Source organism: Syzygium oleosum, unplaced genomic scaffold (assembly GCF_021117445.2).
Source record: "Syzygium oleosum isolate NSW1041296 unplaced genomic scaffold, Sole_v2.1 Sole_v2.21, whole genome shotgun sequence".
Lineage (NCBI taxonomy): Eukaryota > Viridiplantae > Streptophyta > Magnoliopsida > Myrtales > Myrtaceae > Syzygium > Syzygium oleosum.
Window position 1 is genome coordinate 1783621 of NW_026607505.1, and position 50672 is coordinate 1834292.

Genomic DNA, 50672 nt, shown 5'->3' on the forward strand with positions numbered 1-50672 from the left:
TAAGGGCACGAATGACAACATCTCTCTTTCCCCGGCCCTCTTTATGGCTAGAAATTAAAAAATATATTTCTCTTTCGCAAAAAGTAACGTTTGATAACAACACAAAATTTATGTTCTCGGAATAGAAATTCGTTTGATAACAACGCAGAATTTATATTCTCGCCGGCCAGTGAGCGACAACGAACAACCGGCCGGCGAAAGGCGGCGGCGGGCGGCGGCAACGGACGACCGGCGGCGGACGGTCGGCCGGCCGGTTGGCGAGCAGCAATGGGTGGTGGCAGATAGCCGGTGGCCAACAGCGAGTGGGCGGCGGTGGGCGACAAGGGTGAGCAATAAAAGAGAGTTGTTATTTCTATTTTTATTCCAGAAATAGAAAAGTAAAAAAATTTACCTTCTTATTTACGTTCCAAATCTATTTCCGAGCCAAAATTTATCTCAAAAATAAAAAATAAAATTATTTCGTCAAACAGATTTCTATTCTAAATCTATTCTAAAAAACAAAAAAAAAATAAAATAATAAAATAATTATCACTGGCGCCCTAATTTTCCTCTCTCTTCGTAAGAGGGAAAAAAACAAGAAACGGCAGAGATCAAATTTGGTGCAATCCGTGGTCACAAACCTCATGGGACAAGAACCGTTGAAAGACGACCCCCTCCTTCATCGTTGGATTTCGTTCGCTCGCTCGTGCTTCCCTTCTCCAACTGTTCATCGCACCCTTCAACTCCACCCTCGAATTTCGCAGTTCTTGGCTTTCAATGGGATGAACGTTGAGCTTAAGGGTGGTCGTTTCGGTGGCTGCTTCGAGCCATGGCCTCGTTGAAGCTGTCCATCTCCGTCGACGCTTGGGATGCAAGAAGGGTCGGTTTCTCCGTGAACCATGTTCAGTCATCTGACCGTGCCGCCTCCGGTTTACCCATTACTGGTTTTGTACATGTAAGTGGAGGTTCAGTCATCAGTCCTTTTGGTAGGTTCAAGCACATTAAGGTCTCTCGTGTTGATGCTGAACTGTCGTGTTGTCCTGCTCCTGAGTTGGAAATTGATGGCGTCGAGCCGCCTCCGGAAGGAAATTCTGTCGGTGAGAGATTGTTTGAGCAAAACCCACTTGCTGGAGGTGAGAAAAATCCCAACTTTGAGGGTCCAAAGAAAGGAAAGAAGCGAGATGGGAAGTGGAAATCCAGTTTTCGGAGATCCGATGGTGGGAAAAAAGATGTGGGTTTTGTGCAGGATTATAGTAGATTAGATGTAAATAACCTTGCGTCTGATTTGAGCATGGAAGAGTGTAATAGGATCTTGAGACAGCTCGAGAAATGCAGTGATAGCAAGACTTTAGAATTTTTCGAGTGGATGAGAAGTAATGGGAAATTGGAACGAAACATCGGGGCTTATAATTTGGTCCTCAGAGTGTTTGGTAGGAGAGAAGATTGGGATGCAGCAGAGAAATTGATTAGCCAGCTGAGTGTAGATCCTGAGTGTGGCTTAAGTTATCAGGTCTTTAACACTCTAATTTATGCATGTTGCAAAGAGGGAAGAGTTGAAATGGGGGGGAAGTGGTTCAGGATGATGTTGGGATATGGAGTTCAGCCTAATATTGCGACGTTTGGTATGCTCATGAGTCTTTACCAGAAGGGTTGGAAGGTTGAAGAGGCGGAATTTGCATTTAGCCGGATGAGAGATTGTGGAATCAAATGTGAATCAGCATATGCTGCAATGATCACAATCTATACACGTTTGAGGTTGTATGACAAAGCTGAGGAAATAATTGGCTTATTGAGAGATGACAATGTGATCCTGAAGGTGGAAAATTGGTTGGCGATACTTAATGCCTATTGTCAGCAAGGTAAATTAGAGGAGGCTGAAAAGACATTGATTTCCATGCAAGAAGCCGGATTGCCACCAAATATCGTTGCCTACAACACTTTGATAACTGGGTATGGAAAGGTGTCCAATATGGATGCTGCACAAAGAATATTTCAGAGTCTACAGGATCTTGGATTAGCGCCCGATGAGACAACTTACAGGTCCATGATTGAAGGATGGGGGCGAGCAAACGATTATCAAGAGGCGGCCTGGTACTGCAAAGAACTCAGGGGGTTAGGGTTGAAGCCTAATTCGTCCAATTTGTACACAATGATAAATTTGCAGGCAAAATATGGGGATGAAGATGGTGCTGCCAAAACTCTAGATGATATGGCAGAGATGGGTTGCCAATATTCATCGATCTTGGGTATTCTTTTACAAGCATATGAAAGGGCTGCAAGAATTGATAAAGTGCCTCTCCTTGTGAAAGATTCTTTTTATCAACACATTTTGGTCAACCAGACCTCATGCTCCACGTTGGTCATGGCTTATGTGAAAAATGGCTTGGTGGACATTGCCATAAAGGTTATGCAGGATAAACGGTGGACGGATGCAGCTTTTGAAGAAAATCTGTACCATCTCTTGATCTGCTCGTGTAAAGAGTTGGGCCATTTCGATAATGCAGTCAAAATATACTCGAGTATGCATAAAACTGAAGGCAGGGAGAACATGCATATCTTATGCACGATGATTGATATGTACAGTAGCTTGGGCCAATTTACTGAAGCTGAGGAACTGTATATGAAGCTAAAATCTTCTGGAGTTCCATTAGATGTGATTGCTTTCAGCATCGTTGTGAGAATGTACGTTAAAGCTGGATCCTTAAAAGAGGCTTGCTCTGTTCTTGAGATGATGGAGAAACAGAAAAATCTCGTACCTGACGTTTTTCTGTTTCGAGACATGTTCCGCATTTACCAGCGCTGTCGTATGCTGGATAAATTAGAAAATCTCTACTATCAATTTTTTAGGAGCGGCATCAGTTGGGATCAGGAAATGTATAATTGTGTCATAAACTGTTGCTCTCGTGCTCTTCCTGTTGATGAGCTATCCCGGCTTTTTGACGAGATGCTTCAGTGTGGATTTTCTCCTAATACAATCACCTTCAATGTCATGCTTGATGTTTATGGAAAAGCTAAGCTTTTCAAAAAGGTGAGGAAGTTGTTCTTGATGGCTAGAAAGCAAGGGCTGGCTGATACTGTTACATACAACACCATCGTAGCATCGTATGGGCAAAACAAGGACTTCATAAATATGTCATCATCTGTTCAAGAAATGCAGTTCGATGGTTTTTCGGTTTCTCTCGAAGTGTACAATTCCATGCTGGATGCTTATGGGAAAGAAGGCCAGATGGAGAGTTTTAGAAAAGTCTTGCAGAGACTGAAGGATTCAGCTCGTTCTCCTGATCGCTACACATACAATATCATGATGAACATTTACGGAGAGCGTGGATGGATTGATGAAGTTGCCGGCATATTGAAAGAACTTAAAGATTATCATCTAGGACCTGATTTGTGCAGCTATAACACATTGATCAAGGCATATGGAATTGCAGGAATGGTTGAAGAAGCTGTGGCCTTGATAAAGGAAATGAGGGAGAATGGGATAGAGCCTGATAAGGTCACCTTCATAAATTTGATCAATGCACTACGGAAGAATGATAAGTTTCTGGAGGCTGTTAGATGGTCCTTGTGGATGAAGCAGATGGGTTTAGGATAAACTTTTGTTGTCATTCAGATGGTTTTTGGCCTCTTTAACATCCACTACCTCCTTTGGGTGATGAAGTTGACTTAAATGAGGAATCAATCACCGAACCCATCAATATGCATGGTAGGAGTCTCTGGGGATTGCTGTTCAAGGACTGCACTAATGCTCGAGGACAAACTGCAATCCGTCATATGGCAAGTTGGTATAATTTAGTCAATTCTCCCAATATATCAATATCATTCAGCTATTCTTCACAATGTACAGCTGGCAAACATTTAGATTATAACCTTTTACAGTCAAGCTTTGTGCCAATGCAGCAACCATGTTGTGGTGAATTGGAGCATCCTGGCTTATGTGGAATAATTGGCTTCCACCTTAAGAAGAGAAGGATGAGTGACCATGAGGGACCTCTTAGGTGTGGAACAAAATTAGCTTGTAAATGATCGACTTTGTCGACAAATGGTTTCTCGTCGTGTCCTGTAGCAAAACTTTTGGGTTCGATGATTTTTCATCCAGACATCAGGATCAGTGTCCGTGGCCATTTTATGTTAATAATACTAGAATCTTACTTCTCTGATTTTGATTTTCACCTTTGCGTCACTATCAGTGTGGATGGTGACGAGTTTTGGAGAGGCTTGCACAGGCTATTAGTTGTTGACGATCCCATCAGGAAATGAATTGCTTGCTTACAATTTCCATTAGTAAGATACAATGAGGAAAATCATTATTTTAGGAAGGTTTCTGACGTCTGGGGTTAAAACACAGCTTCTTGTTGAAGCCTCTCAACTGTATGGAGTGCACAGCCCGGTTGGTGAACAGAGCAAGATGGGGGCAGGGTTGACGTTCCCCAACCCCACCTCGTGGGCTACGGCTGAGCATGGCCGGGCCGCCGGGGCTTTTAGCCACGTCCGGAACTGCTACGTTGTGCCGGCTGTCCATTGCTGACCGAGGCGATACTATTCGGTTGGGAACACATAGGGACAATGCCACGGACAAGCAAGTGCCGCCGTCAAGCGAGGAGGACAGACGACAGCCCCAATGAGTGGTGACTCGGTGAGCGGCGGGGGGTCGACAGCCACGCGACGGTCGGTCGATGGCCATGCGGTGGGACAACGAGAGAGTATGAGAGAACAGAATAAAATAACTGTAAACATTAATAGAGAAAATCGGTTAGTAAATAAACTAATCGAGAGCAGAGCATAATAACGAACATTATAAATTAATACATTATTTTAGATTAAAATCACAAGATCTTCAAGTGCTTCAATGCCAAACATCAAAAAATTACGGTGGATGGAGTAATTTATTTAATTTAATATTTAAAAAATATGCAAGTATAATGTTACAGGGCTTTAATTTTTGTAATATTTGTAAGAAATAAATAGAAGTATTTCGAATATATTTTAGTGATACGTTTATTATAAACTTGATTTCTTTAAAAAGGCCAAATGAACTTAAAAGGTTAAGGACTGAATTAACACAAATGCAATAAGTTTAGGACATTCTTGATAATTTCCCCGATTAACTATAAAACAATATAACCCACCTGCGCATGGCCGAGTTGGTGGGCGCTTTCCTTCCCTCCTCAGAGATTCTGGGTTCGAATCCCCGCTCGGTTCCGTAATTTAAGTGGGGAGCCATGGCGGTGGGTTACTGGGCTAGTCTCTCCCGAGGTATAGGCGCCCTGATTACCCGTGCGGGCTCGTCCCCGGGGAATGGTGGCGGATCCTCGGTTACCAAAAAAAAAAAACTATAAAATAATATGACTCATGTGGTCTAAAACGATATCCTTTATAATCAGTAAATCTCTTCAACCTATGAACCACATGCAAGTTTGGTCACCAAGTCGGTAACATTCCTTTAACATCCATATGTAACATTTCTATACAACACCGATTTCACATATAACCAATTTCACTTTTGCAAACCAGTCCGACCGACACCGCGGCCGGTTTTTCTCCTTTCATCCAACTGTGCAAGTTGAATGCAGGATCAGTCCCTTAGAAACACTAAACGGGACCATAGAACTTACCGGACCAGAAAATGTCCTGCCATTACTCCCAGTTTTCGCCGGCTTCCGACTGGATTTCAGTAACAGTACTTGCTACCTGTTCAAATGAATACAGAAACATCAGAGTCAAAATTGGAGCGGACATGCTAATTATTCTGGCAGCACCTCAAAGTGAGCTCCCTGAAGGAAGGAGTGATGGAGGTAGCAATAAGAAGGAAAAACAGCAATTAGTATCTAAAATGTCACCTCTTCCTGCCGAGGAATCCAGTTATTCGCGCGCAAATCAAGAACATCTTCAACCATGAACCTCAACCTTGGAGCCAGCTCAGTGTTGGTTGCCAATTCTTTCAACCGGTCGAAATATAAATCGCTTAAACGCCGTGATCCTGGGCCCTCATCAAGCTGCTTCCCGATGGTGTTGAAAAACTGGCAAACGGCCTCAACATTCTCCTCGGTAGGGCATGTCTTATTATCAGTTCCTAGGAGCTCCTGGTTCATTGAGCAGACAACGAGGGACCTCAATACAATTATAAAATTTAAAGAGAACCTGAATAGGTTATGTGTTTTGTCAAGACCTGAACAATGAGGTCAACGATTTTTGCGGTGACCACCCTCTGCTTCCAAAGCTCCCCAATCAATCTGACGTTTCCCACAAATCGAAGTTTGACCATACTCTCTTTTTCTCTTCGCTCAAGCTCTTGCTCAGGGGCAGTCATCTGTCTTACCGCCTCCCTTAGATTGTCAGCACCTTCAAATGCCTCCTGGCATCTGCTCACAAGTACTCGCCTGAAGGTGATATTATCCTTACCGCCTGGCTCATCAGAGGGAAATGGGGGAAGCATTATATGGAGATAAGAGCACAGACGAGCATACAGGGGGCAGAGCGTGGGATCCAGCACTGCTTTTTCGCAAATAAGATGTACTACTCCCTGTATTGGAATAAATATTTAAGTTGTCAAAATAAATAGAAATACAAACACGAAATGGAGAAAAGAAAATGCAGAAACCTTCAAAATGTCCGTTGTGGTTATTCCAGAGTCAATGAGCTCATCCTTGAGTACATCAAACTTCTCGGGAGTCAGCTCGTCCAGAATCCTGGAAAGAAAGCGCTGTCCATTGTAAGAGTCAATCCTAACTGCGATCCAAGTCTTAACATGACCAACTCAATTGCATCGACTAAACTCCATTAGGAATGCAAAAGAGGACCTCGTAAGGTGGCGTGTCAAGAAACACAAGTGAAAAGTCGATACATGGACTTCGTTAGATCACGTACTAGAGCATGGAAAGATGGAGCATGGTTAGGGAAGAGAACAAACCGGAACCACAATCTGATCTCCGCTAATAACATATTGCATACAAATCACAATTAATTGTCGACACCACTACAAGCCTGAAAAAATGAGGTCAATGCTTAGGAAATCTCACACTAGCAATGATAAAAATTTATACGCGAGGAAAGTTAAGAAAAATGATGCTTAAAAGAGAATATCAAAATTAATCAGTCATATATAAAGCAACTGGGTATAGTTATAGGATGTACATGAGAAAGAATGGTAATTCTCATTGATATTATGTTGGAGTACCAGTACTGATAGATGGGCACAGAGGACTTAAACATTACTATAAAGAAGCAAAGATACTGAGAAGCCAAGGTATGAATTTGCATGCTTATGAATCCAAAACGCAAAAAATGGGATGGTCATTCTGAATATCATGAAATGCAGATGAGTTGCACAAAATAATGCCGAGTTCTCAGTCACGATAAAAGAAAAAATCCCATGATCAAATCACCCAAGAGTTAATTTGAAAATTCGGCTCAAAAATCTGCCAAGCAAGACTACATAATTAACCATCCATAAGTATATTCAAGAAATGTGGACTTCAAAATCTATCTTTTCGGCTTTTTGTAATCCTTGAATATCAGGAATTTAAAGCACATTGAGAAGGCAACCAAGCCAAACATCAGCCACCAAAAATGACGCTTCAGCAAAAATAAAGCTGTACGACGCATACAGCAAGTATACTGCAAAGATCAAATCATTAGATAAACATTGTAAATTGTGAATTACCGCTTTACAGTCATCAGCACGCGGTATTTCTCCGACAGATTACGCCATCTAGGTGTCCAAGGCACTTCAGCCTTAACAAGAGCAGGAACCGGACCTCCCTGGTCAACCGATCAAAATAAGTGAAGCCAAATGAGACATTACACATCCGGAAACACGTGTTAATAGACACGTGAAGCATTTATCGGTGCATTTAACGAAGCCATGATCTGATCTTTGACGGTGCAACATTGTTCTTCCATATGCAAGTGGAACCTTATATTAGCACAATACTCCAGGCTTCGATAACCCTTCCCCAACCCAAGAGTAAAAAGGGCAAAAAGGAAACTCAGCACTTGCACACGTGCATGTAGGCAAGGAAAAGAGATGCAAGCTTGATCCCACTATCTTCATAAGACTTGACCAATATTACCAACTGACTTTTAAAACAATACTTCTTCTGACGGACTTTGACAATCAACAAGGTATCATAGCAGAGGTGGGAAGTTAAAACAACAAGATGGCATAAAATTGACAAAGATCTCAATTTCCAAAGAAGATAGGAAAAAGATCTCAATTTCCAAAGCAAATAAGAACTCTTATCGTAATTACTAAAGGGTGACTAGAAATCGTATGCAACATATCACTGTGGTACCAGGAGTTTTTGCCGCTTCCAAATGGATTTCAGTTATAGTCTTTGCTTTAACCGGTCCAAATGAATACAGAAACATCACAGTCAAAATTCAAACAGACATGTTAATTATTCTATAAGCACGTTGAAGTAAGCTTCCCCGGCCTAACTCTATGAAGGAAGGAGTGATAAAGTTGGTAAAAAGAAGGAAATCTAGACAAGTAAAGGGAAAAAGGAAATGCAAAAAAAAATAAAAGAAGCAATTAAAATCTAAAATGTCACCTCTTCCTGCCTAGGAATCCAGTTATTCGCACGCAAATCAAGAACATCTTTAACCATGAACCTCAATCTTGGAGCCAACTGGGTGTCGGTTGTCAATTCTTTCAACCGGTCGAAATATACATCGTTTCTACACCGTACTTTTGGTACCTCATCAAATTGCTTCCCAATGGTGTAAAACAACTGGCAAATAGCCTCAACATTCTCCTCGGCAGGACAAGTCTTATTATCAGTTCCTAGAAGCTCCTGGTTCATTGAGCAGACAAAGAGTAACCTCAATATAAATATAAAATTTAAAGAGAACCTGTATAGGTAATGCGTTTTATCAAAACCTGAACAATGTGGCAAACGATCTTTTCAGTGACCATCCTCTGCTTCCAAAGCTCCCCAATCAATTTGATGTTTCCCACAGTTCGAAGTTTGACCATACTCTCTTTTTCTCTTCGCTCAAGCTCCTGCTCAGGGGCAGTCATCCGTCTTACCTCCTCCTTTAGATTGTCAGCACCTTCAAATGCCTCCTGGCATCTGTTTAGAAGTAATCGCATGAAGGTGATATCCTTACCGCCTGCCTCATCAGAGGGAAATGAGGGCAGCTTTAAATGGAGATCAGAGCACAGACGAGCATACAAGGGGCAGAATGTGGGCTCCTGCACTGCTTTTTCGTAAATAAGATGTACTACTCCCTGTATTGGGAGAAAAAATTAAGTTGTCAAAATAAATAAAAATACAAACACGAAATGGAGAAAAGAAAATGCAGCAACCTTTAAAATATCCGCTGTGGCTATTCCAGAGCCAATGAGCTGACGCTCGAGCACATCAAACTTCTCGGGAGTCAGCTTGTTAAGAATCCTGAAAATAATGTACTATCCATTGTAAGAGTCAATCCTAACTGTGATACAACTCTAGCATAACCGATTCAATTGCATAGACTAATCTCCATTGGGAATGCAAAACAGGACCTCGTAAGGTGGCGTGTCAACAAACATAAGTAAAAAGTTGATACATGGGATTAGTTAGATCATATACTCAAGCATGGAAAGATAGAACATGGTTAGGGAAGATAACATACCGGAACCCCAATCTGATCTCCGCTAATAACATATTGCATATAAATCTAAATAAATCGTCGACACCACCACAAGCCTGAAAAGACGAGGTGGATGCATAGAAAATCTCGCACTAGAAAACGAAAAAAAATTATGCACAAGGAAAATTCGAAAAATTGATGCTAAAAAATAAAGCAACTGGGTATAGGAAGTTCATGAAAAAGAACAGTAATTCTCATTGATATTATGTTGGAGTACCTGTACTGATAGATGGGCACAGAGGCCTTAAACATTATTATAAAGAAGCAAAAATACGGAGAAGCCAAGGTATGAATTCGCATGCTTATGAATTAAAAACGCAAAAATGGGATGGTCATTCTAAATATCATGAAATGTGGACAAGTTGCAAAAATATGCTGAGTTGTCAGTCGCGAAAAGAAAAAAACCTATGATCAGATCACTCAAGAGTTTGAAAATGGGGCTCGAAAATCTGCAAGTAAAATGTTTGACAGACTACAATATCAACTATCCATAAGTATATTCAACAAATGAGGACTTCAAAATCTATATTTTCAGCTTTTTATAATCCTCGAGGATCAGGAGTTTAAAGCACACAGAGAAGGCAACCACGCCAAACTTCAGCAACCAAAATAGACACTTCAGCAAAAATAAAGCTGTACCGTGCATATAGCAGACATACTAAAAAGAACAAAATCATCAGATAAAATTGTAGAACTTGAATTACCCCTTTACAGTCTTCAGCACACGGTCTTTTTCCGACAGATTACCCCTTCTAGCCGACCAAGGCACTTCAGCCTTAACAAGAGCAGGCATTGGAGTTCCCTGGTCAACCGATCAAAATAAAATGAAGCCCAATGAGACATTACATAGCCACAAACACATTTTAATAGACAGGTGAAGCATTCATCGGTGCATTTAACTAAGGCATAATCTGATCTTAGACAGTGCAACATTGTTCTGCAATATGCAAGTGGAACCTTATATTAGCACAATACTCCGGGCCTCAATAACCCTCCCCAAACCCAAGGATAAAAAGGGGAAACACAGCACTTGCATATCTGCATCTACGCATGGAAAAGAGATGCAAGCTTGATCCCGCTATCTTCATAAGACTTGACCAACATTATCAACTGAATATTAAAACAATATTTTCTTTTGACAGACCTTCACAATGAACAGGGTATCATTAGGAACTCTGTCATAACTACTAAAGGGTGACTAGAAAAGGGTATGCAACTTATCACTGTAGCCAAGAAACTATAACTTTCGTAGGGGTGAGCCTGGAACCTGAGAACCAGACAGGTAGAACTTGTTCAGTTTCAGGTTCCAAGGTGTGCAAGGTAAGTTCCAGATTTCAAAAATTGGAGAACCTTTTTCGACGAGTAGGTTCCAGGTACCTGGAACTTGGAACCTAGAAACTGGAATAAGTTTTTGTGTTTTTTTTTGTCTGTGTTTTCGCGCAATCCTGTGATATTCCATGGTGTTCGATAGTCTAAGCTTCCATTTTATGACCGAGACTTTTACTTTGTTAATGTTTCATATTTTTCGTATATCTAAATATAAGTTGTGGTCGGTAGATTGTAACAGCAAGTGGTAGTCACAAAACGTGATACTTAACTGCAATCGTTCAATTAATAATACAAGTGAAATTTAGGTAGACCTTGGAACCGATCTTAGAACCTGTGACAAGGTAGGTTCCAGGTTCAGGGTATGCAAGGTAGGTTTCGGGTTCCAAAAAATAAGGAACCTGTTTAATGGGCAGATTCCAGGTTCGTGAACCATATCTTCTCAGGCTATTAGATAAGAACAACTAAAATAGTCTTCAAGAAAACGAGTTAACATTTACGTGTGAAAAAGATAGGCCAGTCTAGCCAGAAATGAATGCTACCTGATTAGAAGAGATCTGTGCTCCGGCGAACTGGGAGTTGAGTTGCTCCGAGTTATTAAATTGGTTCAGTTGCTGCTGCAAAGAGTCAGATCGGCCATCAAACTCTCTGTTTTCCCCGGTATTCTCCCAGGATCTCTCCTCCACGGCAGCAGGAACCTGGGGATTCCGACCGCGCCAGTCGCGATCGTCCAGCTCTGAAAAACGACTGTGTGTTTCATTTAGCGCCTGTTGGGGAAGGAATGTATTTTCATATGGGGTTACAATACAATTATCACTCGGTCACTTAAGCTAAAGTAACACTGAGCACGAAACGTGGAATTTTCCAGCATGAAACCATTAGAACACCACATAGGACAATGCCATTAAGGGTTGGTCCGCGCAGAAGTCCCAGTATTGAAAGGCATCAACATATCTTTCTTTCAAAAACCCGCGTCAACAAACTAGGGCCAAACCTTTCTTGTTGCAACTCACTCTCCAAGTCTAAGGATCACCTTTACTCTTTCAATAGTAGAATGTAAGCTCAACAACAAAAATGGAAAATATGAAAGTAAAAATGAGTACAAACGGAACCAAACGAACCCCAGATCGCCTAACGAACACGGGGAACGGTGAGAAAAGCAGCAAAACTTGTTTAAAACCCGAAGAACACCTGATCACGGCCCCCGGGAATCGGTACATCCATCGGCGAGATGCCCGTGGCCTTCGTCCCTTGGCACTAGCTCGATGCGTGACTTGGTGAGCGAGCGCCGCCGAGGGAGGAGGAGGAGGACGGACGGACGGACGGCGGCTGCAGCGAGCGGTGGTGACTACGGTGAGCGGGAGCGACGACGAGGGGGAGGGAGAGTGGCAAGACGCTCCATTGTCCTATTAAAAGTGTCAACCAGTCAACTTCCGTGCCCGGTTCCACAGTCCTTGCGCCTTTTTTACTTTGTTCTGCTTCAAGAGAATTTGGCTAATCCTTTTATCTAATTATTTATTAATCGTAAATAATTAAGGGAAAAAGAAGCCCTCAAAAGCCGACCCTAAACTTTTTTTTTTGCGACATAAAAACCCCAAACTTATATTTATCTGATACATTTACTTTTCGTCGATATTCCGTTAGATAATTTTTCAAATAAAACAACATCGTTTTTACGGACACTGCTCATTGACGAAAGACATATGTGTCACATAAGTTCAAGTTTGAGATTAAAATTTAGGGTCAACGTGTCACGGACTCACTAATAGATATAGTTTAGAATTTTTGACGGTTTTTTCTTAATAATTAAATATATTTTATCATAATTCTTACGTAAAATATTTTAATATAGGCAAATCTACAAAGATTATAATTAAGGAACGAGATATATTCTTTTTAAATCGACGAGGTAAGTCAAGCTATTCAAGAACCGTAGAAGTCCGTCCCATCCACTTAGAAAAGAAGACTTCCGGAAGAAGTTAATCCACTTAGAAAAGAAGACTTCCCGAAGAAGTTAATCCTTTTCGGTCATGACTTCTTTTTATGCCCCACTCATTGCACCGATTTTGTTGACCAACTCAGTACATTTAATATTATTAATTTAGAGATAGGGTTAATATCACGAACAATCCCAAATTAATTTTTTGATCACGAAAAATTCAAAATCGGTACACTTGTGATAATTTTACCCTTTGTTAATTTCTGTTAAATTTTACCATCAAATTTTTAAGTTTGATGACAAGTGACAGTTGACGGGTGTACTAGTTTGGAGTTTTATGTACCATTTTGTGGTTTTTCATGGCATTAATCTTATTTAACGGAGAGTAAATTTGTCACAAATGTACCAGTTTTGGTTTAAATTAGTTTGGGATAAATTTGTCACAGGTGTATCAGTTTAGGGTTTTTCGTTGTATTAACCATTACTTAGTATTGTTAAGATAAGCACTAGAACCGGGAACTGAACCGAACCGGCCAATTTTGGATGGTTCCCGGTTCCTAAAATTTGGAACCGATGATTGTCGGTTCGGTTCCCTATTTTAGGTGTGGACAAAACCACCAAACCGGACCGAATACTTTTTTTTATTAGCAAGTTTAAAATACTTAATCATATTTTTATCACATCTTTAGCATTTTTTCACCGAGATTTTCATTCATTAAAGATTCAAAACACTAAGGAATGAGAATTTAAACTATACAATAACACTTGCAGTCTTGTAGGGAATGATGATAACTTTTATCAATATGGGTCGGGTATGAGTTGGGTCGGGTATAAGTCACTAGAATTGTATCGTGTGAAAATGGGTCAAAACAGTTAAATGGGTCAATATGAGTCAGACCATTTTTTACCCGATCCGATCCTCCCGTTTGACAAGTCTAATCATTGTTAGTTCCAAAACTAAGGGAAAAATTCCAAATAAGGATTTGAAATGCCCTCATTTTCTCAAATAAGGGCGTTAAGTGAACATTATTTCAAATCAGGATATGAAGTGACCAAATCGTCTCAAATAAGGGTTTAAAGTGGTCAAATCGTCTCAAATAAGGATTTTTGGCCAGCCAACCAACATGTGACTATTTCGGCAAGAGTATTTTAGTAAAAAAAATTTTAAGTATATATTTTTTAAAAAATTTACTTTTCTTTTCTGTTTTCTTTTTTCTTTTTTTAAATTCTAAGTATATTTTTGAACTCAGCAAAACTTATCAAACTAAGAATAGAGTGAAAAAAGCACTTCAATGATATAAATTTGTTATTTCAACGATATGGTGTATTTACTTCAAAATAATATATATTTATCTTCATAAATAAAACTTATCCAATTAAGTATAAAACACTGTAACTCATATAGTCTAAAATGATATCCTTCAGAATCCATAAATCTGTTCAACCTATGAACCAGTAGTTTTCCATACTCAAGTCGCAGTTTCCTCAATCACATGTAAGTTTGGTCACCTAGTGGGTTACATTGCTTTAACATCCATACGTAATGTTACTATACTACACCGATTTTATAGATGACCGATTTCATGTTTGCAAACTAGTCCGACCGATGCCGACGCCGCTTTTTCTCCTTTTATCCGACTGTGCAAGTCAGATGCAGGATCAGTCCCTTAGAAATATTTACGGGACCATAGAACTTCCTGGACCAGAAAACCTCCCGCCATCATTCCCAGTTTTTGCCGGCTTCCGAATGGATTTCAGCAAATAGTATTTGCTACCTGTTCAAATGGATTCAGAAACATCAGAGTCAAAATTGGAACGGACATGCTAATTATTCTATAAGCACCTCAAAGTGAGCTTCCCAGGCCCAACTCTCTGAAGGAAGGAGTGAAGAAGTCGGTAATAAGAAGGAAGTCTAGACAACTGAAGGGAAAAAGGAAATGCAAAAAAAGCAGCAGCAGCAGCAATTAACATCTAAAATGTCACCTTCTTCCTGCCTAGGAATCCAGTTATTCACTCGCAAATCAACAACATCTTTAACCATGAACGTCAACCTTGGAGCCAGCTGAGTGTTGGTTGTCAATTCTTTCAACCGATTAAAATATAGATCATTTATACGCCGCGCTTTTGGGCTCTCATCAAGCTGCTTCCCAATGGTCTTGAAAAACTGGCAAATAGCCTCAACATTCTCCTCGGCAGGACACGTCTTATTATCAGTTCTTAGAAGCTCCTGGTTCATTGAGCAGACAGAGAGCAACCTCAATACAATTATAAAATTTAAAGAGAACCTGGATAGGTAATGCGCTTTATCAAACCTGAACAATGTGGTGAAAGATGCTTTCGGCAACCATCCCGTGCTTCAGAAGCTCCCCAATGAATCTGATGTTTCCCACGTATCGAAGTTTGACCATAATCTTGTTTTCTCTTCGCTCAAGCTCTAGCTCAGGGGCAGTCATCTGTCTTACCTCCTCCCTTAGATTGTCGGCACCTTCAAATTCCTCCTGGCATTTGTTTAGAAGCACTCGCCTGAAGGTGATATCCTTACCGCCTGCCTCATCAGAGGGAAATGAGGGCAGCTTTATCTGGAGATCAGAGCACAGACGAGCATACAAAGGGCAGAATGTGGGCTCCTGCACTGCTTTTTCGTAAATAAGCAGTACTACTCCCTGTATTGGGAGAAAAACTTAAGTTGTCGAAATAAATAGAAATAGAAACACGAAATGGAGAAAAGATAATGCAGCAACCTTCAAAATATCCGCTGTGGTTATTCCAGAGCCAATGAGCCGACCCTCAAGCACATCAAACTTCTTGGGAGTCAGCTTGTTCAGAATCCTGAAGATAAAGTACTATCCATTGTAATAATCAATCCTAACCACGATCCAAGTCTAACATAACCAATTCAACTGCATCGACTAATCTCCATTGGGAATGCAAAACAGGACCTCGTAAGGCGGCGTGTCGAGAAACACCAGTATAAAGTTGATACATGGGATTAGTTAGATCACATACTCAAGCATGGAAAGATAGAACATGGTTAGGGAAGCTAACAAACCAGAACTCCAATCTGATATCCACTAATAACATATTGCATAAATCAAAATTTATGGTCGACACCACCACAAGCCGGAAAGAACGAGGTGGATGCGTAGAAAATCTCGCACTAGCAAAGAAAAAAATTTATGCACAAGGAAAATTCGAAAAAATGATGCTAAAAAATAAAGCGACTGGGTACAGGAAGTTCACGAAAAAGAACAGTAATTCTCATTGATATTATGTTGGAGTACCTGTGCTGATAGATGGACACAGAGGACTTAAACCATAACAAAGAAGCAAAAATACGGAGAAGCCAAGGTATGAATTCGCACGCTTATGAATTAAAAACGCAAAAGAGGGATAGTCATTCTAAATATCATGAAATGCAGATGAGTTGCAAAAAATAATGCTGAGTTGTCAGTCACGAAAAGGAAAAAACCTATGATCAAATCACTGAAGAGTTTGAAAATGGGGCTCGAAAATCTGCAAGTAAAATGTTTGACAGACTACAATATCAACTATCCATAAGTATATTCAACAAATGAGGACTTCAAAATCTATATTTTCAGCTTTTTATAATCCTTGAGGATCAGGAGTTTAAAGCACACTGTGAAGGCAACCGCGCCAAACTTCAGCAACCAAAATAGACACTTCAGCAAAAATAAAGCCGTACCGTGCATATATCAGACATACTAAAAAGAACAAAATCATTAGATAAAATTGTCAAACATGAATTACCCCGTTACAGTCTTCAGCACACGATCTTTTTCCGACAGATTACCCCTTCTAGCTGACCAAGGCACTTCAGCCTTAACAAGAGCAGGAATTGGATCCCCCTGTTCAGCCGATCAAAATAAAATGAAGCCAAATGAGACATTACATAGCCACAAACACATTTTAATAGACAGGTCAAGCATTCATCGGTGCATTTAACAAAGGCATAATCTGATCTTTGACAGTGCAACATTGTTCTGCAATATGCAAGTGGAACCTTATATTAGCAGTTTAGCACATTACTCCGGGCTTCAATAACCCTCCCCAGACCCAAGGACAAAAAGGGGGAAAAAAAGGAAACACAGCACTTGCGCATATGCATGTACGCATGGAAAAGAGATGCAAGCTAGATTCCACTATCTTCGTAAGACTCGACCAATATTATCAACTGAATATTAAAACAATATTTCTTCTGACAGACCTTGACAATCGACACGGTATCATGAGGAACTCTATCATAATTACTAAAGGGTGACTAGAAAAAGGAATGCAACATATCACTGTGGCAAAGAAACGATAACTTTCGTGAACCATAACTTCTCTGGCTATTAGATAAAAACAACTACAAATACTCTTCAAGAAGGCGAGTTAACATTTACATGTGAAAAAGATAGGCCAGTCTTGCCAGAAATGAATGCTACCTGATTAGAAGAGATCTGTGCTAGGGCGAACTGGGAGTTGAGTTGCTCCAAGTTATTAAATTGGTTCAGTTGCTGCTGCCAAGAGTCAGATCGGCCACCAAACTCTCTGTTTTCCCCGGTAATCTCCCAGGACCTCTCCTCCGCAGCAGCAGGAACCTGGGGATTCCGACCGTGCCTGTCACGATCATCTGGCTCTGAAAAACAACTGTGTGTTTCATTCGGCGCCTGTTGGGGAAAGAATATATTGTCATATGGGGTAACAATATAATTGTCACTCAGTCACTTGAGCTAAAGTAACGCTGAGCACCAAACTTGGAATTTTCCGGCATGAAACCATTAAAACACCATTAGGAGATCTCTTTGGAAAGCAATTGATTATAATCATCACTCAGTCACTTAAGCTAAAGTAACACCGGAGCGATGCCATTCGGTCAGGACCACATAGGACAATGCCATTTAAGGTGGGTCGGCGCAGGAGTCCCAGTACTGAAAGTCATCAACATATCTTTCTTTCAAAAACCTGCTTCAACAAACTTGAGCCAAACCTTTCTTGCTGCAATTCACTCTACAAGTCTCAGGATCACCTTTACTCTTTCAATAATAGACTGTGAGCTCAAGAACAACAACAACAACAACAACAAAAATGGAAAAGATGAACGTAAAGATGAGTACAAATGGAACCAAACAAACCCCAGATCGCCTAATGAACACAGGGAACATTGAGAAAAGTATCAAAACTTGTTCAGAACCTGAAGAACACCTGATCACAACCCCCGGGAAATGGTAAATCCATCGACGAGATGCTCGTTGCCTTCGTCCCTTGGCACTAACTCGATGCGTGACTCGGTGAGTGAGCGCCACCAAGAGAGGAGGAGGAGAAGGACAGGCGAGTGGTGGTGACTTGGTGAGCGAGAGCGACGACGTGGGAGAGGGAGAGTAGCAAAACGCTCCATTGCCCTATTAAAAGCGTCAACCTGCCAACTTCTGCACCCTGTTCCACAGCAGTTGTGCCTTCTCGTCCACTTTGCAGAGAACTTCGGGAGGAAGTTAATCCTCCCCGGTCATGACCTCTCTTTTTATGTCCGTGGAGCAAATATTGGATAGATCAGCCTTGCCAAGTCAGCAAGAGGTCAGTACATTCAAATATTGCCATGTGTACCACACGGATCTCACCTTACGGAAATTTTGAACCTCCCTTTGCTCTCCCTCCCTCCCGAGAAAACTTCATCTTCCTCTTTACGTTTTCTAAAAAAAATTCAGGGAAGGAAGGTGGCTTCTCTCTATCCACTGTCTCCGCCTCCACCATAGCCTCCACCGTATCCTCCGGAGCACCAATGGTGGCTCCGACCGTCGTCTGGTCCGACGAGTTTGAGTTGAACTGAAGATAATGTTCACCAGAAGTCCGGGAAGCACCGCCGGAGTTCCCATGGCTATCACCACCTGACTTCACCTCAGAGGCACCACCACTTCCACTGCTGGCCTCACCGCCTCCTTTCATCCTGCCAGAGACACCACCGGACTTCCTCCTGCTGCCGCCAATGATCCCGCTGTCGAATATCTAAATTCGATCCTATCAACGATACAAGAAAGTAATGAAAATTCGCACAACACAAGAATTTACGTGGTTCAGCAGGGAAGATGTTCCGCCTACCTACGTCCTCGGGGAGAAGAGATCCGTTTTACTAATAACTTAAAAAAGTGTATAACCACTCTTTCTCAGCCCCTGCCTCTTTTCTAGAGACCCGTTTCGCCCTAAATATATATATAGCGAAATCCTACATGGCACAAATTACAAAATTGCCCACGTAGCCTAAAATATTTAATTTTCCCATATAAATCCTTGTATGACTGAACATAAAACGCCTCTGGCAGCCAGGGGCGCTGCCCCCGCGACCCCCGCCCGCTCACCGAGGAGCGGGACCCCCATGATGTCCAGTCGTCAGGGGGTCTTTCGGAACCGCCTCATAATCTCTTGGATAACAGAATACAAGACATCAACCTCAACACCCGCTCGTCCCCATTCTCTCTCCTTCAGCTCCTGAGCCGCCTGTCTTTCCATTGCTGCTACTGGAATTTCCACTACTATCACCACCGGCATTTCAACTCCCGCTAGCGCCGGATTTTGTCTGGCCGCCTCCGCTGGACCCTGACATTCCAGCATGTCAAGGCTTCAAGTCCCAGTCCCAGTGAATTTACGTCCACTTCTCGTCTACGAAAAGTCATGGCCTTAATGCCTTGTTAACCATATTCCCACATGTACGTTTGAAATTGCAGTGAAAACCGAAATATATTTCTACTTGGTAATCGATCGGTCCATTTTAATATTTTTTTCCTCTTGCCATATAAAAATTTCCATATATTCATAACAGAGAAATTGTCAAAGTACAAATTCACAGAGGACGTTCCCCCACTTCAGAAACTAGCAACAACTTCAGAGGAGATGAGAGTTCAAGATACCAATTGATTGGCTCCATCTTCTTCCTTCTATAGCGTGAATCTTCCCAATGGCCCACGCATGTTCAAGCTTTCTAAGAACAACGACTAAATGCTCTAATTCCTTAGAAATGGCTGCTAGAACAGGCTCCAGCTTACAAGACTTTCTACCGTGCCTCCGTGTTAATTCATTAAGAGGAAAATGACACAAACAATCCATGAACTTTGACTTGCAATGTGGTCACTGACCTTTTAATTTGTTCATTGGGCTCCATGAACTTTAACCCAATATGTAATGTGGTCCATGAATTTTTAATTTGTTCTATGCCGATAATTTAGTCCCTGAATTATATGAAAATGTATAATGTTGTCCTTTCATAATTCAAGTTCAGGGGCTATATTGAACATTTTTTTGTAGTTCATGGACTACATTGAACATATACCAAAAGTCAAAGGACCACATTGAACAAATTAAAAGTTCAAGAACCACATTGAATATTAGGCTAAAATTTATGAACTACATTGAACAAATTAAAAGTTCAAAGACCACATTGCATATGGGACCAAAGTTCATAAATTGTTTGGGTCACTACCCCTTCATTATGCATAACAAGTGAGTTCCACGTAGCAAGAGCTTCTGTTATATCAACTGAGCCTGCATCAACCACGAAGCCTCTGCCACCAACTAGTTCTCCATCAGAATTCCCAGCCACTATTCCAACTGCTGCTTATGAAGTATCGTGGTCGAAATTCCCACCACGATTTATTTTTGTAACATCCCCGAAAGGCTTCTTCCATTTCTGTAGAGAATCTAATGTGGCTTTAAGAGCACCATTCCCAATATCTTGCCTGTTGCTTCCAGTTCCACAGCCATGACAAACTCCTTGAATGCAGTAATGGGGCTCCTCCGGCGGAGGCGACCGCGTGGTTCGCCCGACGAATAGAGAGAAGCCTGACGAGATGATAGAAAAGTCGAGCACCGTAGAAGTCCGTCCCATCCACTTGGAAAAGGAGACTTCCGGAAGAAGTTAATCGTTTTTGGTCATGACCTCTTTTTATAGGGACTTCTCTTGAATTCGTGGTAGCCATTAAAAGTGCCACGTGACTCGTTGTACTAATTTGTTGACCAACTCAGTACATTTAATATTATTAGTTTAGATAAATGGTCTTCAGCCATTCGTTAATAAGATCTTTAAAATGAATTTTGTAATTTTTTCATACGACAAAGATCCCACGAGGAAAACACCATACGAATTGCCTTTTAGGCGGGCAAAGTTCTAAAGAAAGAGAGAGAATAGCAAAATGCTTCGTATGATGCGGATAGCCAAGGCTGTGTAATTGGACCGATTCTAGTCGGGCACCGAATTGATTGGACGGGTTATAAAGCATAAAAACCTTAATTTTTCTCTTGGCGTCTTTTTCTTTATTCTCAGACAGTTTAGGGACTTGATTGAGTATTACTAAGAATAGATGAAAAGAAAATCTTTAATAATATAATTTGTTATTTCAATAATACGGTGTATTTCATTCAAAATGATATGCTTAACTAAGAATGAAATAAATGATATAATTTATTTACGTAAATGAAACTTATCCAACTAAGTGTAAAATAATATAGCCTATATAGTTTTTTTTTTTGGTCGGTGCCTATATAGTTTAAATGATATCATTTAGAATTCGTAAATTTGTTCAACCTATGAGTATTCCTCGCAGTTTCCTTAATCAAATATGAGTTTGGTCATAAGTTAGTATTATTAAGGGTGAATATTGGAATCGGACTGAACCGGAACTGGATCGAACCGACTAGTTCTGAGCGGTTTCCAGTAATTAAATTTAGAACTGATGATTGTCGACCTAGTTCTCTGTGGTCCACACCGATACTTTTTATATTAGCAAGTTAAATGATACTTGATCTTATTTTATCACGTCTTTACTGTCTTTTTATCGAGATTTTTATTGATTAAAGATCCAAAATACTAAAAAATGAGAGTTTAGACCATGCAACAATACTTGCAGTCTTGTAGGAAATCAAGAAAAATAAAAAGGATACCATTGCCGCCGGTTCCAGAATCAAGTGGGCCAACTCCCAGTTCCAGGGTCACCCGCAAGTCTTTTGCACTAGGGGTGATCGGTTCTCGATCCAGTCCAGTTCCGGGAGGACTAGTTCCCAATTTTGCGAACTAAGGACTGGATCGATGGTCCAATTCCGGTTCCGGTCCAATGGAACCAGTCACTTTTTTTTATTTTTTCCCATCACAACAAGAGAAAGTGATAAATCTCAACAAGTGACGATGAGTGAAGAGCTATTGTGGTGCGACAATAAGGGGAAAATGTTGCAACGCGGGTTTAGTTCACATTTTACTATTTTTTTTAGAAATAGAAAATTAAAAAAGTATATATTATTGATCCAGTTCAGTCCGATTTCCCTTGGAACAGGGAATCGGATCGCCTAAACACTGGTTTCACTTTTAGGAATCGGGAACCGGATCGATACTCCTGAAAACTGGATCAAACCGACTGATCCGGTCCGGTCCAAGAGTTCTTGATTCGAGCGGTCCATTTTGCACACCCCTGTAATGCACGGCCTCCCGCCAATTTTCCTAGTGGTACCACTTTTTGAAGCAGCGACAACAATTCCAAGCACTAACAAAGGAACCAAGTGTAAGCTCTGTCGCCATCCCCCCCCGGTCAGCAGATGAACTTCAGAACCGCGGTCGCGCCCCTGCCTGCCGCCGCCGCCGCCGCGCTCGAGCGCAATCGCAACTTCTTCCTGTCGCTCCTCAATGGATCCACGACGCTCTCCCACCTCGCCCAAGCCCACGCCCAGATCGTCGTCGGCGGCTACAGCAACGACGTCTCCACCGTCACCAAGCTCACCCACAAGCTCTGCGACCTCAAGGCCATCGGCTGCGCCCGCGACCTCTTCCTCTCGGTCTCGAAGCCCGACCTCTTCCTCTTCAACGTCGTCATCAAGGGCTACGCCAGTAACAACTCGCCGCGGTCGTCCATCTCCCTGTTCACCCATCTGCGGAAGAACACCCACCTGCGGCCCGACAACTTCACTTACTTCTTCGCCATTTCGGCTTCTTCGGGTTTTGCGGATGAAAAGGTGGGGAATTTGCTGCATTCGCAAGCTATTGTTGATGGGTTCGGGTTGGATTTGTTTATCGGGTCCGCTTTGGTGGATCTTTACTTGAAGTTCTCGAAAGTGGAGCTTGCGAGGAAGCTGTTTGATGAGATGCCTGAGAGGGACACCGTGTTGTGGAACACCATGATCTCTGGCTTGGTGAAGAATTGTTGTTTCGAGGATTCGGTTTTGGTATTTAAGGATATGGTTGCCGATGCGGAGATCCGGTTGGACTCGACGTCTCTTGCGGCTGTGCTCCCGGCTGCAGGGGAGTTGCAGCAATTGAGGGTAGGTATGGGGATTCAATCTCTGGCTACGAAACTGGGACTTCATTCGCATGTCCATATACTTACAGGACTAATATCATTTTATTCCAAATGCGGGGATACCGAGACAGCTAGTTTGTTGTTCGACCAGATCGACAGGCCGGATTTGGTATCTTATAATGCGATGATTTCTGGGTACACGTGCAATAACAAAACCGGCTCTTCCCTGAGGTTATTCAAGGAATTGCTTGCATTTGGGGAAAGAGCAAATTCAAGCACAATTGTGGGATTGATTCCTGTGTTCTTTCCCTTTGGTCATTTGGACCTGACGCTCTGTATTCACTGTTTCTGTGTAAAATCTGGCGTTGCTTCAAATCCTGCCATTTCAACTGCGTTAACCACTGTGTACAGTAGGTTGAATGAAATTGAACTTGCACGGCAGGTTTTTGATGAATCTACTGAGAAAAGCTTGGCATCCTGGAATGCCATGATTTCAGGTTATACCCAGAATGGGTTAACGGATGCTGCTATTCTTCTTTTCCAAAATATGCAGACATACAAGGTCCAGCCAAATCCAGTGACAGTGACTAGCATTCTCTCTGCCTGTGCCCAACTAGGAGCTGTAAGTCTAGGAAAATGGGTCCACGACCTAGTTAAACGAGAGGGATTCCATACCAACATTTATGTTATGACTGCTCTGATAGACATGTATGCGAAGTGCGGGAGCATTGTGGAGGCACGGAGAATATTTGACTCGATGCAGGAGAAGAATGTGGTCACTTGGAACTCCATGATTTGTGGATATGGTCTTCATGGACATGGAAAAGAAGCCCTGGATCTCTTCACCAAGATGTTGCAATCTGGGGTTTCACCATCTGGAGTTACGTTCCTTTCTGTCTTGTATGCTTGCAGTCACGCTGGCTTGGTGACAGAAGGAGATAGAATTTTCCATTCCATGGTACATGATCACGGTTTTGAGCCCTTAGCTGAACATTACGCCTGCATGGTTGACATTTTCGGCCGAGCTGGAAAGCTAGAGAAGGCCTTAGAGTTTATAGAGAGAATGCCGGTGGAGCCAGGGCCTCCTATCTGGGGTGCACTGCTAGGAGCCTGCATGATTCACAAGGACACAAGACTAGCACATCTGGCCTCTAAAAGGCTATTTGAGTTGGACCCTGAAAATGTTGGATATTATGTCTTACTCTCGAATATATACTCTGTGGACAAGAATTATCCACAAGCGGCTTCCATACGACAAGTAGTTCGACGCAGGAGCTTGGCAAAAACTCCTGGCTGCACTTTGATAGAAGTTGGTGGGGTACCACATGTCTTTACCTCAGGTGACCAGTCTCATCCTCAAACCAAAGCAATCTATGCAAAGCTGGAAAATTTAATGGGGAAGATGAGGGAAGCTGGATTTCAGGCAGAGACTGTCACTGCTTTGCACGATGTGGAAGATGAAGAGAAAGAGCTAATGATGAAGGTTCATAGTGAGAAACTCGCTATTGCTTTTGGCCTTATTTCTACTGAGCCTGGAAGTGAGATCAGGATCATCAAGAATCTACGGGTTTGTCCAGACTGCCACACTGCTACGAAATTCATATCAAAGATCACTGGGAGAGACATTGTTGTTAGAGATGCCAATCGTTTCCATCATTTTAAGGATGGCATTTGTTCTTGTGGAGACTATTGGTGAAAAGGAAAAAGTCCTCTCGCTGCTCGTTTGGTTGAGATTGCAGCTGCATTCAACTTTTCATTCTGTCAGCCCATCCGGTAAGGATATCTACTGTGCCACCTCATTGCATTATTTACATGACATACACAAAGGTTGACAAGTATATTCAAACATATGCTGCAGAATAGACATAACTCTCTTGTTCTGGTCTGTCATGACCAATTTGTTCCTCTTTTTACCTATTACGGAAAAACAAATAAGTAAGTAGTTGCACAGTGAACCATTCTTTTCACCCATGTATACATGTAAGCATGCTTATCATTTTGTGCAGTTTCATTTACCTTGGAGTCGTATAGCTGTAATCATCAAATCTATGTCTCTTATTGAACCTTGGGCTGTCAAATATATGGCTTCCTTGCCTTGTCATATGGATGTCCTGCAGCAGGAGCTGCTTAGAATACACTTTGTTTTCACTTGGTGCAGTGCGGGGAGGAAATGAGAGTGGTTGGTGGTGGTGAGCAGAAACCAGTGCTTATGGCTTCAGTTATTAGTTATCAAGATGCAACATGTTTCTTTTTCCAACTTCCGATTTATTTGTTCACTGATAATGTTTTTGATGAGAAAGGGATGCTTATTTGTCTCACCCTTTATCTTTGCTTTTGATGCACATCAGATGCTAGTCTTGAATAATACCCGTCTCAGTTAGTTGTGTTCTTTTTCTACTTTCACTCAAAACAATCAATTCTAGACTCAGGCACTTGAAGGTCCCTTTACACACACATTATTTTATTTTGAATGTTTGAAAACTCCTTTTAGAAAATAAACTGTCAGGGTTGATCATTTACTATGAATCAGAGATTGCAAATACAGAATTTCCTAGAAGCAATCCATGCAGCCTAGTACGACCCACTGAGGATTTCTCCAGTCTTGAGCATTAAGAAAATAAATAATTCTGCATCCTCGAAAAGTTAGTGCTTACAAGAAGACCTTCATTCACTTACGAAATTGGACATTTTTGCTTTGTACTTCACAAAATACACACTCTATCTTTATTCAATCTTAGCACTCCTGTGCTTTGGATTTTTACACTAAATTTATCTGGACGAAAAGTTCTTGTACTTCAGGAGATGCGCGTACTGAAGCCGGAATTTTGAGATTTAGCAATTATTTCCACATTGCTTAGTATCAGGTCCCTTGGTCTTTAGCACAAACGGATCGATTCTGACCCACAGCAAGGAGAATATAGAAGCGAGTAGTATTGACCATATTACCACTATGGTTGGTGTTCGGTTCTGTCGCCCCATCAGCCCTTTGAGGAAGGGATAGAGATGGGCAATCACCCAGAAGGCGAAGAATAATTTACCAAAGAGCAGTCCCATTGCTTGGTTCCCATTGTTAATGGCATCAGTGACTCCAGCAACTATTCCAACTAGGTTGATGATCAATATTGTTGTGGGAGGGATTAACAAGGTTGTCCATTTGAATGTGTACAGGTCTCCAAACTCTTCATCATGGGCTGCTTTGGATGTCACTGTGAAATCAGTGTCTACTCCAGCCAAAATCTTCAGGATACCCAGTACAACAGCAAACAGGTGAGCTGACACACCACCAATTATTGAGAATTGCTCGTTTCTCCACCATTCCTCTATGCTCACTCCACTCCACCTTGATTCAAGAATGCTCGTCGCAAACATTGAGATAAAAAGACCGATGAAGAAAAGACTGGCAGAAGTGCTAATCTGTAAAGTGCAAAAGTAAGTTGAGAACATAAGCTAAAATATCTGACAAGTTCAACTCATATAGATTGCTACATCTTTTTATGTCTTTGTATACTTACAGGTGGCATGATGAACTTGTCTGTGAGCAAGCAAATGGCCGGTAGAGTACAGTAGGCAATGAGTGGTAAAGAGGTGAAAGGATAGATGGTTGTGTGAACATATGCAAACCGTTGAAGCCACTTAAGCTTCCCTCCTTTGTAACCATACCAGACTGGACAATGGTGGCTTAAAAATATCTCAACAGAGCCATGTGCCCAACGAAGCACTTGACTGAGCCGATCTGAAAGATTGATTGGAGCAGATCCCTTGAATGCTGGTCTCTTTGGCATACAATATATGGACCTCCAACCGCGGCAATGCATCTTGAAGCCTGTTAGGATATCCTCTGTAATAGAACCGTAAATCCAGCCCAGCTGCAAGCAGAAATTTCAGAGTCATCAAGTTTCAGTAAGGATATGTAAATGCTAATGCCAAGGTATCAACCACGTTTTTCAGGATTGAAAAGATTAGACAGTAGCTTTTTGAAAATTCATCTGTTTTTAGAGCTGTGACAGCTTAGGACAATTGACATATCACCAATTGGAGCAATAACTAATATATGCAGCAAATTCATAAAATTTTACTTGCAACAAGGTTGCAAACCTCTGTATGCTGTATTGGTGGAGATGTTCTCTTTTTCTGGTAACAGCTAAGCTGGTGCCCCTATAAAGACTGACGAGAGTGGTTTTAGTTTCCTAGAATTTGATATTACCTCGGTGCCCCATTCAGTTTTATCTTCGTACCGACAACTGATAACATGGATGGCTTCTTTCAGCAGGGCTGCTGGACTTGAAGAAGGGGGTACACCACCCTGGTCCATCAAAGTTGAAGTTGCGAATATCGCTGACTGCCCAAACTTCTCGAAATTTATCTGGGACTTCAATAGCTCCTTGTTATCATCCACTCCTAATCAAGAGGTGAAGAAGGGTTCTAGTTTAGTGATGGAGGAAATTACAAGCAAAGACGGAAGGATATTGGCATGCAGGTACCGTATATGCTGGTAAAAAAGAAACAGTTTGAAAACCTTGCAGATTTGCAGCTTCCCCATTGGCACCATGCTTAGAATACTTTGGGAGCGTTTTCCGGTGGCCAAAGCATGGGCAGCAATCGCAGCTTACCATCTTAGGACGCTTAGGACCCTTGGGGGGTTCGTAGCCATATAATGCTTTTCTTCGGAAGACACATCCAGTGCCCACATAGACTGGGCCCTGGATTCCATCTAGACCTTTCATGTTGATCTGCAGAAATAAGAAAGGCAAACCTGATTCATTTCTTACTGAAGGAACGGTGGCATATAAGCGTATTTTCTGATCACTCTCAAGAAAGGCTTACATCAAAGAAAACCGTGTTTCTGTTGGCATATCGGTCATGCCTATCAATGCCATCAAATCTTTGAGGGAATTGGACATAGCAAACCTTTGCTCCTATCTTAGGGTCCATTAAGAAGCACATCGCCTCACGTACAGCTTTGCTGTTATTTATGTAGTGGTCACAATCCAAGTTCAGCATGAAAGGAGCATTTGTAAGCACGCCGGAGACACGAACCTTAGGAATTGGAGGCATTAAAGCATGAGTTATGAGGAAGCCAGGCTAAGAAAAAGGCTGATTCAATTTCGAGTAGAAGTTGAGATCATTTACCAAGGCATTCATGGCACCAGCTTTCTTGTGATGTTGGAAGCCAGGCCTCTTCTCACGAGACACATAAACAAGGTGAGGGAGCTCGTTTCCTTCTGCATCAAGATCTCCACTGGGTCCAAGGAAGACTTGAATCATACCTGGACGATCCTTTGTGTTGTTTCCTGGCCATGGTGTCCCATCTTGCATGATCCATCCCTCTGGAGGTACAATTGAAGCTTTAGCGACCAAGGCATTGATCCGCACTTTGAATTCTTCATATTCCCTCTGCCAAATGAAAAGCACAATTAGATCTCGATTGCAATGGTAGGATTTACTCTTATCTGTCAGTCTGAGAAGCTATCTAGAAACCTTCATTGCTCGCCGCTCTTTGACAAAGGTTGGCTGGACTTTGTCTTGGAGATAATCAATCTTCAAAGTGAAGTACATTTCCGGGTTTCGAGGCTCTATAGAGAACTTTTTGCAGAAGGGTACCCATTTTCTAGCAAACTCGGCCGTTTCAGACAAAGAATCAAAGGTGAGCATGGAAGCTCCATCATCGTGAACATAGCATGAGATCTTATCGACTGGATAATCCATAGCCAATATCGATAGAACTGTGTTCGCAGTCACAAGTGGGGGCTCCTTCATAGGATCCACTGTAGTCACAAAGATATCCGCTGGGGAAAGCATATTAGGTTCACCTTCCCTTTCATATCTGCGCATAAGCAAAAGAATTATACTGCAAGGAAAAGATACATCTACTTTTTATAATTCTGGCAATTAAGCTTAGTGCCTTGAATCATAAGATCAAGCAGCTAGGAGGATAAAGTTGGGTAGAAAGGCTGCTTTCAAGGATCAATCCCATAATATACATTTCGATATGCTTACTTTCTTTCCTAGTGACATTCTTCTGTCTGCTTCTTAGACATATGAGAATACTTTCATTTTACTTTAAGTGATACAACGTATGGTGTACAGGAGATAAATCATATCATTGATTACTGAGATGTAGTTTTTGTTTCTTATTTCACAGTGATTGTTTTTGTCAAAACCTTTTAGTAAGGTTGCCTATTGTGAGCTGTTATGTCCAGGATTCGACTACTTCACGTGTCTACAATATTATGAATATCATTTATTTATATCTGAGTCTAGCACTCTTATCCTCATCTCTTCCAAGAATTGGAAATTTTTTGGCTATTGCCTACCTGAGAGAAAGGCGATCAAGATAGGTCTCGCGATTGATAGGGAGCCATTTTGGGAACTGATCCAGGATCCATGATAAAGTGAACCATATCTCACAGAGAATGGATGTTAGCCAGATTCCAATTGCATCGTGCACTGGATTCAAAATTCTGTACCGCAGTAATAAAGCCATTACAGCAAGTCGAACGACTATCAGCATCCGATAAGGGTTGATCTTGCTAGGTGCAGTAGGAACTTTCCTAGAAAGCGGCTGCCTAGCCTCATCTATCCTGCATTCAATTCAACCGGTTTCATGGCATATAAAATGTTAGTCCTGGAAATATATTCGCTTTAGTCATTTCGCCTTTTGCAGTCAATCAGTAGAAGACATACGCTGCCATGTCTGGGTCATTGATGTCATCAAGGCCTAGATTGCCTTGCTGCAGTTTCCAGTCATCCATCCTTTTTTTCCACCCTCCTTCATTCTTTTCATCCCATCCTTCACTTCCTGTTTGCGACAAGATCATTGCAATGTAGGAAAAGGTAATGGTAGAGCATCTTTGCAGAGAATTTTTAAAAATTAACTTTTTGCTGTAGCGTGATTCACTGTGAAAGGTCATGGAAGTTTTCAGTGATGGTTAACATAGAATAAAGGGCGGTATATTTATAGTTACCAGGTTCAGAATTTGGATCTGGATGAATTCGTTTATGCAGGGAAGAAGGCATCATCTGCTCTCCGTTACCATAAGATGATATCGGGAACTCCCCTTTTAACTGCACGAATGCATGCTTAAAGATGGATAAACTTGAACCGGACAGGAGAGACTTGAAGCTAAATACATGAGATCCTGTTAGAAAAGGTGTTCTGTTGAAAGTTGATGAGAAAGTGGTGCTCACCGGTTGGGATCTGACACCAGCTATAACTGGTGGGAATTGAGCATTGTCATCATCGTCAGGTCCTCTTCCATAGCTCATCTTCCCGTGAAGCATAGCTTCTTCATGGTGTTTGTGCTTGTTCTGTTCAACTTCAATGTTGAATTCGTGCTCGATATCGTCGATGTCTTCTTCATCTTCATCACCCTCCACTCTTGCGCTCCCTATGACAGTTTTATATCATAAAAAATACTATCACTCATTCATAACCTTGTCATCTATAAGTAAATATCGATACTCCTGATATTGCAATCGCATTTCAAATGCATGGCTAAATAGTGGTTATCTAGCTCTTGGCCATGCTTCTCATGATCATATCCAATGTCCCGTATAATGGGAACCAAGAAGAACATTTCAGATAACTTATATGTTAACTTTTGTTTACATTCTGTATCTGTATTCCTGTTTTGTGAATTGCAATCTCTAATTAGCCACATGACTTTATCTTTATGATAGTTCATCTGAACGTACATATTTCCATTGAATTAACTGGCTTTTCTCTACCTTTGAGACGCCGGTATCGAGTCTTGCAGTGAGGGCACAATTGGCTCCCTTCTCTCCTCTCATACTCATAGCAAGGCCTACACGCCGGAAATCCACACTCATTGCATGCCACAAACAAATCTCCGTCAACCGTGAGTCCAACCTCATCCCCACATATCTCACACACTTGCCCATCCAATTTCTTCAAGTTCAATGGCTTTGGCTGCACCCAAAAGAGAGAGAAAGATAACCATTACTCTAACATACAAGAACATCACCAAATATCTAACTTGTTTCATTCTTTACTGTTATGGCTTGAAGCTTTGTCATTCTTGTTTTGTATATTCACCTCTTCATGGCCTTGAATGATGACGACCTCGTCGCGGTTGTGAGAACCGGCCACAAGTCCGGTGCTAGCTTCCATGGAAGAAGTAGGGATGCCGCTGGCGGTGGTGGTGGGAGAATGGGCTAAGCTCAAGGTGGTGGTGATGGAAGGAGAAACGTTCTTTTAAATGGAGAAAAGGTAGGAGATAGCATCTCAAACCTCAAAGCTGAGCTCACCTAATGTGTGTACACACAAACCCACATGGCACTAGTTTTGGTTGCAAAGTCCCCATTGCCTTGAAGTTAACCTTCGTCCAAGAATTCTATCTCACCTAATATGAGGAGAAACAAGTGCTTTTGGCTACACTTAGCAGTTGTTAAGATGCATCATGTTTCTTTTTCCGACTTATGATAAATTCGAGCACCCATAATTGTGATGAGCAAGGGAGGCTTATTTGTCTCGCCATTTCTCTTTGCTTTTGATGTATCAGATGCAATTCTTGCATAATACACATCTCTGTTAGTTATGTTATTTTTCTGGTTTCTGTTGGAAAAAGCAAATTCTAGACTCAGGCACTCAAGTTTCCTCTCCTCGTAAATTAGTTTGAATATTAGATGAGAACTCCTTTTGAGAAATGAACTGGTAGGATTGATCATTTAGTATGAAATTGGAGATTGTAAATACTAAATTTCATGGAAGAAAACACTTATGGCCTAGTATGATCCACTTAGGATTTCTCCAATCTTATCAGAGGACATTTCATTCACTTACAAAAAATGGACATTCTTGCTTTGTGCTACACAAAAATTTGCACTCTATCTTTATTCAATCTCAAGCACTTCTGTGCTATGTATTTGTACACTCTGGATGAAATATCCTTGTACTTGAGGAGATGCGCATACTGAAGCAGGATATTTGAGATTTAGCAATTGATTCCACATTGCTTGGTATCAGGCCCCTTGGTCTTTAGCACAAATGGATCGATTCTGACCCACAGCAAGGAGAATATGGAAGCCAGTAGTATCGACCATATAACCACTATTGTTGGTGTTCGGTTCTGTCGCCCCATCAGCCCTTTCAGGAAGGGATAGAGATGGACAATCACCCAGAAGGCGAAGAATAATTTACCGAACAGAGGTCCCCATGCTTGGTACCCATTATTAATAGCATCAGAGATTCCAGCAACTACTCCAACTAGGTTGATGATCAAGATAGTAGTTGGAGGGATTAACAAGGTCGTCCATTTGAATGCATACAGTTCGCCAAACTCTTCGTCATCAGATGCTTTAGATGTCACTGTGAAATTAGTGTCTATTCCAGCTAATACCTTCAGGAGACCTTGTACAACAGCAAACAAGTGAGCTGACACACCACCAATGACCCAGAATTGCTCATTTCTCCACCATTCCTCAATGCTCACTCCGCTCCACCTCAATTCAAGAATGCCCGTCGCAAAGATTGACATAAAAAGAGCAATGAAGAAAAGACTGGCAAAAGTGCTAATCTGTAAAGTGCAGAAATAAGTTGAGAAGATTAGCAAAACATTTGACAGCTTTAATTCATATAAATCAGTTCATCCTTTGTGTTTTTGTATACTTACTGGTGGCATGATGAACTTGTCTGTGAGCAAGCAAATGGCCGGAAGAGTACAGTAGGCAAGGAGTGGTAAAGAGGTGAAAGGATAGATGGTCGTGTTGACATATGCAAACCGTTCAAGCCACTTAAGCTTGCCTCCTTTAACTCCATACCAGACTGGACTATGGCGGCTGAAAAAGATCTCAACAGAGCCAAGTGCCCAACGAAGGACTTGATTGAGCCTATCTGAAAGATTGATTGGAGCAGATCCCTTGAATGCTGGTCTCTTTGGCATACAATATATGGACCTCCAACCACGGCAATGCATCTTAAAGCCTGTTAGGATATCCTCTGTTATAGAACCATAAATCCAGCCCAACTGCAAGCAGAAATTTCGTAGCCGTCAAGTTTCACGTCGGGAATGTAAATGCCTGACGCCAAGGTATCTACTACATTTTTCAGGATCGAAAAGACGATCATTATCTGAATATGCATCTGTTTGTAGAGCTATGATAACTTATAAGGACATTATCAGGTGTTGGAGAAAATAACTACCAAATGCAGCAACATCGTATCAATTATACTTTAAGCAACAAGGTAGGAAAGCTCTGTGTATGCTATATTGGTGGAGATGTTCTCTTTTGTCGGTAACGGCTAAGCTGGTCCCTCTATAGAAGAGAAAGAGAGTGATTTTACTTTCCTGGAAATTAATATTACCTCGGTGCCCCATTCAGTTTTATCTTCGTACCCACAACTGATAACATGGATGGCTTCTTTCAGCAGGGCTGCTGGACTTGAAGAAGGGGGTACACCACCCTGATCCATCAAAGTTGAAGTAACAAAAATTGCTGACTGCCCAAACTTCTTCTCAAAATTCATCTGGGACATCAATAGCTCCTTGTCATCATCCATTCCTAATTAAGAGGTGAAGATGGACTTTAGTTAAGTGAAGGAGCAAATTAGCAGATATTAGCATGTAGATACTCTATATGCTATTGTAAAAAAAAAAAAAGAGTTTGAAAAACCTTGCAGATTTGCAGCATCCCCATTGGCACTATGCTTAGAATACTTAGGGAGTTTTTTGCGGCGGCCAAAGCATGGGCAGCAATCACAGCTGACCATCTTAGGACGCTTAGGACCCTTTGGGGGTTCATAGCCATATAATGCTTGTCTCCGGAAGACACATCCAGTGCCCACATATGCTGGGCCCTGGATTCCATCTAGACCTTTCATGTTGATCTGCAGATACAATGAAAGTGAGCCTGATTCATTCCTTACTGCAGGAATGGTAGCAAATAAACATTTTCTATGATCACTCTCAAGAAAGACTTACATCAAAGAAAACTGTGTTCCTATTGGCGTATCGGTCATGCGTATCAATTCCATCAAATCTTTGAGGGAATTGGACATAGCAAACCTTTCTTCCTATCTGAGGGTCCATCAAGAAGCACATCGCTTCGCGTGCAGCCTTGCTGTTATTTATGTAGTGGTCACAATCCAAGTTCAGCATGAAAGGAGCATTTGTAAGCACACCAGAGACACGAACCTTAGGAGTAGTAGGCATTAAAGCATGAGTTGTCAGTAATCCAGACTAAGGAAAAAGGCTGATTCAAGTTCAAGTAAAACTTGAGATCTATTACCAAGGCATTCATGGCACCAGCTTTCTTGTGATGTTGGAAGCCTGGCCTCTTCTCACGAGACACATAAACAAGGCGAGGGAGCTCATTTCCGTCTGCATCAAGACCTCCACTGTGTCCAAGAAAAACTTGAATCATACCTGGATGATCCTTTGTGTTGTTTCCTGGCCATGGTGTCCCGTCTTGCATGATCCATCCCTCTGGAGGTACCTTCGAAGCTTTAGCAACCAACGCGTTGATCCGCACTTTGAATTCTTCATATTCCCTCTGCCATATGAGATGCATAATTAGATCTAGATTGCCCGCGGTAGAAATTCACTTTATCTTTTTATCTTAAAGCTTTGTAGAAACCTTCATTGCTCGCCGCTCTTTGACAAAGGTTGGCTGGACTTTGTCTTTGAGATAATCAATCTTCAAAGTGAAGTACATTTCAGGGGCTCGGGGCTCTATGGAGAACTTTTTGCAGAAGGGTACCCATTTTCGAGCAAATTCGGCGGTTTCAGACAAAGATTCAAAGGTGAGCATCGAAGCTCCGTCATCAGAAACATAGCAGGAAATCTTATCGACTGGATAGTCCATAGCCAATATCGACAGAACTGTGTTTGCTGTCACAAGTGGGGGCTCTTTCGTAGGATCTACTGTACTCACAAAGAGATCTACTGGGGCAAGCATATTAGGTTCACCTTCCCTTTCATATCTGCAGCATGTGCAAAACAATTTTACTGCTTGGAAAAAGATACATGTAGAATTCTGTCAATTAAGCTTTAGGGCCCTGAACTTTAATAATCGAGTTGTAGGAAGATAAAGTTGGATGATATGCTTTCTTTTTAGGTGACTCAGCCTTCTGTCTGCTTCTTGGAAGAAATGAAAATAAGTTCATTGTACATTAAATGATAGGGCGTATGAGTAGACAGCTTATAAAGTTGTATAATTTATCACTGAGAAGTAGTTCCTGCTGCTTTTTTTTTTTTTTCGCAATGATTGTTCACAAACCATTTAGTGAAAGCTACCTATTGTTGATCTTTTAGTTACCATATTCGACTTCCTGACGTGCATCTAGTCTATGATGAGAATAAAAATCTCATTATGAATACGATAGATTTGCCTTTGACTCTAGAATGCTTATCATTTTCATAAGGGTAAACTTTCAGTTTGTGGCTACCTGAGAGAGAGGCGATCAAGATAGGTCTCACGATCGATAGGGAACCATTTGGGGAACTGATCGAGGATCCATGAGAAAGCGAACCATATCTCACAAATGATGGATGTTAACCAAAGACCAAATGCATCGTGTACTGGGTTCAAAATCCTGTAACGGAGGAAGAAAGCCAATATGACAAGCCGAGCGACTATCACCATCCGATATGGATTGATCTTGCTCGATGCAATTGGAACTTTCCTAGAGAGTGGCTGCCTTGCCTCATCTATCCTGCATTTGTTCACAGTTTTATGACATATATTAGGTTAGCGTCTTGGAAAACTATCTTCTTTAATCATTTGCCTCTTTCTCTCGGTCAGTAGATACATACATTGCCATGTCCGGGTCATTGATGTCATCAGGATCAGGGCCTAGGTTGCCCTGCTGCAGTTTCCAGTCATCCATTCTTTCTTTCCACCCTCCCTCTTTCTTTTCGTCCCCTCTTTCACTTCCTGCTTTAACAGTATTAACGCAATGTAAAAGGTCGTGGAAGATTATCTTCGCAGAGAGTATTCTAGAGGAACTTTTAGCCGAAGCGTGCATGATTCGAGATGAAAGGTCACTGAAGTTCTTTGGTGACGGTTAACTTGGAGTAAATTGTGGTGGGTTCATAGTTACCGGGTTCAGAGATTGGATATGGATGAACTCGTTTGTGAAGGGAAGAAGGCATCTCTCCATGACCATGAGATGATATTGGGAACTCGCCACTCACCTGCACGAATGCATGCTTTAACATTGTTAAACTTGAATAAAAAGAAGAGACTTGACGTGAAATACGTGAAATGTAATAAGGAAAGTTGTTTCGTTGAAAATTAAGGAGAAAGTTTTGCTCACAGGTCGGGATCTGACACCAGCTATAACTGGTGGAAACTGAGCGCTATCATCATCGTCGGGACCTCTTCCATAGCTCATCTTCCCATGAAGCATAGCTTCTGCCAGGTATTTGTGCTTGTTCTGTTCATCTTCAATGTTGAACTCGTGCTCGATATCGTCAATGTCTTCTTCATCGTCATCACCCTCCACTCTTGGGCTCCCTTTGACATTTTTAAATCAGACAACATGAAATTACTCATTCACAATCATCTTATCATCTTAAAGTAAATAATCATTGCTTCTGAAATTTGCCACCTGCATGGCAGATGCATGCTAAATAGTGGTTTTGGTTGGTGGATCGTGAAGTAGCTAGCTTCTCATGATCAGATGTCCGGTGTAATCTGAACTACGAAGAATGTTGAGAATAACAGATACGTGCAACTTTTGTTTACTTTCTGTTTTCCATAGTCACGTCGTGTGAGTTTTGGTTAGCCATGAAAAAATTATTATCGTGTAGTTCATCTGCTACGTACATATTTTACGCTGCATTAACTGGTTTTTTTGTTACCTTTGAGACGCTTGTACCGAGTCTTGCACTGAGGGCACAATTGGCTCCCTTCTCTCCTCTCATACTCATAACAAGGCCGACAAACCGGAAATCCGCACTCATTGCACGCCACGAACAAATCTCCATCAACCGTGAGCCCGACCTCATCCCCACATATCTCGCACACTTGCCCATCCAAGTTCTTCAAAGGCTTTATCTGCACCGGAAGAAAAAGAAAAGAAAACAAAAGAAGATAACCATGACCATGTTATACACAGAATATCGTCAAATGCGAAAGTTGTTTCGTTCTTTCTTATTATGGCCTGAATTCGTATTGACTCTTGTTACAGATATTCACCTCCTCATGACCGTGAATGACGACAAGCTCGTTGCGGTTGTGAGAACCGGCGACAAGTCCGGCGCTAGCTTCCATGGTAGAAGAAGAACTAGGAGGATGGTGGCGGTGTGAGAACGGGACTTAGCTCAAGGTGGTGGTGAATGGAGGGAAAAAAGGTTCTTTTAAACGAGAGAAAGTAGGACACAGGATTTCAAACCTCGAAGCTGATCTCACCTAATGTCTACAGCACACCCGCAGGCGGACACACATTGTACAAAAGCGTTGGTTGCAAAGTCCCCATTGCCTTGAAGTTAAGCTTCGTCCAAGATTTTCCTTCTCCAACCACCATATGCCCCTCTCTCTACAGGCTTTTCTGCAACGACCGGTCTTTATGTCCCTTGATGCTGAAATCCGCGCAGAGGCTTATCTGTGTCCTACGGGCGTGACTGTGTTTGTACAGAGACTCCTAGCAACATTAAGTTTTGCTCTTTGACTAGTACAGTTTAAGAGAATTTGTGTTGTCCAGGGTCGAGCACATCGAAATAGTCATCGTCCGTTTTAATTAGCCGTTTCTCATGCTTTCGTGAGTTTAGCAGAAGGAACTGAAAGATCAAGCTAACAACGACCCTCGTAGAAACATGTATCAATCTCAGTACCGCTTATATTCGCTCACTACCTCGTAATTCTATGGTGCATGACATTTTACAAGTCCGCAAATGTTCCCTTTCGGGTATTGTTGGCTAATCGTGTAGAGGACTAAGTTGGAACGTAACACTATCTTCTTGATCCGCTCAAGGGTAAAACAGAAGCAATTATCTTAAGAATTGGTACCGAGTGTTTTTTAAACCGAGGCGGGAGTGCGTATTAATTACATGAGAGTCGGGCTCACCATCGAAGCGTTTGTGGAGAACATCCCAACATCATGCTCGACTGCATGAGTTGACAGCTTCATCTTTACTTGGATTTGCTTCGTCGTTCGATTTAAGGAAAATACGGGGCGAAACTAGCGAAAAAATCCATTGGATCAGAAGGATTGAAATCTATCAGCACCAAGAGGAGATCCCATTTTCCGTCCAGCATCCAAGCATATCCACAACCAAACATTTTAGTATTCTGTGAAAAACCCATTGCTTTCCAACATCGGTTGGCAGGTGCCGAAGGGAAACGGAACGAAAGAGAGAGCTGTGTTGAGTCATACTATGCTTGAGATCTAAGCACCCCAGCTTGAAATCCAAGTCAACAACAAATTGTTTTTAAGTCGTTAGGTGAGTGAGTTGAGAACTCTCCATCTCGGACAGAGCAGCCACTCCTACTCAGTGTGCAGATCACGCCTCTAGTGCTCCTCAAGTCAAGACATTTTACATATGTACAGATCAGGTTGACCACTAGTCCCCTCTTGAAACCGACAGTATACCCCAAATTTTCTCTTTCATATATCAGAAGACAGATGCCCAAAGTTTAGTCCTGCAAATGACACAATGGTGAAAAGAAAAAATGAAGATGTCGCATAGTCGGCCGGGACGATGAGGTGTAATTCAGGAATTGGTATAGTATTCGACTCGGAAAGAGCGAGTACCCACAACAATGTTCTTCGGGTAACTATCTATTCAATGTTTTCATTGAACTATTCTAAGAGTAGAGACCTATTTTACAAAATTCAAAACCATTAGCAAAATTATGCAAGATGCACTAAGATTGATTTGCAAAATCAGACTCGTATTAATTGTCGAATGGTCGGTCCCGGCTTATAACTCACCATATCACTTGATATATCGATTCATGATCCGATATCAATACATTTATCATTGCTCCGGCGACCAATTTGGTTCAATTGATGGCTATGGCTAGAGAACCAAACTAGTTGCCTTAGGTAATTTTCCTTAAGAAAATTGGACTTCCATGTTGACCCATTTTCAACCTCAGCCCGCCTCAAAAGTTGAATAGGTGACTCGGGCTACACAAGGCCTGTTCAATCAATCATGCCAAAGCCCAACCCAATCCCAAATTTCAAAATTCCAATAATTCTGTTGCTATAACTTTTTTGCAAATAACAAATATTCATAAGAAAATCATGATGAGATCCCATAATTTAGCATTTTGCAGCTAATAAAGAATTTAAAAATTACTTCATATTTTTTTCTAGAAGTGAAGTAAAGGACTGACTATAGAATAGAATTTGGACCATTAAGCTTTTTTTCTTTTTTTGGGCCAGACACCATACAAGGTTCACAAAGAAGAAACCTAGTTCTCAAATCTTTTTGGTAGCATGGGTTTTTAATCATTTTGGTGATGATCATATGGCCAAACACCAAGAAGTGCCAACATTAGAGAAGGCCACTTTGACACTTTTACCTAGAATTTTAATTAATAAGCTCATGCCACATAAAAATAATAGCAATTATCTGCGCATTCAATAAATTATTCTTCCATAAAGAATGTCTGTATCATCTCTCGATCTTTTACATTTTTGAAGCCAATGATTCATTTGAGACAATAAGATCTTTAATGACGTCATATTCCTTTTTAATTTCTTGTAATGATAAATATTTCTAGATGCTCAAGTGAGATTTTTCTTTTAGTCATCTATAGCTATTTTTCTAAAAAATGCAAAGAGAAAATTCATATTAATACAGTTGATATATACATATAGTCATTTCAGGGACAGGCAATAATAGATTATCGGGCTTAGCGCCAATTGCCAAATTACGAGCCACCATATAGATATTTTCGATACGTTATTCCGATCTCACGAATTCCCACATTCAATAAGAGAGAGAGAGAGAGAGAGATTATGCGTGAACCGAAATCTAAACGAAATTACCGTTACATTTTAAATTATCTCCAATACATCTGTTTGTGATAACGCTGTATTATTTCGACAAAACATTCATCCATCGTCATTTATTGCTACTCATGAAAATACAAAACCCACGCCAAAACAAATCCATATTGAGGAGTTTCCCTCAAATTTATCCATGCTCAAATTCTTGAAGAGAATCCATGGCAAGAGAGGTCCCTTGTCAAGGAACTTGGGGGAAACCCTAAATTACATAAAATAAAACAAAATAAAAAGAGAGAGAAAAAGATGATGATCTCATCTTGGAAAAAAAAAAACAAAGTAACTTAGGCAATAATTACCCAATAAAAAAAAAACAAAGAGATAAAAAAAAGAGGAAATAATATTAATAATAATAACAATAATAATAAATTGAAAAAGCAAACCACAGGAAGGGAAGGGTTTCTATCTCCTTCCCCCTGTCGGCCGCACAGCACTCTCCCCCTTCGCTCTCCCCCTCCTCCGCAGAAGAGAGAGAAATACCCTAATCTCTCTCTCTCTCTCTCTCTCTACCTCCCTCCGTCTCTTTCTCTCTCTACCTCGATCGCTTTCTCTCTCTATCTCTTCAGCGATTCCGCCGTCGCCCGATTGGTATCGGTGCGCCGGCTCCGGCAGCTGTTCGTGGTGTTCCTCCTCCCCGCGATCGTCCTTCGTGTTTTTTTCCTTTTGGGTGTGTGGAGATCCTCTCCAGGGCGATAGATCTGAGTTATGCAGCAAGGTGATCCGGCGGTCCTGAGCTTGAGACCTGGTGGCGGCCGAGGGAGCAGCAGACTTCTCGCGCCTCGCTTCGACTCCTCCTCCTCCTCCTCCTCGTCGGCGTCGGCGGCGGCGGCGGCCTCCTTCGCCTTCGGCACCCTCTCCTCCGATCTCCCCCTCCTGCGCCCCCATGGCGGGCTCTCCGCGAAGGTGCGCTTCGAATCCGCGGTGGCGCCCTTCTCCCCCCGCGCTTTCCCGATGGCTGATTGGTGCTCTGATTTATCGCCTGATTGAGTTTTGGATGCTGTGGGTGTTGCTATTGGTGCTGCGTGAATAAAGTTGCGTTCTTTCCGTATACCGTTGTTGTGGGATTTCGAGTCGCTTTGGTGGGTCCATCGGATTTTCGGTGCTCGAGTTAGATTACGGAAGATAATCCCCGTAATTTTGTAAAAGACTGGATCTTTTTATGAAAGTGAATTAATTTACGCTCCTATCGGCTACGCATGATGTCCGAGCAGAACAAGTTGCGCCTTTTAGTGCAACGACTGCGAGAATGTGGTGTAGTTGCCTATTTGTTATTTATTTGGCATACTTCCTCTTACCGAAAACGCAGGAGATTTTAGAATTTGGTTTTGGTTGGATAATATAATTGCCTGAAAAGTTGTTTTCCGTGATTAGTAGAGTAAGAGCTGAAATATTTGTTCAGTAGCTTCAGACAAGAAGCCACTGAGCATCTGAAGCTTTTGCAATTCATTAAAAGCGTGATTTTTTTTTTCTTTTCGTTTGTTATTAATCACTTTTTTTTTGTGCTGTCGTGTAACTTTCCCTGCGTTGCATGATTGCTTTTACTGGTGGACCTATCATTTAGAGAGAAGAAAATCTTATGGGAGGGTGGATAATTTTAATGTCCTAATTCTTGGCTGGGCACTCAGTACGTGTACCTGCTGTAAATATGGACAAAGAGAAATTTGTAGGCTTTTAGGTGGGCATATGGTGAGCTTTTATTGCCCATAAAGGACCTGCAGACATGTTGATGGGTAGTGAGGAACTTCAATTTCATATGCCCTAAAAAATTTTCGAACTTGTATCGTGTTTTGTATGTGTGGATCATGATGGGAAGATGGAAAATTACCTGGTACATGGTGGGAGTCACAAGAAAATCATTTGTCCATTCAAACTAAATCTGCTTTTCCTCCCTCATTTTTCCAAAAGCATATATTCAAGCAAATTTTAGTTCTTCCTTATACGTGCTTGGAGCCTTTGTATATACATTCAAAAGGATTGATATATACTATATTAGCAATTTTTTTTTCCTGAAGGCATCTTTTTGAACAATTAAAGGTACTGGAGGATGGAAACAAGAACTCCAACCTAATCAGATTCTCATTATTAGTGTTCTTGAGTTTCATCTTTCTAAATTTAAGTTTTGATTTGTTTATCCCCACTGCATTTGGTTGACAAGTTTGGCAGCAGCTGTCTATAGCTTTACTCATTTTTAGTAGGAAAACTTGGATGATGTTTTGGGAGGCTTATTAGGTTTTAATGGGTTGGGTATGGTAACTGATATGAATGCTTGACTGCAACGTGGCAATTATTTGTAAACCATATGTAAAAATATAATAAGGCGTTCTTGGGTTTATTTAGTCCACGGAGGGTTTCCTGGCACATGCAAATTTTCTACCTTTCTAATATTGAATATTCTGTCTATAAGGCTCGCTGAGCACATGATTTTCTTTGCTTTCAGAGTGGAGACACAAGGTTTGAGGGTCAGGAGCGCATTCGTTATACTCGAGACCAGCTTTTGCAGCTTAGGGAGGTAATAGTTTATTTACTGTTGGATAACTGTACTCATGAGATGCTCACGTGGAGATTTTTACTGTGAAGAAATATGATTTTTTTTTCTCAAAGCATTTTTCAGGCTTTTCACTTGCGTTTTCACCATTGTTCTCTAATGCTGTAGCACACATTGAAAGTAATGGGAAGCATTCTTCTCATGCATCAGATCTTCAAGTTATTTACTATCTTCTCTACCCTTTTTGTTCGATCGCCTGGGTTATTTACTGGAGTGCATGTGTTCTGTAGGCTGTTGAGCCCCATGATGAGATCTTGAAAATAAAAAAGGAAATCGAGGCTGAAATTTTGGGTGATGATCAAAGCTGGGGCCGCGTAGAGAGCAATGTGAGTTACATTAGTTCATTTTAAAGTTGCATCGTACTCTTTTGTTCTTCTCCTTTTGGTTGCACTGGGGGAAGGATTATTTTGGCAGATGGAAAGTAGATCATTTACTTTTCTCAATCTTTTGTAAAGTTGCTTTTATGGTGTTATGCTATGAAATTTATCCTTGGCGAAGGTACTTGGTTTCAGTGGTTTAACACTCTGACAAAAACTGTTTATACCTTTTCATATTGTACTTGCCAGGCACCAATCCAACCTCAGGCTCAAACTCGTTTTTCTGAGCCAGACAATCGTGATTGGCGTGGTCGTTCTGCCCAGCTTCCTACCTCTGGGGAGGAGAGGTCCTGGGAGAATATCCGAGAAAACAGAGATTCAAGTGGCCGTTCTGACTTTAGACAGCAGGAAACAAACCAAGTTAATCGCCAAGATCAACTTAACTCCCAGTTTGCAAGGGCACAGATCTCGTCACTCCAGGGGGTAATTGTGTTTTACACCCCAAAAGAACTTATTTTTAAGTTTCCATCAATGTTTGACCCATGTTTTATGTATTTAGAACTGTAAGCTTCTTTTTGTTTTAGGGTGGTTCTTGTAGTTGTGGTAATAAAGAAGAATGCAAGTCGTTTTGATTCCATGCATGTGTATAGTGAAATGCTCTTTTCTGCTTTCTTTTGATATCTCATTTTGAGATAATTTTTCATGCCATATTTTCGTTAGTGGTACACTGATAGGTGAAACCTTCTTAACTTGGTTTCCTTCCTGCTGGTAATTCATTCAATGTGAATAATCTCTTTTTTGGCACCCATATGCTCTTCAAAATAGGGAGGACCTGCTCCTGCTCTCGTCAAGGCTGAGGCGCCATGGTCTGCTAGAAAGGGTAATCTCTCAGAGAAAGACCGTGTTCTGAAGACTGTCAAAGGGTAATGTAAAGATATACTGTATCAGTCAGTATTTGCTTTGGATTAAAATGTCATAAGTTCTTTTTAATGCTTTAATTAATTTCATCATGTGCAATCATGAGAATGTTCTCTCCATTACTTTCGGGATTTCTCGTGGGAAACTAAATCTAGTTCTGTATTATTTTCCTGATTGCCCATTGATGATGAAGATGAGAATGAAAACTTCAAGCTTTAATCTGCATTTGGCAGTGAGATATAATCATATAAGATGCAAGTCATGCAATGGTTATGGAAGGTTGTCACTTCTCATTGTTGTACCCATGACATATTCAACCGAGTATATATTGTGTACAATCAACTTAGAGATGGCGTGCATATGTTGCCGCCTTAGCTTGCTTTATTGTGCTCATTTGTTTGCCTTCAACCTATTCTGGATGAATTCATATGTTAAGTAGCTCATGGACTTTCTCATAAGCAAGTGGTTTCACCTAGCTTGGCTAATACATCAAGTTTCACTTTTTGATTTTGTATGCAGGATACTGAACAAACTGACACCAGAGAAGTTTGATTTACTCAAGGGCCAATTAATTGACTCCGGCATTACAACAGCTGATATTCTGAAGGTTTCAGCTTTACAGATTCTTATGTGCTATTATTAATGGGTTGACCATCTTGTTCTGTTGTTACATGATTCTTCGGCATGATATGCAGGGGGTTATTCAGCTGATTTTTGAAAAAGCTGTACTGGAACCCACATTCTGCCCCATGTATGCTCGTCTGTGTTCTGATCTGAACGAAAAGCTGCCTCCATTTCCCTCTGATGAACCTGACAGGAAGGAAATCACTTTTAAGCGGGTTCTCTTAAATATCTGCCAGGAGGCTTTTGAAGGGGCTGATAAACTAAGAGAAAAGTTAAGGCAAATGACATCCCCTGAACAAGAGCTTGAACGGAGAGACAAGGAAAGAATGGTCAAACTTCGAACTCTCGGTAACATTCGTTTGATTGGAGAGCTTTTGAAGCAGAGGATGGTACCTGAGAAGATTGTTCACCACATTGCGCAGGTTCTTACATGCACATTTTCTTTAGTATTTTAGTGTCTTTTGAAATCGCAGTCTCGACTGTTTCTCATAGTCTTACTCCGAAAGCAGGAGCTTCTGGGACCTGATAATAAAGTTTGTCCTGCCGAGGAGAATGTTGAGGCCATATGTCAGTTTTTCAACACTATTGGGAAGCAGCTTGATGAGGCCGTTAAATCACGGCGGATAAATGATTTATACTTCAGCCGGCTGAAGGAACTGACATCCAATACGCAACTTGCTCCGAGGTTGAGGTTCATGGTTAAAGATGTACTTGACATGCGTGCAAATAATTGGGTTCCCAGACGAGAAGAGGTAAGATATTAGGTGTTAACAAATTTTTTTAAGTGATTCGAAACCTTATTTGCGTGCAAATGGAGGTTGCTGGTTTTCATTTTCTGACCTCTTCCTCTCTATATGTGGACCTATGAAGGTAAAAGCCAAGACTATAACCGAAATCCATTCAGAGGCAGAAAGAAATCTTGGTTTACGTCCAGGTGCTACTGCAAGCATGAGGAATAGCCGTGGCGTTGTTTCTGGTTCTCCTGGGAGCACGACTTCTGGAGGTTACCCAGTTACACGACCTGGTGCTGGGGGCATGATGCCTGGAATGCCAGGAGCTAGGAAGATGCCTGGAATGCCAGGAATGGACAATGACAATTGGGAATTTCCCAGGACTCGGTCAATGCCAAGGGGTGATGGAGCTGGAATGCAACCTCCGGGGCGGCTCCACTCACCATCAGTTGGAAAGCCACCCTCACTGAATGCGAGGTTTTTGCCTCAAGGTAGTGGTGGGCTTATCAGTGGGAGGACCAGTGCGTTGTTACAAGGTAGTGGTGCGCTTCGTCCTTCCAGCACCGAAGCTCCATCTTCAGTTCCTACTCCAGCTCCAGCTCCTGCTCCTGCTCCAGCACCAGTGAAAACTGTTCCCGTTCCCGTCGCATCAGTTTCACCTGTTCTTGACATGCCAATGGCACCTGCAGTAAAGTTGAATCAGGATGATCTTAGGAGAAAAACAAAGTCGCTGCTTGAGGAGTATTTTAGTGTGCTGATTTTGGATGAAGCATTGCAGTGTGTGGTGGAACTGAATGCTCCAGCTTACTACCCTGATGTTGTGAAGGAAGCTGTTTCTCTTGCGCTAGAGAAAAGTCCGCCATGCGTTGAACCCGTTGGCAAGCTCCTGGAGTTCCTGTTGACCAAGAAAGTTATTTCATCCAGAGACGTAGGGACCGGATGTCTGCTGTACGCCTCTACGTTGGATGATTTGGGCATTGATTTACCAAAAGCGCCCCTCAACTTTGGTGAAATTGTTGGGAAACTAGTTTTGGTCGGTGGATTGGACTTTAAGGTGATTAAGGAGATCCTGAAGAAGGTGGAAGATGACAGGTTCCAAAAAGCCATACTTGATGCTGTAATGAGGATTGTGACTTCTGATCCTTCTGGTCGAGCAGTACTGAGTTCACAGGCGTCAGATATTGAGGAATGCAGGGGTCTACTCCAGTGAGCATTCTATAATATCGCATGAGTAGTCCGGACCCTCTCACCTCTGTCAAATTTGTGTCTCGTATGCAGATTTGCAGGATGCTTTTTGGCAATTCTTTTTTGAGGCTAGCAACTTTGTACCAAGGGCCATAAGGCAGAGCTGCAGAGGGCAAAGTTAATTTTTGAGTTGTATATTGAGGTCATAAGATCCATGTTTTATTTAGGAGAAAGTTGAAAAGATAATCTTACTTTGGATTGTGGTTCATCCCCTCCCCGGATGCTCGAGATGACTGGCCCGTTTGCGGGTTTAAAGTTTTGTATTCGATTAGTTTCCGATCATTTATCATTTTCTTGTTTTTTCAGGAATTCAGGTCATTGTTATTTAGGATTTGTCATAAACGCGACGCCTCGAGAGTTACTTCTTAAGTTTGTTGTTATGCCCTGTTGTTGTTTATTTTGTATATTGCTCTTTAGGTAGGACTCTTCTGGTGTGTTATCATGCTTTAATTGTTTATTTACCCTGGGCTGGCTCCAACCATTTGTTTATAACTGTGATCTGCTACTGTTGAACTATGGGAGGTTCTTGGGCCTGTTTGGTTTGGCTTGGCTTTGGGGAAATGTCTTTGGCAAAATGCAAAGGTCTTTGAGTTAAAACGGTTTTTCGAAATGCAAGTAGTATTTGGTAATGTATATTTTAAAATCGCGTTTGAAAGAAATTTTGGTTTAAATACTGTTTGGTAAAAACTAATTTTGTGAAGGATTTTTGCTCATATTTTAAAAAAAAAAATTAGTAGAGAACTCAGCCACCCTTGGTAGGTCAAAATGGCCGTCGGCCAACCTTCGCCGATCAACCGTCAGATCTAGCCGATGGCCAGCCTTGCTTGAGGTCGCACGACCTCAGGCGAGGCGGCACTACCACCTAAGGGTCACGCAACCCTCAGGTGGCGTCGCTTGGGTCGCGCAAGTCTGGCCACTGCCGCCTGGGGGTCGGCCAACCTTCGACGACCGCTGCTTGGGGGTCGCTTGACCTAGGCGCCACCTGAGGTCTGGCGACCCCAGGCGGCGGTCGCCGGACCCCTCAAGCGGCGGTCGCCGGCCTCCGATTTGGTTTCTTGAGAAGATGAACAGTGTGCATGAACAGTGCACCTTGTATTTCGAAAATGCAATTTGCCAAAGTGCCTCTAGACCTACCTTGAGCTAAAAGACTTTAGAAGCCTTTGGAAATGCAATTGCATTTCCCCAAAGTACTCCAAAAAAATTGCCAAAGGCCATTTGTATTTGGCCAATGGACTTTAGAGCCCAAATAAGCATTCCAAATACTGAACCAAATAAGCCCCAAGCCTCGTCGTAAAGATTTGCCTGTGGAATGTTCGGTGCACCAATCCATGAACCCATACTCGAAAACTGATTAAGTTGCTTTTCCATTGGAAAATTTATGATGTGTTTGTTTAGCCGGAAATCAAGGAAAATATTTTTCTAAAAATGATTACTTTTATCGCTTGAAATAATTATTAATTAATGAAAATATTTTCATTAATGTTATCGTGAACAATAAAAATATTGTTTGTTTATTCGTTTTTTTTTAAGCAATATCAATAATAAATTTTAGAAAAATATTTTAATCATTTTTTGTAAAACAAATGAATAAGGCGAAATGGGTGGATTGTAGGGTGTGCAAAAGAACCGGGATCCGCCCAGACTGCCCGGGATCGCCCAAAACTGGTCTGGTTCCCGGTTCCAATTTTTTAGAACCGGTGGATACCGGTCTGGTTCCCGATTCCCGTTGTGGAACTGCCCATCCGCCCACCCGGACCGGACCGGTAATATAATAATAATATATATATTTTTAATTTTTAATTAAAAAAATCTAACCAAAAAAATATTTAAAAAAAGAAAATATGAGAGTTGTTATTTTGTTTGCTTGCTAACTATTGTGAACTTGTGGCAAACTCCCACATGTGATATATAATATAGGCTATGGATGTATTTGATGTGAAGCTTGTGAAGTTGTGAACTTTGTGACGAATCTTGTTGTAATGTGTAATTAAACTTTGTGGCAAATTTTGTTGTCATTGTTTCTGAGGGTTTTAGGCTCATTCAATTTGTTAGCTTAAATGAGAGCCTCTTGACTCTTGAGGCTTGAGCAGGTTATGTAGAAGCTTGGAAAGTTGTAGAGGGCACTTCTGCATCAGACCATTTTAGATGGAAGTACATGACTTCTGCATCATACTAGTGAAATCAAATGCCAAAGTAAGGGTGTTCTGTGTATACTGAAGATATATCACACATGTGCATTAAGGTAAGTCAAAGTAGCATGTGGAGAACACAACTCACCAACGGGCAAGAATTAGACTAGTCCATTTTTTGATGTGTTCAGAAAAACTTGGTGGGACTGGTTCCATGGACCCTCCCGGGAACCGGATGGGACCGGAGATTCGGTTCTCAGGTGGGTCCATGGAACCGACGGGTGGTTCTCTGCTCCAATTTTTTGGAACCGGTCCTTAGCGGGCGGTCCACGGTTCCGGGGTGGGAACCGCCCACCCGGACTATGCTCACCCCTAGTGGATTGCCCTGAAAGATGTCCTTCCATGATACTGGCAAGAGTCTTCTAACTTCTTTATCTTGTGGGATAATGACACAAATAGTCTTAAAAATTTTAGCCTAATATGTAATGTCGTCTACAAATTTTTAATTTGTTTAATACGATCTCTGAATTATATGAAAACATATAATGTTATTTTTTCATTAACTCAATTTTAGGGACAACATTGAATATTTTCGTATAGTCCAATGATTAAATTGAATATGTACAAAAAGTTCAAGCGTCGCATTGAACAAATCAAAAGTTCAAGGAGGACGTTGCACATTTGACTAAAATTTAGGGACCATATTGAACAAATTAAAAATTCAAAGATGACATTGCATATTAGGCCAAAATTGTAGAATCAATTGTATCATTTTCCCTTACCTTTTCAAAATCTTGTAGCTTTCACGAATATCATGTCAACTCCTCTTTACAAGACGTTTTCGCTCAAGCTTCTTTCGATTTCATTTAACGCTGAAGAATTGCAATTTTTCGAAAGATATAGCTATTGACATCTATAGAAAATTACATCTTCCCCTGATATATGCATTAACTTTTCGTATTTTCTCGATTATTATGCGTTACACATTTGTATTCTCAATATTTCAAACTTGTATAAAATTACGACAATATCGCACATTACTAAAAACAGTATATATACATATGCACGTCTTTTTGAAAATGGTAAAAATTATAGCTTAAATCGTGCCATGATCATGGAACACACATTACCGCTTTCCGAAAGAAAATTAGGTTTTTTGGGGGACAAGCGCTTCCACAGAGGCAATAATAGTCAATCATTATTATATTTATTATATTTGGAAGGGATATGTGTATTAGAAATTTCAAAATCTGTCACGAAAATGCAATTGAATCTTAAAACTTGCAAAAAGTGTAATCAAGTTTTAAAATCTATCAAATTTGTGCAATCGAGTCATTCCATTAACTCCATCCAATTTGGCTAACGGAAAATGCTGACATGACTTTTTTTTTACTATTTTCTCTATCATAGGTGGCGATGAGGTGGTTAAAATGATGTCGTTTTAGTCCAAATCTAATTTTTAATACAAATTGTATATAAATTAAATTAAAAAAATAAGCTAAAATTTTAAAAAAATAAGGAAGTAAAACCATGCGATGAGGTCTGGCGATGGTGAAGGAATGGTCAATAGGGTCACCGGCCAAATTTGGGCAAGGGTCGCCACCTTCCTCTAGATCGGGGGAGGGCTGTCACTAGCGACCAACCCCCGCCAGTGGTGGCCCTTGGCCTGAATGACCCTTGCCCGATCTAACATAGGTTAATGATCCTTGCCCAAATATGTGCGGGGGCTTTCAAGCCCTTGTAGTTGTCGACCATTCTCCCAACATCGATAGTGGGGCGGTCTATTTTTTATAATAATTTTAGCTTATTTTTAAACTTAATTTAAACAAAATTTGTATTAAAAATTAGATTTGGACCAAAAAGAAGTCGTTTTAGCCTTATGGTTCGTGTTTTTGCCACATCATCGCCACATAGGAGAGAGAAAATATTAGCAAAAGTCATATAGTTCACAGAAAGACTCAATTGCATTAATTTGACAAGTTTTAGGACTTGATTGCACTTTTTACAAGTTATTATTATTTTTTTGTCTGACCT

The 50672-nt window shown here is 41.3% G+C and overlaps 6 protein-coding genes and 1 non-coding gene across 15 annotated transcripts; 4 read left to right on the forward strand and 3 right to left on the reverse strand.

Annotated features, from left to right (window-relative positions):
• Window positions 1-610: 610 nt before the first annotated feature.
• On the forward strand, window positions 611-4139 carry LOC115677424 (pentatricopeptide repeat-containing protein At4g30825, chloroplastic). 2 transcript variants are annotated; one of them, XM_056320810.1, is made up of 2 exons: window positions 611-3764; window positions 3880-4139. In XM_056320810.1, exon 1 carries the CDS (start codon window positions 809-811, stop codon window positions 3572-3574), a length of 2766 nt encoding a protein of 921 aa, XP_056176785.1. In that variant the 5' UTR covers window positions 611-808; the 3' UTR covers window positions 3575-3764; window positions 3880-4139. The 2 variants fall into 2 exon arrangements, with proteins under 2 accessions (XP_056176785.1, XP_056176786.1); XM_056320811.1 differs by having other exon boundaries at window positions 611-3760.
• A 136-nt stretch (window positions 4140-4275) lies between these two features.
• On the reverse strand, window positions 4276-12346 carry LOC115677431 (eukaryotic translation initiation factor-like). 3 transcript variants are annotated; one of them, XM_056320816.1, is made up of 12 exons: window positions 12133-12346; window positions 11484-11708; window positions 10320-10417; window positions 9290-9377; window positions 8861-9211; window positions 8532-8774; window positions 7643-7740; window positions 6581-6668; window positions 6149-6502; window positions 5820-6062; window positions 5595-5670; window positions 4276-4706 (listed from the first exon to the last, which is right to left on the reverse strand). In XM_056320816.1, the coding sequence occupies exons 1-11, from the start codon at window positions 12163-12165 to the stop codon at window positions 5617-5619; spliced, it is 1875 nt and encodes a 624-aa protein (XP_056176791.1). In that variant the 5' UTR covers window positions 12166-12346; the 3' UTR covers window positions 4276-4706; window positions 5595-5616. The 3 variants fall into 3 exon arrangements, with proteins under 3 accessions (XP_056176791.1, XP_056176793.1, XP_030456458.1); XM_056320818.1 differs by lacking the exon at window positions 4276-4706 and having other exon boundaries at window positions 5314-5670; window positions 8861-9175; XM_030600598.2 differs by lacking the exon at window positions 4276-4706 and having other exon boundaries at window positions 5314-5670.
• Window positions 12347-14261: 1915 nt separating this feature from the next.
• LOC115677432 (eukaryotic translation initiation factor-like) lies at window positions 14262-18315 on the reverse strand. The gene is made up of 7 exons (XM_030600599.2): window positions 18086-18315; window positions 17326-17550; window positions 16649-16746; window positions 15622-15709; window positions 15193-15543; window positions 14864-15107; window positions 14262-14655 (listed from the first exon to the last, which is right to left on the reverse strand). The coding sequence occupies exons 1-7, from the start codon at window positions 18116-18118 to the stop codon at window positions 14558-14560; spliced, it is 1137 nt and encodes a 378-aa protein (XP_030456459.2). The 5' UTR covers window positions 18119-18315; the 3' UTR covers window positions 14262-14557.
• A 4059-nt stretch (window positions 18316-22374) lies between these two features.
• LOC130134524 (pentatricopeptide repeat-containing protein At4g30700) lies at window positions 22375-29361 on the forward strand. Of its 3 annotated transcripts, none has more exons than XM_056320813.1 (5): window positions 22375-24924; window positions 26320-26418; window positions 26503-26580; window positions 26666-27079; window positions 27419-29361. In XM_056320813.1, the coding sequence occupies exon 1, from the start codon at window positions 22454-22456 to the stop codon at window positions 24845-24847; it is 2394 nt and encodes a 797-aa protein (XP_056176788.1). In that variant the 5' UTR covers window positions 22375-22453; the 3' UTR covers window positions 24848-24924; window positions 26320-26418; window positions 26503-26580; window positions 26666-27079; window positions 27419-29361. The 3 variants fall into 3 exon arrangements, with proteins under 3 accessions (XP_056176788.1, XP_056176790.1, XP_056176789.1); XM_056320815.1 differs by having other exon boundaries at window positions 27422-29361; XM_056320814.1 differs by lacking the exon at window positions 26503-26580.
• LOC115677335 (cellulose synthase A catalytic subunit 7 [UDP-forming]) lies at window positions 25853-37472 on the reverse strand. Of its 3 annotated transcripts, none has more exons than XM_030600483.2 (13): window positions 37312-37472; window positions 36975-37170; window positions 36428-36627; window positions 36212-36305; window positions 35925-36045; window positions 35558-35824; window positions 28630-28975; window positions 28282-28545; window positions 27976-28188; window positions 27668-27881; window positions 27356-27549; window positions 26664-27017; window positions 25853-26565 (listed from the first exon to the last, which is right to left on the reverse strand). In XM_030600483.2, the coding sequence occupies exons 1-13, from the start codon at window positions 37384-37386 to the stop codon at window positions 25984-25986; spliced, it is 3120 nt and encodes a 1039-aa protein (XP_030456343.1). In that variant the 5' UTR covers window positions 37387-37472; the 3' UTR covers window positions 25853-25983. The 3 variants fall into 3 exon arrangements, with proteins under 3 accessions (XP_030456343.1, XP_030456345.1, XP_030456342.1); XM_030600485.2 differs by lacking the exons at window positions 35558-35824; window positions 35925-36045; window positions 36212-36305; ... (1 more) ...; window positions 36975-37170; window positions 37312-37472 and adding exons at window positions 29466-29732; window positions 29836-29950; window positions 30117-30216; ... (1 more) ...; window positions 30880-31081; window positions 31208-31322; XM_030600482.2 differs by lacking the exons at window positions 25853-26565; window positions 26664-27017; window positions 27356-27549; ... (2 more) ...; window positions 28282-28545; window positions 28630-28975 and adding exons at window positions 31809-32687; window positions 32784-33137; window positions 33476-33672; ... (2 more) ...; window positions 34399-34662; window positions 34747-35092.
• Window positions 37473-40552: 3080 nt separating this feature from the next.
• Window positions 40553-46889, forward strand: LOC115677334 (eukaryotic translation initiation factor). 2 transcript variants are annotated; one of them, XM_056320812.1, is made up of 10 exons: window positions 40554-41032; window positions 42567-42638; window positions 42905-43000; window positions 43241-43474; window positions 43817-43914; window positions 44429-44516; window positions 44605-44955; window positions 45043-45285; window positions 45404-45803; window positions 45858-46889. In XM_056320812.1, the coding sequence occupies exons 1-10, from the start codon at window positions 40835-40837 to the stop codon at window positions 46472-46474; spliced, it is 2397 nt and encodes a 798-aa protein (XP_056176787.1). In that variant the 5' UTR covers window positions 40554-40834; the 3' UTR covers window positions 46475-46889. The 2 variants fall into 2 exon arrangements, with proteins under 2 accessions (XP_030456341.2, XP_056176787.1); XM_030600481.2 differs by having other exon boundaries at window positions 40553-41032; window positions 45404-46889.
• Window positions 41749-41853, forward strand: LOC115677505 (small nucleolar RNA snoR103). Its single transcript, XR_004005281.1, has one exon. It is a non-coding gene; the product is annotated as a small nucleolar RNA snoR103 (small nucleolar RNA).
• Window positions 46890-50672: the final 3783 nt, after the last annotated feature.

Coding starts and splice junctions, on each gene's coding strand:
- LOC130134524 (XM_056320813.1), top strand. CDS start 22,454: ATGAACTTCAGAACCGCGGTCGCGCCCCTGCCTGCCGCCGCCGCCGCC.
- LOC115677424 (XM_056320810.1), top strand. CDS start 809: ATGGCCTCGTTGAAGCTGTCCATCTCCGTCGACGCTTGGGATGCAAGA.
- LOC115677432 (XM_030600599.2), bottom strand. CDS start 18,118: ATGGATTTACCATTTCCCGGGGGTTGTGATCAG. Junction 16,747..17,325: donor CACAGATCTCTTCTAATCAG/GTAGCATTCATT, acceptor TCGGCTGAACAG/GGGGATCCAATTCCTGCTCT. Junction 15,710..16,648: donor GTGCTGAAGACTGTAACGGG/GTAATTCATGTT, acceptor CTTTATCTTCAG/GATTCTGAACAAGCTGACTC.
- LOC115677431 (XM_056320816.1), bottom strand. CDS start 12,165: ATGGATGTACCGATTCCCGGGGGCCGTGATCAG. Junction 9,378..10,319: donor GTGCTGAAGACTGTAAAGGG/GTAATTCAAGTT, acceptor CATTATTTTCAG/GATTCTTAACAAGCTGACTC. Junction 6,503..6,580: donor CCACAACGGACATTTTGAAG/GTTTCTGCATTT, acceptor ATTCCAATACAG/GGAGTAGTACATCTTATTTG.
- LOC115677335 (XM_030600485.2), bottom strand. CDS start 31,282: ATGGAAGCTAGCACCGGACTTGTGGCCGGTTCTCACAACCGCGACGAG. Junction 31,082..31,207: donor TCATTCAAGGCCATGAAGAG/GTGAATATACAA, acceptor TTTTGGGTGCAG/CCAAAGCCATTGAACTTGAA. Junction 27,018..27,355: donor AAACTGAATGGGGCACCGAG/GTAATATCAAAT, acceptor TTCTGCTTGCAG/CTGGGCTGGATTTACGGTTC.
- LOC115677334 (XM_030600481.2), top strand. CDS start 40,835: ATGCAGCAAGGTGATCCGGCGGTCCTGAGCTTGAGACCTGGTGGCGGC. Junction 44,517..44,604: donor CAACAGCTGATATTCTGAAG/GTTTCAGCTTTA, acceptor CATGATATGCAG/GGGGTTATTCAGCTGATTTT. Junction 44,956..45,042: donor TTGTTCACCACATTGCGCAG/GTTCTTACATGC, acceptor CTCCGAAAGCAG/GAGCTTCTGGGACCTGATAA.